The 72,089-nt window shown below is 37.5% G+C and overlaps 5 protein-coding genes across 5 annotated transcripts; 2 read left to right on the plus strand and 3 right to left on the minus strand.

Moving 5' to 3' along the window:
• Positions 1-4,395: 4,395 nt before the first annotated feature.
• LOC591971 (vacuolar protein-sorting-associated protein 36) lies at positions 4,396-16,796 on the minus strand. The gene is made up of 14 exons (XM_030980879.1): positions 16,642-16,796; positions 15,950-16,018; positions 13,223-13,290; positions 12,665-12,776; positions 11,869-11,952; positions 11,309-11,392; positions 10,808-10,840; positions 9,822-9,899; positions 8,786-8,920; positions 7,924-7,989; positions 7,002-7,066; positions 6,141-6,225; positions 5,429-5,505; positions 4,396-4,569 (listed from the first exon to the last, which is right to left on the minus strand). Exons 1-14 carry the CDS (start codon positions 16,735-16,737, stop codon positions 4,470-4,472), a joined length of 1,152 nt encoding a protein of 383 aa, XP_030836739.1. The 5' UTR covers positions 16,738-16,796; the 3' UTR covers positions 4,396-4,469.
• Positions 16,797-17,050: 254 nt separating this feature from the next.
• LOC588195 (acidic repeat-containing protein) lies at positions 17,051-29,636 on the plus strand. Its single transcript, XM_787891.5, has 10 exons — positions 17,051-17,269; positions 18,249-19,402; positions 19,958-20,001; positions 20,681-20,898; positions 21,665-21,788; positions 22,819-23,081; positions 23,485-23,614; positions 24,650-24,746; positions 25,400-25,507; positions 27,184-29,636. The coding sequence occupies exons 1-10, from the start codon at positions 17,159-17,161 to the stop codon at positions 27,434-27,436; spliced, it is 2,502 nt and encodes an 833-aa protein (XP_792984.3). The 5' UTR covers positions 17,051-17,158; the 3' UTR covers positions 27,437-29,636.
• Positions 29,637-33,668: 4,032 nt separating this feature from the next.
• On the plus strand, positions 33,669-44,789 carry LOC594019 (multiple epidermal growth factor-like domains protein 6). Its single transcript, XM_793472.5, has 14 exons — positions 33,669-34,078; positions 34,909-35,031; positions 36,434-36,553; positions 37,244-37,365; positions 38,073-38,170; positions 38,861-38,992; positions 39,596-39,712; positions 40,580-40,963; positions 41,702-41,830; positions 42,223-42,327; positions 42,648-42,743; positions 43,186-43,311; positions 43,708-43,800; positions 44,536-44,789. The coding sequence occupies exons 1-14, from the start codon at positions 33,854-33,856 to the stop codon at positions 44,649-44,651; spliced, it is 1,986 nt and encodes a 661-aa protein (XP_798565.3). The 5' UTR covers positions 33,669-33,853; the 3' UTR covers positions 44,652-44,789.
• A 7,749-nt stretch (positions 44,790-52,538) lies between these two features.
• LOC115922388 lies at positions 52,539-56,998 on the minus strand. Its single transcript, XM_030981335.1, has 2 exons — positions 56,721-56,998; positions 52,539-53,000 (listed from the first exon to the last, which is right to left on the minus strand). The coding sequence occupies exons 1-2, from the start codon at positions 56,968-56,970 to the stop codon at positions 52,564-52,566; spliced, it is 687 nt and encodes a 228-aa protein (XP_030837195.1). The 5' UTR covers positions 56,971-56,998; the 3' UTR covers positions 52,539-52,563.
• Positions 56,999-69,510: 12,512 nt separating this feature from the next.
• LOC115922109 (tripartite motif-containing protein 26-like) lies at positions 69,511-71,931 on the minus strand. The gene is made up of 2 exons (XM_030980186.1): positions 71,778-71,931; positions 69,511-69,926 (listed from the first exon to the last, which is right to left on the minus strand). Exons 1-2 carry the CDS (start codon positions 71,929-71,931, stop codon positions 69,511-69,513), a joined length of 570 nt encoding a protein of 189 aa, XP_030836046.1.
• Positions 71,932-72,089: the final 158 nt, after the last annotated feature.

Genomic DNA, 72,089 nt, shown 5'->3' on the forward strand with positions numbered 1-72,089 from the left:
AAACCAATAACCAAGGTGTACTCCTTCCTTTCCTTCCCTCTCTCTAATCTTTTATATTCAACACATGAAATGAATAACAACATATGAATGCACTTTCTATTGATCTATCAATTATGTCCCCATCCATCCTTTTCGTCTCCTTGTCTCACTTTGTTCCTGTAGTTTTCTGCACTTTTAACTAGGCATGAACTCTTTATTCCTATTATTCATGTAACAAACTTTCTTCCAACCCCTCTCAGAAAATAAGTGTTGTCTTCTCTAAGCATTATGTTTATCATCTCTCTCTTTCTCCGTCTCTCCCTATAAAATTCTTTACCAATTTTCCCTATTCTATTATTGAATACTCCCCCCTCCCTCTCTACCATTTTTCTCTCTTTCTTTTTTGTTTACGTTTGTTGTTCTTCTTGTTGAAATATTTCTCTCTGGTCTGCATCTCCCTTCTCTTCTGTCCTGATTTAACATGCAAAATTTTGGACACTGAAAACTCTCTCTATTTTATTTTTCCTCTTCTTCTTCTTCTTCTTCTTCTCTCACCACACACCCCTCTTTCAATGTTCTCTTCTTTCTGTGTCTAGTTTTATTCATCCATTTACAATGTTTGCTAACCATGGACTTACATCCAATATTCCTGCTCTGATCATATTATCATCCCCTCTTTCAAGTAACCGGAGTCCTGTTTCATAAACGTGTTATCAATAACAAGTTACAATAATTGTTATAAGCCGATGAAATCCTGATGTTTGATTGGTCAAGAGCAAATTAGTTGTAGAAATGTAGCATTTGTTATTGATAACAAGTTTTATTCAACAGGGCCCAGGTCCACTACCATACACATAGTACTTGTATTTCCTAATTCAGCCTATTCTCCCACGTAGGCAAATCATGAACTTAAAGAGAAGGTTGAGTTCTGGGAAGAGGTGAAAAATAAATTGTGAGCATTACTCATTCTTATTATGCAAGTGTGGAAGAACATCAGTTAAGACATGTTCCCTGAAAAGCATGGCTCTTCAAATGCCTTCATATTTTAAATATGCATGTAACATCGTAAAAATCGGGGGGGGGGGGGGGGGGCGGCTTTTTACGCCACGTGTTCGTGTAGTCCCATATACATCTTTCTGTGCAAGTGTTTGTAACTTTACCAAGACTTGGCCACATTTCTTATCATTTTGATGATTCCAGAACCTTGCAATACAAACACATTCTTATATGCTAGATGATCAACCTTTTCTGGTCGGTTCCACACCGTTTCTTTCACAATGCAATCACATTACCAGAACTCAACTTCATCTTTAATTACTCCTCTTCATCTTCCGTTGTTTCGGTGCAATAAGTCTCTTTACCCTCTCTTCTCTTCTCATTACGATACCTCGAAAATTTATATTAATTCAACTGTCTGTATTTTGCATCATATCTGTTTCCATATTGTCTGTACAATATTTCAAGTAAGGACAAGAAAACTTATAACAAATGCATAAATAAATAAATGAACACAATGAAGAAGAAAAAAACAAAGACAGTATAAAAGATACAAACTCAAACTATATCTTGAATTGAAAAATGAGATGAACAACACGTATTTAATTTATAATTTTCAAGCAGTTATAACGTTCCATAGCAGAAAGAAATTCCACTTATTTTCTCATGGTTGAATAAGTAGTCAAAAGTAATAACCAATAAATATTTTACCAAGTAATGCAATGATGACATTATATGCTCTTTTTAATTGCCTAACTTGGTTTAGTTTCTATAAGTATAAAACTGGTCGGTTCCAAACAAAACATGTTTTGGTTTTTCCCCAACTGCCAAGGCAAAATTCATTCAAGGCTATGTAGAGTCTTAAATGTTCAGTTTTAATGTGTTTGTTAAAGATAAAGTCAAGTTCTGGTCATGCAATTGTATTGTGAATAAAACGGTGTGGAATCGATCAGAAAAGGTTGATCATCTAGCTAATAAGTATTGGTGTGCACTGCAAGGTTCTGGAATCATTAAAATGATAAGAAATTTGACCCAGTCTTGATAAAAGTAACAAGCACTGTACAAAGAAGAATGTATATGGGACTACAAAACATTTGGTCCACATTTTTAAGCTGTTACATGTCATATTTAAAATATGAAGGCATTTGAAGAGCCATGCTTTCCACGGAACGTTTTTTCTCTGATGTTCTTCCACACTTGCATAATAACAATGAAAAACACTCACAAATTATGTTTTACCTCTCCCCAGAACTTAACCTTCTCTTTAAGGCTTTAAATATAGCAAACTCAAAATCTTTCTTATATATCATATAAGATATGCTACAAGGTGCAAGGTAATGCTCACATCTGTTTATGTAAAGACAAAATGTGCAGGAAATACAAAGTCACAGTACTTGTCTCGAGTATTAAGCTCTTATGCAATGCATTAATAATTTATCGTCATGTTCCTTGAATAGCACTGAAAGCCATAGGTCCTTTGGTTGTTTATCTTCAATCATAAACTGATATTCTAAGCCTCCCTGGTAACTAAAACACATCCTGACAATATATCTTGTGACTTTTCTGATGCGACATACATCGCCACTAGAGGGGGCTATTGCAATCCTTTCTCAGTACACCCCCTCCCCCATTCTACATGTATTATGATTATACATGTATCAGCTAAACTTGTAACTTGGTAGTTATAATGCAATCTTATCATCATCTTGGAGGTTTTCTAACTGTCATAAATTGTGAAGTTGGAAATGATATTACTTATCTTGTTTTACCTACACTCCAAATTAATATCATTGTTTTTCTTGTAACCATACAAAAATTACAATATTCTTTTACTTGAAGACCATGAACAACTAAAACAAACCCACAATTTTTGACAAATTTTCCATGATTGAACAGGAGGTCCTATTTTGTTTGTTACTATTATTGCGATGTTTCAAATAGCATTGTGCTACCACAGATAACCACTGGCAATGGGAGTCTCTTGCATATAATAATAATAATAATAATATGTACCACTTATATAGCACAATTCCAGTCCTTACTAAGTCATATCGTGCGCTGGTACTCCTTGTTCTTTTCTCCTTCCTCGTACCATGCAGCTTGTGACCTAATCTTTAGTCCTTCTATCAAATATTCATACAATTTCTTAAATCGTTTTTTTATTTCCCTCTGATTTTTCCAACTTCAATGGAAACCTAACTTATTCACCTTTTAACTATTTTACGTCATTTTCTGATCTTTGAATATTCTGTTTCATTTCTTTTGCCTTTTCCTTCGAAAATATAATTGCATATGCCTTCATTTTCATTTTCAAATAATCCTGAAATAACAAAACTTGTCAAATATATTTTCCCGATTAACCCTACCTTCCAAAAACTTTTTATCTGAACAAAGACTACGGTATTATTAAATTTTCAATATGACCTTCCATGCATATCGGACACAAATAAGTTGGATTCTTGCCAAGCGAATGATGCTGGCCAACTGTCCCGGGATCAAAATGTCATAACATGGTTACAACAATGCTGCTCTTGTTCTGTCCTACCTGACGCCCCGCCCCCCCCCCCACTCAGTGTTATTTAGGGTACGCGTATGCATGTTCCCCTCTTTGAAAGAACTCCCCCCTAAGTCCGTTGTGTAAAGTCAATACAGGCCAACTTTTTGTGTATTACGAGCCAGACTTTGTTGCATGAAAAGTACCCCTTTACCGGAGATTTTGGAAACATGAATGCGGTCCCTCCGTTCCTAGAGTGGGGGGGGGGGGGGGGGGGGCACCGGGCCCTACGCACCCACTTTGGGCTTCCTTGACTTCTCTCTGATCAAGAGAGCACAGGTAGCTGTGAAGATAGGATGCAGCCCTTATCAGCGCACAGGGCATTTCAAGGAATAATCCTACCATGTACCCATTCACCTCACCTGGGTCGAGTGTGGCAAATGCAGATTAATGTCTTGCCAAAGGACATTATAGTGCCGCGGCGGGACTTGAGCCGAGGACCTTGTGATCCACAGCCCAGAGACATATCCACTCGATCACGACACCTCTATACAGCTACATCATTGCCTGTGGACAGTGACTAGAAGAGTATTGACTCTTACACTTTTACATTCATGTACAGCTAATGCCCTTCTGGCTCTCAACAGATGATACATATGATTTTGAGGGGTCAGTGACAAAAAGACGTAACTCCATTTTGGCCATTTTGAGAAAAAGTGGTTTAAAGATAGAGTTCCACTTGGGCCTTAAGGAGTTAAGTCTATGTTTCACTAGCCGTTGACTTCAACGGGGAGTTGGGTGGAGTTAAGTCTTTGTGTTTCCTGAAAAGCCCACATTTTTCTGAACATTTTGATATCAAATACTCAATTTGGCAAAATATGGAGTTGCGTCTTTGTGTAACTGAACCCTCAATTTTTTTAGAAAATGGGTCCATTAACATTTTTTTCTATACAAAATAATATCTCTATATTACATAAATACAAAAGAAAGGAACCTTCCATTATCTCGAAGGGGGATTGAGGAATAGATTAGGAAAGAAGCGAAGTCCCTCCACGGATTCGTCGCGACACGCCTTCCCTACCTCCTCGGCTGCCAGTAACCTGTGAAAAGAAAATGAGAAACATGTAACCATGACAACTTCTTCAATTAAAATACAGACGAAGTAAATTCTAAATAAACACCTAGAGGTTGGTATAGCCTCTATGTATGTATTGTAAATTACATGTGATACACAGGTCTCTATTTCCAATCTTGTTTGATACATCTCAAAGGGTTGAACACATGTTAATTAAAATTTGTGTTGGAATGCATAGAGAAAGGGGAAATCATGCATGCTGCATGGCAATGATTTATAAGTGGTACTGAATTAGTTCTGTCTCTAGTCTGATTTACATGATAATGAAGGTTTTCCAAATAAAAGAATACTTGATTATAATGGAAAAATATGTTTCTTCAGCCTGATCGATATATCATAACTCTTTTGTCCTCTAGAAATCTTTAAGCCTCTAATAAGAAAAGTCTTGATTTTATGACATTAAAGCCCCTCTAAAGTGTTGGGAGCCCCAAAATGACATCACTTAAATTGTATCATACAGTGAAAGAGGATGTCATTTAAAAATCCTTGCATAAAGTTGTCCTTAATGACATTCTCTTTCACATTATGGTACAGTGAAATTTTGCCATTACATTTTTGGGGCTCCCAACATTTCAAGAGCGTTAAGCATCACTGTCTCTCTCTGTGTTAGTACATGTATTTGTCTCTCAAATAGAGTCTTAAAAGTCAGTCATCAGTACCACAAAAAAAAATGTCAACAATTTATGTCTAACACATACATGTTCAGTCACTTCAGTAAATTTCCTTTTGACACCCCTAGTGCATTTCCTACCTACCTACTGCCTAATCAATCTAAATTTCCTTTTATTCTGAGAATCATCAAGATAATTGGTTCGTATTCTTACCTGCCCTTAGCAAGCATAACAGAGACTCCTGCTATCTGGGCTAGCTCATCAGCACTGAGAGATGCCTTCTCAACAATCTATAGGAGGGAAGAAAAAGAAAGAAAAAAGAAAAATATCAAGAAAGTTAAAGGGATGGGTATCTGTGTCTCAGATTCTGAAACAAAATCCTGGATTTAGCTCATGCTGCAATCATAATTATAAACTTTTAGATCAGTCAAGAACACGATGAATTTTACAAGCCGATCACCTGTCTTATTATCAAGATATTTATGATTGGAAATCGAAATTGAATTCTTCGTTTTCCTAACGATCTTTATAACACGACAATCTATTGGGGAAAATGAGTATGGTAAAACCGGCCACTCAAAGATTTTACTTTTTTGAAGCACTTCATGATCATTTTGAAGCGCAATTTTTTTAGGGATTCAATATTACACCATATCACAGACACTGATAACACGTAGGGACATCCATACAGCACCCACACTAGACACCTTTAAAAAGCACTACAAGACTTATTTATTTAACTGCTTTTCCCACCTTTATACGGTGTAAAGCACTGTGAAACCAATTGTGTGAGAGCACTATATAAATGAACATATTATTATTATTATTGTTATCATAGGCGTACATAAATTATTAATAAATCATTTAAAATAAATTACTACTATGAAGATAGAAAAACAAACATATAATATCGACAGATTCTTACCAGTTCAGCTGTCTGTTCGATTGCTGCCTCTTCACCCTTAGATAAGGATTCAAGGACTAGAACTCCACTTGTAAATCTACGTAACCTATAAAATAAAGTAAGGAAAGGAGAATGTCCTTCAGCATTTCAATGTTCTCGTTCAGAGAAGTTAAAAATTGAAAACTGATCATTAGCAGATCTAAGGTAATATTTTTAGCATCATGGGAGGATGGGGATGCTGCCCTGGTTTATAGCCGTTTGGTCCACAACCAGTCTACTATCCACACGGTCTAATAATCATTTAATAATAAATAATGATAACCATCAAATTATTATTAGACCTTATGGATGCTAGACAAAATGGGTATTTGAGGAACTGGGAAATAGACTAAATGAACAATACACCAAAAGGGGAGTAGACTAGTTGGAGATTATACCATATGGAAATTAGCCTAAGTGGTTATTAGACCAAATGATAAGTAGACAAAATGATTATGAGATCTGGTAATAGACTAATTGGGTAGTAGACTAACTGGTTGTAGACCAAATGGCAATTCACCGCTGCTGTGAACCTCCCAGAAACAAATTACGTGAAAATATCAGTTGGTCTGTGACAACTTTCTGCCCCCAGTTATTAATTTAAAATGTATTGATTTTCCAATGTGATAAAGCATCTCTCTCCTGGGATAAATTGTACAAACTCTTATCTGAACTATTCCAAAAGAAAGAAGGACTAAAACATCACCTAAAATACTTATCAAGGGCAATGAGGGTATGATGGAAGATCTACTCAGAAACACTGGTTCATATTCTACATTGTAAGAATGCAACAAGCACTTGTCAATGGCTTCGTCACATCAAATTAGGGTAGTGTGTGTGTACCTGAGGGGAAGTCTTAGCCTCTCAAACTGTTGGCATGCATCTATCAAGTCATCAGGGGAAAGCAGCTAGGGAACAAAGAAAAACATTATTAGCAACAATTCTGATAGAAGAAAATCTCTCCCCTTTTGTTTTGAACAGTATTGGGGGCGTGGTGCATGTTTAGAGGATTTACATAGTTATAGATATTTTGCTAGGCAGCAAGAGAGTGTGTATATCTGCCAATAGCAACACACATAATATAAGCAATATAATTCTTACCATCAGAAAAAAAATCTGCTTGAATAATCAACAGAAATGTACCGTAGTTGTTTCAACTGTGTAATGCTGAAACCATTCATAAATTTGTCTTACTAGAATGACCATTCAAAAAGTTAACTTCCAAGTGGAAATATTGACATTACATCTTATCTCCTATAAATCAAATATTGGACTAATCAAAAGATGATCTTTCGCTCTCTACAGATTAATTGTTTTGTTTTCTACATGTGCCTTCATTTAATACTTTCTAGTGAATTTGCAACATAGCTTTTTTAAACAAAATAGTGTTGAACTTAATTTGATAGAAGTGGGTAATTGGTCCCTTTTCTTCACGCTGGCAGAATCTAAAGGCTATTTTCGGAATGCAACCAGATTGAATGAACAAATTTTTGATAAGTGCCTCGTTACAAATTATTTCATTCATCTCTGTCGAATAATTAAAGAATGCGAATTGTAATTGTTGCTAGGTAGGACGAACATTAGGGCTTGCCCTACCTAACTACAAGTAATAATGGCTTACTATTGTTTACTTCTGTATCTATTTCACTGTTTCTCATGGACATCTACATGAACCTCTAAATTACATGCAAAATCCTGCTACTGCCTGCCAATCAAAAGTTACAAACCATGAAGGAATAAGAGACATGTAGATGACCAAGCTTACCTCCATACCTCTTGCTCTGTTTATTCTACAATATACATCGGTAATGGCCATCATTCCTCCACTTTCCTGCCAGAAAAAAGGGGATGACAAAACAATTTCTTTAAAATCATGAACATGAGTTTGATATTGATTATTATCGTTTAGTTTAAAATGCACATGTTCTAGCACTGATTTGTAAGAAATCCTGATTGACGGGAAAAGTTATTCACACATGTAATTCATAAACTGAATTTTGAAATACCAATATGGTGCTTTCAAATTCAAATTCAAATTTATTCATGTTTCCAACAAAACATTACAAATCAATTATAAGCATTTAAAACAAATTTAAGAAATACATGTTGGAAACGGAGGGTCCACTTAAAAGCAATGCTTGTACAAGTTTGAACACCTCAAATGATACTTAGGAATGATGAGTAATTAAATTAACTAATCTGTAACTACAAAAGGAACTACAAAATAGGGGAAAGAAAAAGGGGAATGCCAACAGAGACGAGAAAGGGACAAGACAATACTTTACACAACAAAGATAGAAGAACACGGTCATAATACAAAGAGTAGACAATCACAAAAAGAAGTGAGAGATCGAGGGTACAGAAAATAATACTAAATGATGAGCTTTCAAAGGCCTTTATGCATTGAAATCTTGGTAAATTTAGGAAGCAAGTACAAAGATACAAAATCAATATTCTCCTTATTACACGATGTAATGTATTTACTTCATTATGTTTGTAATTTAGACACATCACATCTTGTTTGGTGAATGTATCAGTAAAAAAAAGAAGAACAAAAAGAAGCCTTGCCAATTTGACATGAAACGTCAATTCTGATACACAGATTTGTTAATGTGATGCTAACGTACCTCTACAGGTGCTATTAGAGCCTCCGAGAGTTGTTTAGCGAGTTCTTCATGGTACTTGAGGCCTGAACCATGGGTTTCTCTCGTTACAGGGTTGGCTATACCAAGGCTGAGCAGATAAGACTTGAACTTCACCGTCTTTCAGAAGAAATAAAGAAAAATTGTTAAAAACTGAATGCTCCAGAGTTCAATATGTTATACAAAATATATGATATGAAACAAGAAATTCTGAATTTTTCCTGAGCTATGAACCTTCTGAACCTTCTGAAATTGGAGTCAGCAGGGGGGTATTCCGCATGTCGCTAACTTGTATGGCAGGTGATGCATGCCAAAGTGTGTTTCTGAAATTCTCAACAGATGGGGCTATTACAGACTGCTGGTCAAGATCATAACATTATGTTATCTTTCTCTGAGGCTGCAGGCCAAGGTCAAAGTACAATTACACAGGTAAAATTCATATTTTGGAGGTGAATGATTGCCGGTATGCATTCAATATTAAAAAAAGAAATTAAGGGTACCATTTTACAATTTTATGCCTTGTTTTAATATTCTTTTTACTTGAGGCATTCTCTTAATAACTTTTAATAACATATTGTGCAAAAAACGTTATTTTTCACGCACGTGCACATTAACAAAATGTTGAGAGTCAGATGACACTGTTTCAGCCAATACGATGCTCTCTAAACAAATACCCTATTTTATTCATCCCTTTATTTTTGCATGGTCCAGATGACACACATTTAAAGCAGAAAATTGTATACTGAAATGAAATTTTCTGAATTGTGTCAAATTTGGACAGTACAGGGTATAATGTGAAAGGACATCAAATACAATGCATACCGGGTAATCAAAAAGATGATAAGAATAGAACGCAATCATTTAAAAAAGCAAACTTTGCTCACAGTGTATTAAACAGTGGGGATTCTATAAGAACAACAATCAACATAGTTCAGAGTGTACAAGTTTGATTTGTGCATTGTTATCCAACTTTCAAGCCATAGTCTTTGAAATTTCTTTTAAATGGAAAAACTCAAATTACCTCATCTTCTGTGATTTCTCCTTGTTTCTCCTTGATCTTGTTAGCAATCGTCTTGGTCAAATCTACCATATCTTTGGCCTGAGAAAAAATGTTTATCATGCCTGAGTAATATCACATTCACTCACATTATTTTACATAATTTTATATACAATGCTTGAAAAAACTGAAACTGAAAAAGAAAAAGATTATGAATTTCTTCCTTCTGATCATGTATCAGGGCCCCATGGAAGACCACTACATATTGGTGAATGGGCTACCCTGACAAAAGATTAGAAATAGTATACAAATAATACACAGCAGTGAGGGCACTAGTAAGAATTACCCACACAAGGTACTTTTAGAAAAGTCTTACAAGCCCGAGGCGATAGTCGGGGGTGTCTGGACTGTTTTGAAGGTACCAAGTGTGGGTAATTTTACTAATGCCCGAACAAAATGATGTGTATTATTTGTTTTATAAGTGATGTTTTAGAACATGATTTACTAATGACCAGTCATTAGGATTGGATAACGACCGGTCATTATCCAAATTACGCGTTAGGCAGAATAAATGCCTGGTCACGTGTACGCTCTCAATATATTGAATATAGCAAAACAAAATATCCTAAGAATATTATACAAAAAATACACAGCAGTGAGGGCATTAGTAAGAATTACCCACACAAGGTACCTTTGGAACAGTCTTATACGCCCGAGGCGATAGCCAAGGGTGTTTGAACTGTTTTCAAGGAACGGAGTGTGGGTAATTTTACTAATGCCCGAACAAAATGATGTGTTTTATAACATGATTTTACTAATGACCGGTCAATATCAAAATTACGTGCTAGGCAAAATAAATGCCTGGTCATGTGTACGCTCTCAACCAATCATTTGGTCAGGATCCACGTCATCAGTTTATTAATACACTTTACCGGTGGTCACAGTAACCAATATTGATTCAAGGAAAACTAAATATAAAACAAAGTGGACGAACAATGAACAACACTCACCTTCTTCATAAGCTCGCCCAAATCTTCAAATGCCTGTAAATATTTATCAAAATTATAACAATAATATGAATGATGCAACAATTTAAGTGAAATTGTGATATATGTCTAATTATCTCTATGAAGCCTCATACAATGTACTTTAATCTGACTATTTACAGCTAATAATTGTTTTACTAATATAGGCACTTCAACCCACAACCTATTTTCATACTCACAAAGTTAAAACGAACTCAGAAACATATATACTAAGTACTTCAATTACGAATATTAAGGCTGAAGGCAGCACCTAATTTGGCAAGCGAGCAAAATTAAATACCAATTTCAAACAGAATTATTGCGCTAAAGACATGTTAAATCGTTAATCAATGAAAAGGTCATAATTGATGACTAATTAAATAACTAGATAATTAAATGAGTAGATAGTAAAAGGAAAAGAACAGAAATAAGTTCCCATAATTTCATATATACATGTATAATCTTTTCAAAATTTGTAGTACATACCTTGTCAATATTTGTATCTGTCTCTTTTCTTTTCTCTTCCAATTTCCTCTCAATTCCAACAATCCCCTTGTGAATAGAGCGAGGCTGCCAAGAAAAAAATTGAGAGCATTTTTAGAGGTTGGTTCAGAGGAATTCTGTGTAAAGACTTTCTTTTCTTTCTTCATCTAATCTCCTTTTCCTGTTTCTATTTGTACTGATTCAGATAACATTCATTTATTTATAATGCCCCCAATGAAAAAGGAAAACAAATCCACAGAAATCTCAATATACTCCTACTGTACACGATTTTTCCATGTCCATAATCATGTATATTTCCTTCCCCCTCCCCCCTCCTTCTCCTTCTTCTTCATTCTCCTCCAACATTATATTATTATCATTTCGCATATCAACTATACCTATGTAAAACTGACAATTGTTTAAACATGACACCAGTTGTGGGTTGTCAATATCAGTGAGGGGACATGGGGGTCCTGCTACTAGAACACACTTATTCAGAACATGCATTGTGATCATCACCATCATCATTATTGGCATTTGCTTGCTTATGGCCAATACATTACCTGTGCCGTTGGTTTGGCTTGCTGTGATGCGGGCACGAACTGCCACAGCTTCCTTGATAGCTGCTCAGTCAAGCAGGCAAAAAACTAGTACAGAACAAAAATATACATATATTTTTTTAATTGAATTTTATTTATGGCAAATAAAAAGGATTATTTCTACTATTATAATCTATAATTTTTTCAATTTTTAATAACAATACAAGGCATAGCTCTGTCCACAATTACTCAAATACTATATTAAACGATACCAGTATATATGCATTATGTACAGTCTAACCACTAATGTTAAGCAAATAATATAATAAAATTGGAGAATACATTATGACAAGATACACTTTCCTTTTTTTTGTGGATGGCGTAAGAGCTTTCTACTCTACTAACATATACCACCAACAACTAAAGATATCAATACTAAGAAATTGGGAGAATATCACACAATGGAGTATTCGTAAGGGCATATACATGTAGGAGGAATGGGAGAGGGGATGGGAAAGGGGATGGGAGAGGGGAGGGAGAGGGGAGAGGGGAGGGAGAGGGGATAGTAGAGGGGAGGGAGAGTGGTAGTAGAGGGGATGGGAGGGGGGTTGGAGGGGGGATGGGTTAGGATAAAAAAATTACCTGTTCCTCTCCTCCCTCTTTGCATCCAAGTTTGATATATGTGTTTGGACTGCTCATAACAGGACCGGGGTTTTTATTGGGCGGGGCTGGCTGGAGGTGGATGGGCGAGGGGATGGTAGAAGGGATGGGAGAGGGGTGGGAGGGGTTGGAGGGGAGATGGGTAAGGATCACACATTACCTGTTCCTCTCCTCCCTCTTTGCATCCAAGTTTGATGTATGTGTTTGAACTGCTCATAACGGGACCAGGGTTTTTATTGGGCGGGGCTGCATTGAGGTGAACCACTACCATCCTGGATGACAAAAGAAGAGGCAAAAAACAATCTAAATGAGTTTGAAAATTATCAACAACAAACTCTTCATTTGTTATATCTATTTTCATTATTTTCTAAGATTCATCTGAACACTGATTGAATAAGGTTGCTTGAATATTGTAAAATTGTATTGACTATTAAAAAATAATTAAGTAGTTTTAGGTTGGAATAACATGCTAAGTTCAATAATATACTTGATTGAGGGCCACTTACACAAAAGTGTAAAAAAAGTCCAAAAATGCATTCCTTGACATCAGGGTTTTGAGAAACCTCAACTTGCATGGCTCAATTTGATGTGAAATGGAATATAATAATTAAAGCTACATGCAAATGAGTTTAATACGATACAACACTCAGTCCTGTTAGCATGGTATGACCAATCAGCCCAGCCTTGAGCACTTTATCGTTAACATAAAAATACTTACCCTTTTCCCTTAGGATCTGGAAACTTCTCAACATATATGACCAGTGACAGATGAAAAGCTAGCACTCCCTGTTTTCACAAACACAAATGATAACAGTTTTATTTAAAATGTAATGATTGCCCATTTTCTCTACATTTAGTCTGCTATTCATGGTTCCGATAGATCTGTAGTTGCAAGCCCAAGGGGGGGGGGGGGGGGGGGGTGGGGGTGATTGAATGATTGACTAGCATTAAAAAAACTAAATATGAAAATTGGCAACCCATGAAGATAAATATGCAATACAAAAAACTCTACATGCAAGATATAATCTGCCCTTACATTCCAACGTGTGCTCTCGAACCATGAAAGCGCAATCTTTTCCTGGTTCCTTAATCCAATACATGATACTATCATGGAATTTGGGCTATATAAAAAAAAACTATTTATTTGATGATGATGATGAGGATGATGAAGATGGTGAGGATGATGAAGATGGTGAGGATGATGAAGATGGTGAGGATGATGATTTTGTTACTATTATTATTATGATTACATATTATCATTGCCATTAATATTACAAATATCATCATTATCAAAATAATTATTATTATATTCCACATACTAAGAATCTTGCTCTACGATTGGTCATAAGTAAATCACATGATCAAAGATAGTTCGCCCATCATTGATGGGAGAAGCAAAAAGTTCGTTGCCCTTTGTAGATAGTACTTCTATCTACAAAGGGCAACGCACTTTTAATGAAGATAGAGGTACTATCTACAAAGGGCAACGCACTTTCACTGAATATTATCCAAAAGCCCACTAAAATAGGCGTAATTAAGCGCGCACTACCAATGAGCGCAATTAAAGCAAACACATGCGCGCACCGTACCCTCAAGGGGTTGGGTTAAACTTTTAACCTTTTTGGTGTGAATTTTATTTGGGCCTGGTGTCTTTCATGTAGATGCATACACGTCCTTTTCTTGTTGTAGTTATATTGTTTTTAGATGTGGAATATAAAGCAAATAATCACCTTTTGGTTTGAGGCGATGGCAAACTATCACTTCCTCGTCGATCAGAATGTATACGCTATCTTTCCTCAGCTTCGCTTCGGAAAGATAGCTACATCCAGATCGCCTCGGAAGTGATAGTTTGTCCCATCACCTTCACCAACGGTAATTATTTGCTTACTATTATCATTATATTATTATCATCATCATTATCGTATCATCATTATCATTAATATCATTTAATCATTATTATGTATGAAAATTGCTAAATCATCAACCTAATCATGTGAATTTGTGGTTTACCGGTATACATAAGAGACCTCTGTTCACATTCAAGGAAAATTTAAATTTACTAGACCTATAATCAAAATGAAAATGGCCCTGAGTCGGGTTTGAAGATAGGAATCAAGAATTCTTCAAAATGTCATGAGTCAAATTGTCCTATCAATGGAATACCTGGGGCCCGTTCTACAAACCGTCATAAGTCTAACTTCTTGACTAAATCAGCATTAGTGAGCAACTTGTCCGCTACGTGTTTCACCAAGCCCTCTTTGCCAAGATCAGCGACAATATCTTGACTAAGAAGTTATGACGCCTCTGACACCGTCGTATCTCTGTCATAACTATTTAGTCGATGGGCAGCGCCATCACATGTCATTTATTGGGTAGACTATGGCTGGCAAAAAGGACAATAAATCCTCTAACTATGATTTTTCAACACATTCACTTAAACAGTGAGTTATCGTTTTTTGTATTTGATAATCTTATGAAAATATGCCATGTTTGTATTTAAGGATTTTCCCACTTAAATAAACTGATTATACACCTTTATTTCCTCATTGTAAAATCGTCGAAGGGATAGCTATTTTGCCACGGCAGGCAAGCCATAGTTTGAAGTGTATTCTTTAGTTTTCAGACCCCAGGGCTTAAATTAATCCAAGGCCACCAAGGCCATGGCCTTGGATGCCCCTTTGATTGGCCTCAATGCCCCTCTCATTGGCCTTGGAGATTTTTTGTGCCCTTTCCAATTCTTCCTATTTGTGCTGTAATATAGGAATGTGCCCTTCAGAAAAGTGGCCTTTCCCTAAAAATGTTGAAATTTAAGGCCTGAGACCCATATTGCTTTCGAGATAAATTCTATCTTCAAATGTGTAAAATGAACAGTTTAAAACATGTGTTTTAAACTTTGGAATGTTGAAGTTTTGTCATTTGAAAATTTTACCGACGCCTAAAACATTGGACAAACTTTCAAAGCATTGTATTTTTACTAAGAATAATTTAAGGGTGTATTTTTATAAACTATCAAATGAAAATATCCGGGGGTACCCATCTCAAGAACAAAACTGATTCACCTGTCATGTAATGAAATACTCACAATTATATATTTAAAGTACTTCTATTATATAATCTACACAAATTTGGAAGTATATTGCATTTCTTATTTCTTGGTATCATTTTCAATCTTTTTTATTACTAATTCATTTAAACAATTGCATTTTCCCTAATATTAATTTTGTAATAATCCGGTGGTATTGCGACAAAGGCTAAGTCTTGGCTCCTATTCTCGCCGATAGTATCGATCTCACAAGATATTAGCTAGTAAGCTCTTCATGAAACGGTTTATGAAGATCACAGACATCTCCGTAGTTGGCGGATAAAGTTATGACTGTCTTGTCGTTGGTTTCTAGGAACGAGCCCTTGAACTTTACATCATCCTGATGGATAAACTGATACTCACCCTTCCCTGCATGTCTTTCCACATCAACCTGTGAGTTGTCAACACAGCTATCCCATGGTCAAACTGGGTCTGAAAATAAATGGTTTGCAGTGAGCATGGTTAGATGCAAAAAGGGTATCAAGACGATCATCTCCCGATGAGTTAGAAATTAAACAAAACCAACAAAACATAAACTAGTAAAAGCCTCCTCCTCCCGTCCTCCTCCTCCTCCTCTTCTTCTTCTTCTCGCAGGCACATTAAACACTGCGTTTAAACCCTATTCTTCGCGAGAAGTGTAGCGTATTATTGTGCATAGGGTGTGAATCTTGGAATCGGCTGGAAATTACCAGAATTGATTCGGTCTAGATCTAGACTACCTTTCTTTTGGAAATGACTTTTTGTCTTTGAGTTTGATTTGACTTCCTTAAATTATTTTGACGAGTTTTTTTGGGCAACCTTACTCTCTAGGATAAGGAATAATATATGATCAAACATTCGAGAAATATGATAGGAAATTATTGGTAATTTTAAGTGAAATATTAGCTGTGGCCTGTGCTTTCCTCACTCCTCAGTCTCAGTCTCAGACATCAGCTTAGTTCCAAAGACAAGCAGGACCCTTCTCCCTTTTCAAAGAGTGGGACTAAGGCAGGTTACATTTTAAGTAGATCTAATATCTATTAGGGCCTATAACGTATTTAGAGTAAAATGAATACCTTTTGATTCCCATCGTACAAACGAACACCGTGTTGTTGTTTTACAAGAGCCTCTCGAGGCATTAAAGCATCATTTGTCCACTCGAATCGGTCCATTTGTACAATTTTGCAGAGTTTCAGCAAAAGTCTACAGACTGAAGATGGAGAACAATAATAGTGCTATAGGCCTACTTGCAATGCGCAAACCTTTGGAGTAATTAAGCATTGCCAATTTAAATAATTTGTGGTGTTGCCAACGAAAATGACGTTGGCAACAAAAGTGAGCGTCTTAATCCACGGAAAAAATGTAGTAATTTAATATTTGAAACATTTATAATTCTTTCATTACAGTGGTTTGACTTATTTCAAAAATGTTATCATTCTGTTTGTAGTAATAGTATGTATATCTAGCTAGCGATTAGCCTACTCACATTCGGCAACAGGCGGGTTGATTTAAAAATAAAAGTGCCTGCTAGCAGCTCCACTTGCGTTCATTTTAGGCTTTTTCTACTCGAAGTTGTTATCGAATGCAGACAAAATGGGAGACAATCCTGCTGGAAGTGACGACGATCTGAATACACTCTTTGACCGGGTTTCCAATAAACTCGGTTGGAAGTGTGACGCAAATTTTGACGAGTTGTTTGAGCAGGTAGGTACCGCCTCCCCGGGATACTCGGGAGGCCGGGAGCGCAGGGCAGGGTAACGTGCCAGGAGGCCGCGGGCTGGGGAGCTGGGAGCTCAGCTCCGTTTACCCAGTGAGCTGTGCTGTGCACTGTGCTAGGACACTCGGTCTGATCTAAAATGGTGGTGGAGATGGTGGTGGAGATGATGATGATGATGATGATGATGATGATGATGATGATGATGATGATGATGATGATCTACACAAACCTTTAAACTAGGTCTATGCCTCCAAAAGAACCATGCATCAATTTAAAAATAACATTGCACGGAAGCGACACCACCTCTAGACGTTGATGCTTCTAAGCTAAGCGTTGTCTGGATACCATGCTGAGATGATGATGATGGAAGATGAAGAAGAAGAAGAAGAGCGCCCCTACTGATGATGATGATGATGATGGTGTTGATAATTAATGATATTGAAAATATTATTGATAAATCATAAAAATCTAGATCTGAAAATAGAAGTAGGGCGACCTAGGGCCTAAATAATAGGGGCCATTATTTCTCAATCAAGGCATGTATGTAGTCTTGATCTAAGAAATAACAACTCCAGATATGTTCAAAACTGCACTCATTAGAGTGGTAAATACTTGTGAAATTCTTATAAATATTGACAGATGTTGTTCATTGCATAAAATGTTGAATATATCGATTTATATATTTGACTTGGAGTAGCAGTTGAGAAGTTGCTGTTCATAGATTAAAATCTGTTCACTGTAGAAGCTTTTTGAATTTATGGACAATGTAAACCAGCAGGAAAAGTCATCTTCTCACTTCATTTTAAAAGGAGAGGGCATCATACTAGCCTGTATTGTTAGGCTGTACTTGAGAAGTGAAGATAACAAGTGAAAATGATTTTGAGACTACTAAACAAACATCCTGGACCCCGATATCCAAACACATTATAATACATGTAATCAATTTCTTTTCCATTTGAATTACAGCTTTCCCAAAGCACAAAGAAAAAGAAGAGCAAAAGAGTGGCTGCTTCAGCTAAGAAAAAGAAGAAGAGCCAAACGAACACCAAAAAGAAAACCAGAGACCCTTCAAATAAACAGAGCAAGCCTTCTGGGGCACCACCATTCTCAAGCGGGTTAAGTGATCCAAGTCAGGATTCTTCATCCTGTATAGCTGGTATCTCCAGAAATTTGAAGTTGGAGTTCCAGGCAGAAAAAGCTTGCAGTGCCGACATTTCAGTTGCCCACGAAGAGGAAGGCAAAACTGTTGAAGTCTTGAGAGAAACAGCTCCTGTTGTTTCTGCAGAAATTGATTCAGCTGCTTCACCTAGCTTGCATGATGATGCTTGGAGGACTGGGTTCGAATGGGAGGAACATCCTTTACATGGTAAGCCTGAACATGCAGATGAGCCCTCTAGAGGGTCGGAAGGGGATAGGCAAGAGAAAACGAGACATTCCAGCGAGGACAAGGCATTTGAAAATAAGGAAAATGAAGCTCCATCCAGAAATGAAAGGACATCCAGCAGTGATGAAGATGTGGTATCCAGTAACAGAAAACTTAGCGAAAGCTCTTACAAGGGTTTCTGTACTTCTACAGGGGCAGCAAAGAAAGATTCTGAAGATGATGTTTCAAACATTTTCACTGAAGACTTTACAGAGTCACCTCAACCCATGAAGTGGCTCATGTCCCCTCCTCCAAAGCCCAGCTCATCAGCGCCATCTCCATCGCGAACTTTGAACTCTGACAGCAATGATGATGAATCCAACATTGACTCTAATGATAACGATGACGATTTTGGGGATATCTTTGGTGCTAACATTCCAAGTTTAACTGAAAGGTTGGCACAAAATCATCTCGAGAACAAGAGGAAGGAAACAGCAAGCAGGAAGAACAGAAGGAGAAGTTGTGCTAACCCAAGAGCCGCTCCACTTGTATTGGACAATGAATGGATGGATGAAGAAAAAGAAGAAGTAAGTGGGCAGGAGGATAAGGTTGATGGAATCCTTAAAGGGGAGGCAAGGTTGGAGGCTGAAGACGACGGAGAAGAGGAAAGAAAAGCAAGTGACAGGGATGATCAAGTGTTACAGAAGAAAGACAGAGAGACCCTCAACACCAATGCAGAATCTTTTCGGAAAGCAAGGTATGATGTTGTCTCAATTTCCCTTTCCATAGCAAATTCTTAGGAAATGAATCCTTTTAAAGTGCTCACAATATTTAGTAGTAGATTAGGTCTTCTTTCATAAAAGATGTGATTTCATGCCTTCCAGTACAGCGGTACCTTTAATAAAGAAATTAATGTACATGTAATACAACTTGTCTTTCAGCAAATTAGTTTGTGATTCTTAATTTTTTTGTTGATTTTTTTGGAGTTGCATTCAGAGACCCCTAATCAGTTACAGGGGGTTACAATGATTCAGTTCACTTTTCGCCTTCCAGGCATGGGTGATGCCAAAAACTTAATAATAATAATGATAATAATTTTTTTAAATAATATGTATATTTTTTGTCAAATTCGAGATGGCTTAGGTATCCCGTCTACCAATTCCTATCAATCATATACCCTCTTCTTCATAAAGATTTTTTTAAATAAATTGTCTCAAATAATTTGTTGTGGGCGTCATTGTTCATACTCAGTTGACTTGTAAAATATATATGTTGTATAATATATATATTTTTCATTAATTTCATTTGCCAGGACCAGACGTCAAGACTCTAGTAGTGATGATGACTTTGAATCATGTGAGTAAAAAAAAAGGAGAATCTTAATCCTGTAAATATGTGATATTTTTTCTTCAAAAGCAGCATGATTATGAAACCCCCACCAATTCACAATCATATTGCAGGAGAGGAGGGGGTGTGGAAAAGATTATTTACCATTTACCAATATACTTATATTTAATTGCTCATTTTCCTTGTCACATGCATGTAGGTACACTGAAGTTGAATTTCTTGCAGTAATTTCTTTGCCTGGAACATTTTGTGCTAGTCAGTCAAGAGTTGAGTTACAAAATATGTACCAGTATGTTATTTATGGTATTATTTTCATTACTTTCCCTTTGATTTCTAAGTTTAGGATATATGACAGAAATTCCAGCATAAATATGGGCAAGTTTTTAATAATAATAATAATAATATCATTCTTGTATAGCACATAACACATTACATAAGAATGTCTTATGCGCTTATACTTCTACGACAATACTCAGCAGGATCCATAAGTCAATATACCATAAGAAGATGAAACTAATGAATTGAATCATAGTTACCAGGATATTGGGATCTTTCATGCAAATACTCATGCATATCTTGTAACATCAGTAGACAGTGAATTGCCTTTGGTGCTATCTTATCTGACATCCTTTCTGTACAAGTCTAAACTTTAAAATCTGCTCCACCTTTGATCTTCAACCATGGCTAGTCCTGAAAGCTGTCAAGACACCCCAACATCTAAAGCAGCAGGGCGGACAATCGGACTCGGAGGAGGGCGTCTATGTGGTTGATGATGATGACGATGACTTCATCAATGACACGCCCCTCGATAGCAAGAGTGATGACGACAACGACAACGATGTCTTCTATCATAAGGTCATCAATCTGGATAATCCACTTACGAGTGGAAAGAAAACAACTAAGAAGGTACACAGATGTTATGGTGGTATTAAACAAAATAATATATTTCACATATAAAGAAGAAATGTCTGAAAGTATTGAAGAGACACAGACGGATGAACTTCCAGCTGGGTCAGTATTTTTGAATAATTAAAGTCTTATGGTCATGTTAATATCCAGCACTTGTAGATATTACTTGTATATGAATTTATACAAAATAACTACAACAAAGTTCATACAACGGTCCCTTCTTTTTTGTAAGGAATTCCTTAATCCTTTCTCGACAAATTCAAGATGTAGTCTGTTATACATTACTAGTTACATTAAAGATAATAGTTAACCTGATACAGATTATTGTAGTTAACTGTTTAGCTTCATGAGCTATAAAGTATAATTAATATCACATAAAGTATCCAATATCAAAGTGAATTGTACTTTTAAGTTTAAAATTATTTAATTAATGTCAGACAGAAACTTACAGTAGATTTAAATTGCAGAGATGTCATAGATTTAAATCTCTTCTTTAAAGCCCCACTGCACTATTGATAGCTACTTGCGCCCTCTATACAGCCAACAATCCCTAAGCGGTACCCGTTGATCCCCATGATTCCCTTTTTTTTATGTTAATTGAGAGCTGATTTGATGAGATAACCACCTGCCAGTGACCTTGCAGGGAGGTCTAATCCCTCCATGCCAAACTTGTGCAGAGGGCTTTAAAAAGTATTTAACTATACAAGCGCTTTGAAATACACGCAATAAAGGTACTCCCATATTTATCATTCCTAATGGTTAGCATCCAACTGTGGGCAGTCGTTCTGGAAGCATCCTCAGCCAGCTTCTATCCTCCTCAGATGATGATGAAGACGTCTTTGTGATACCAAGTCACACGCCCTCTCTCAGAAAACCAAGTTCAAAAGGTGTGAAATATCATGGTATTCGGAACAAAGATTTCTTTGTGGTGTTTTTAAAGGTATAGACCAGTTCTGGTCATCCGATTGCATTGTGAAAGAAATGTTGTGGAATTAATCAGAAAAAGTTGATCATCTAGCTTATAAGTATTGGTGTGTACTGCAAGATTCTGGAATCATCAAAATTGATAAGAAATTTGGCCCAGTCTTGGTAAAGTTACAAGCACTGTACACAGAAAGATGTATATGAGACTACACAATATCTATCCAGTCCGGATAGATATAATGATTAACCAAATATATCAATTAGTAGGCAGTTTCCTGGCAAAATTTGTATCATCACGTATTAGTCAAAACATATTCTTTCACATGATTGGTTGAATCTAACCCAACCCAGGCGGATGACTGAAGCTTGCATTGTGCGTTAGCGTGACCCTTCCCTGTTACATAGATGCATGCTAGTTACAATGGAAAACACCCTCGGATAGGACATTAAATTTAAGGCCCCATGTAGAGGACAGTCGCCACCTTAAAGTTATGAACCCATTGTATTATTTGTATGAGAGTAGGGGGAAACTCTGGTGTATCTGCACAACCTTTGTTATACTGGGAGGAGAGACCCGAGACACACAGTGATTCAGTTCTCTTCCCAGGCACAGGTAATGCCAAATACTTAATAAAAATGGTAATAATAGGTCTAAGGCCTGTAAGGGTTAATTCACATATAATTTTTAAATATATAATATACTTCACAGTTGTGTATCTTAAAACACAAAGAGAGTGTGTATCTGTAGAATCTATCTTGTGTGCAGCTACTTTTGTTGTTTGTCTCCTCTTGCCATTTATTTACCTTTTAATTAAAAAAAATAACAAAGAAAGAGTTGCGGTTTACCGTGCCCCCACATTTGAACAAGCCTTTACCTGCTAGATTTGACTACATGTAATTTGTCTTTTACATGTTTTATTTACACCTGTATATGATGAAAGTACCTGTACGGATCTTGATATTCTCTCTCTCTTTCTGCACGGTGTTCATCAGCATCAACTTCAACCACCTCATCAAAGAAAACCCCAGCCAAGCAGCGACGCCCGCTCCACCCTACCACTCTGCCCACCAACCGATGCTTCAGCACCCCCTCCCGCACCGAGCGACCCGCCCCGGTGTCGTTCCTTGCCTCTCTCTCCACCCCGGGGAAGGGAATGTCCACCAGGTCGAGGTACGTGAGCGACTTCAAGAGGAACAAGGACGAGCTCACTCAGAAACTCTTCAAGCTGTACAATGAAAGTGTCTTCGAGAACAAGGTAACATATTATGATGAAACAACTGCATATATTTACAATGTATAGTTTTGTCCCCAGATGTTTATTTCTAGAAATAAAGTTCTTAAAATGTGACCTTTCTTTCACTTCATCTACATAACACATGTCTTTCTGTACATTGTTTAGATTGTTGAGAAAGGTTATAACTTCTTTCTATTATTTATTTATCCTTACTTTACAAAACTAAAATAGTTGAAGAATTTGACCAGTACAAGTAATTTGTATCCTTGTTTAAATTTTACTGCATATTGAATAGCTTATTGGAACAGCATAAATATACCTGCATCATTTAAAGACCTATGTAGCTTCAGGACCCCCAGCCATAAATATTCCTCTTTATATACAAATGATTACACATGTATTTTACCGCTCCATTTTTTCACAGCTACCATCTGATTTCAGCGTCACATGGAACAACAGGATGAGGAAGACCGCTGGATTCTGCTTCTACAAGAAGAGGCTTAGTGAGAGGACAGCTAGGATTGAGCTCTCGGTCAAAGTGTGTGACACGGCTGGTATGTAAACCTGTTATATCCCAGTCATACGGCCACACCCCAACTCCAAAATGACATAAAATTTACAACAAAATAATGGCTGCCGGTATTTGGGATGATATAATTTTCTGTTTGGTCTATTAACAGTGTGGTGTTGGTCTTGTAGGCCTGACTTAGGTATTACATTTTTTTAATCTTGGTGTGGTACAGTGAAATTGCAAGTTGCAATTTACTCATATCTATAGTATACAAATATACACTGTCTTGAGAGGTTCTGGTTAATCTATGGGCAAAAGGTGACTATTGGAGTCACATAGGCCCATAGTTATAACCAGTACCTCGAAAAGAAGACAGGGTATATTTGTTTTATATCCTGAATCAACAATTTTTTTAAATTAAAAAAACAAAATTATTAAAACAAGAGATCACCTCCGACAATAGTTTTAACTGTGTCTCTCAGAGCAGTCAATATTTGTATTTACATCTTTCATGTTTTGGAGGGGGTGGGTAGAAATCCATCACACCAGAAAGGACTGATTTTTTTTAGGCATTATTTTATTTTGGGTTGAGAACAAGTGAAAGACATGCCAATTTTTGTGCTATGCCAAAGTGGTATACTGGCAATTGCAGTCAAACCTGCTTTAGCAACCACATGTCAAAAAAGCCACATTTTTAATTTCCCTTGAAGAAGGTTTCTCATTGAAGCCTGTAATAAAGGAACCTGTACATAAAGACCACCTGCCTATAAAGACAGCTTTTCATGTTTCCCTTGAGCCTTCTTTATACACAAGTTTCACTGTACTTTGATTTTCACCTTTTTTTGTCAAGTATTCTCAGTGAGAAGTTGTTTTTTTTATCTAGGAATTTCTGCTGTACTTTTCATGTATCATTATATTTTGCGGTTAGAACGTTTCTGAAACACCCATGTTCCATATACTTCAAATTTCTTTGATGAACTTTCAATGTTTTTCTTGTTATTTTTGTAATTGGTGGAAACAATGGTAACCTTGTATGTATATTTATTTTGATGTATCATTTTGTTTTGGATCTATATAGAACGTCTGAGAGACACATTGGTTCATGAGCTTTGCCATGCTGCTGCCTGGCTGATTCATGGTGTTAGTGATGGTCATGGAAAGTACTGGAAATACTGGTAAGCTCTCCATTAATATCGTTTTTGTTATAACGTTTCTGATGTACCCTCAAAATTGAAATTAAGTTAGCATTTAATCATTTCATCTTTGGCATCCCAGATGGAATTTATTCCTCTTTTAATTTCATTATTTTGTATGCAAAATGTTATGTATTTTCAACTAGGTGTTTGAAGGGAAATTCAAATATCATTATGAAATTGAACAAATGATCTATACGCAACAAGATTCATTATATTAATTTTCTCTTCCCTACAATGTTTCTCTATCAGATGCATTCTCTTGATACTATTCTCTTTTGACCTAATCTACATTTCTCAGCTCCACTCTCCCTTTTCTTCCTTTCATCTCCTCTCCAACTTTCCCTCTTTATTTCTATCCCTATTTGCCATTGTATTTCTCTCTCCCCTTTCCCTTATCTCTCTTTTCTCTCTTTCTCTCTCCACATTCACTCTTTTACCTCTGACCTCCATCAATTATTTTGCAAAAAACAACCAATTTGTTTTCAGAGCATAACAAATGCTCACTCTGTATATCTATATCTATATATGTTTCCATTTATAGTATCTTGTGCTATATCTCATTGTAGCATTTATGAGGTCATGTTCATATATTCCTCTATTTTAAAACTTGTTTTCATCTTCTTACTTTGCAGGGCTGCCAAGTCCAATCTTGCCCACCCCGAGATCCCAGTCATCAAGCGATGTCACACCTATGAGATCACCACTAAGTTCAAGTACAAGTGTGTCCAGTGTGGGAACATGTAAGTGTCACACCAATATGTTGACCAATCAGTAGTGCTACATGTTTCAAGTTACAAGTTTATTTATTTTACTTTATCAAAGATAGCATAATTGAACATAATGAACAATGGTAATTATTATAACTAAACATACAATATAGAAAACATAATGTACATGATAACAGAGAATACAATCATATAAATCAATCAATAAAGTGGGGGATCTACTAAAAAGCAAGCTTGTATTATGTAGGTCCCGGTTCATAGGTTTATATATAAATTAAGGTATCTGAATTAACATATTTACAAAAGCATATGATTACACGAGGGTTATCTTTAAGTGACACATTTTACTAAACATATCATAAACAATTGAAAAAAAGGGAAGAGTTCTGTGTTTGGTTTAGTGATCAAATGGATACAACTATACATGATTTGGGGACTTTCCCCATTCATTAAAGGAAGATCACTGAATCACAGATTTGTGAGGCAGATCGAGGCTGCAGGTCAACGAGACCAAACAATTTTGATATCATCAAACCTTTCACAATGTGTAAAAATGTTCATGATGTTGGAGGTCCACACGGCTAACAAATTTGGAATATTATGAGGTCATGGGCACATCACCTTAGCCATGCACTCCAAAGGGCCACAAAAGCCAACACATATTGCCCAAAAGCATGCTGCAGTGACATATAAAGGTTTGGTCACTTTTAGAAAGACCATTTTGCAGGGAGATATTACTCTTGCCAGCCCAACACGTCCAACACCATGGCGCGTTTCATAAAACTTGATCACAGCATTTGATTGGCTGAGAGCAAATTTGTCATAGATATTTAGCATTTATAATTGAACACAAGATTTATGAAATAGGGCCCAGACCAACAACAAACCAAACGGAAGAAGATATGTTCCAATTTGCCAAAATATAGTCAGTTTGGAGTTGGTTTGGTGTTGGACCGAGGTAGTAACAAGTAAAAACTGCTGTGTGACCACTGGGAAATCAAGGCCTGAGACTCCTTGCAAGATCCATGGTTCAATAAATATAATAATAATCTGGATTTATATAGCGATTAATACAAAATAGTGTCACTAAGTGTTTTCACAGATATTGATACCTGGTCATCGGAACCATTTCAGCCACAATGTGCACCATCTCCACTCCCTGATGAGTATTCCTATCGTATCATATGGCAATTACCAACACAAAGGCTTTTGTCATCCTACCAGCGGAGTGTTTCACAAAGAAAAAGACTCTGCCTGAGAGGGGAAAAGTGAACTGAATCCCTGTGACTTAACTATGGCAGGCCATTCATGCCGCTGGTTGCTGTCACCATTGGTCTCTCAATTATGATGTTTAGATAATATTTTTTCCTTCAATAATGAACTATCAAAAAATGTAAATTCTGTAGATTTGTGACCATGATTTGTACGTCACTTGCGTAACCAATGCCAGGAATGGTTAGAGGAGTTTGTGGCATGAACGGCCTGCCATAGTTAAATTTGAACTTAATGTCGATCTTAGTCTTTGTGAACCACTCCCCAGGTCCTTATTTCTCTCGGGGATTGAACCCACAACCTTTGTATTTCAAGTCAAATGCTTAAAACCACTCGACTTCGACACCTCTTGTACCAACTTATGCGACTATAGGGAGATAACCCAGTATCCTCACACTCATCTCTCAACTCTCTTTCAGTATTGGTCGGCACTCCAAGTCCGTGGACACCAAGAGGTTCTGCTGTGCCTACTGCAACGGGCGCCTGGAACTCCAGCCCACCCTGAGGAAGGACGGCACACCAGCCAGGGCGCGGGGACCCAACCCCTTCGCCGCCTTCGTCAAGGAGAACTACGCCTCGGTGAAGAAGACCCATGGGGCCGCCAAACACGCTGAAGTGATGAGACTCCTCAGCCAGGAGTTTGGTTCTAAAACCAAGATCACAGATGCATGAAGATATTGCTACAAGTCTTGTTGAAAGACATAAATAAGAAGCATAGAGGTCATACAGGGGACTTTCTCCATTGGCTCTATGTATTTCACTTGTTCTGTAGCATTGGAATATCAGTATGGAAGCATAAAGTGCATCACTTTTTCAGTTGGCCAAGAAGAAAAGATTATGATGTTTTGAAAGAAAAGGTAAAAGAAGTGGAGTTATATTCCAATCCAATTGCACAAAGCTCTTGAAAAAAAAAGCATAATTTTTCATACTTTTAACAGATATATTCATTATTTTCAAGTAAAAGTATGTTTTGATATTCATAAATCATTGTTTGAAAGAAATTATTCACCAAACTACTCTCTGAGCAAAACTGGCTGTTGCGAAGAAGGCTGAAAAAAAGGTATTCTTATTTTAACAGAAGAGATATATTATTTGGAAGAAAAAAAAGTGAATAGAGAGATAAAGATATTCTTCAAAGAGAAAATTCCATTTTGAAACTAATTTACATATATCACAATATGTGAGCCAAGTTCATGTGTCATTAAACAATGGAAATGGGTAAACTAGTTGTTCAAAGTTTTGGTGAGAGAGAATTAAGTTTTTACTCTTAAATTATGTAATTCATTTTTAGCATGTTAGCATATTAAGATGATTTCTGACTTGATTTTATCAAAATGCTTTACTTCAAATTCATGCAAAGAATAATTTCCATTATCAACATTTTACCATTGTGTCAATTATGTGTAGTACAGTGCATTCATTTTGCCATTATTGTGCCAATTATGTCTAGAACCTTGCAATTTGTTGTATATATTTTTGTTGTTGTTGCTAATCCAAATCTTTGCAGTATTATGTGAACAGGGAAATAAAAATGTGGGTTTGGTAGCATGCATTAACAAGTCCATGCATAATTATATGGTGAAGAAGATTTGGTACATTTTTCCATTGACCTTTGTATGTACATGCATTTGTACTATAAAATTTAGGAATGTATGCTACAATGAACATTTCCCTTTCAATATCAGAGCTTTTAAGAAAAATTAGGATGTGTCCTGTACACTTTTTAACAAGATGTAATTATCATCCTAAAACCCAATTGCAATCCTTAACCCAAAAAAAGGATCATACTTATGACTCGTGTAAGTCAGTGCTTGTCGTAGAGTAATAAATAAAAAATGATTGTTATGGTAATCATCATGTTTGTGATTTGCATTGTTTAGAATTATGATAAATGATCTAGTAATTACCCGACAAGGATAGGCGTCATAAAGAATAGTATCTAAGACTTTGTCAATGATTTGCAAAAAGCAGAAAGCTGTATTTTAGCTGTAATCAGTGAAACCTTATGCAACATGGCTGATTATCTTAAAAAGGTATTTTTGTCAGGTTTTTATTTGCACATGTATATCATGAAAAGAAATTTTGTTTTTGACAGTATTTGTAATCTACAATAATGATTGTCATCATATGTGATGGCTACAATACCTGCTCAGGTATCAGGTGCTCAACTTTAACTCTGGTCCAAACACTGAACCTAATGCTAACCCTAAATATAAACCTAACCTAAAACCCAATTGCAACCCTTACCCTAACCTAATATCCAATTGCAACCCTTACCCTAAACATAAGCTACACTAAAACCCAATTGCAACCCTAACCTTAAATGTAACCTAACCTAAAGCCTAATTGTAACCCTAACCTTAAACCTAACCCTATACCCAATTGCAGCCCTGATCGTGACCCTAGCCGTAATTCTCTAATGAATAAAGCTCGAAGCAATTGTTGCTGGAGCCTTACTTGGTATTCTGGTTTGAATTAATAATTGGGGCAAACAAAACAGACTTGATACATAACGTCAGGTAGTTGTAAAATACCACATTACTTTGTATTCAAAGATTAAATGCAATATACTGGGCTCTGTCTTGTAAAGAGTCAATATTAATCGGAACTTATTTGTTATTGATGTCAATCATAACTATGTACTTAAGAGGAGGGAGACTGTAAATTTGCAATTGATTGGAAGACTTCTTTTGTATAACTCTTTATAAGCAGGGCCCAGATTTACTTATGTCTTGGCTCAGGAAAGAATAACAAATCCATCTGCCCAGCGATTTTTAAGCACAAACTTGTATATACATGTATGTCTGTGTGAGTAGGAATGGTGTTGTGCAATGTTTTTGATAATAAAGTGCACAGCACATTCGAAAATATGTTTCATTTAGAATTGTTTATATTTCGGTCTTGTACAAAGGATTAGTGAAGGTTTGTTTTGTTTAAATTTGTATACAGTCAAACCTGTTTTAGTGGCCACCTCTCTATAACAGCCATCTTTGTATAGTTGCCATGAACTTTGTCTCCCTCGAGAAATAACTGTGTGTTGAGAACCTGTTTCGTTTTCCCTTGGGTGACCTTAATAGGCAGGTTTCGCTTTTTTCTTCAACACGTGCAATGAGTGACACAATTGTGACAGAATTTTTTATTTAAAATGCTATTTCATAATTCTACAGTATTATTGTTTCAAGATGAAGATTACAAAATAAAAATAAACACCTTATAAATAAATCCTCTAAAAAGTAAATACATTGCAAAAAAGATTGAGGAAGTAACTTAAGAGGCAAGTCACTTTTTTTCTTCAACCACACTGAATGATAATTCTTATTGTTAGCAACTTTCCAATATGTTTCCAGCTCAGTCTGAAATAGACTTATGCGCCGGTGTCATTTCATTTATATATATCTACTCAGGCGCGCCGGAAGCAGTTTGGGATGGGGGGGGGGGGGACGTTACAGGGGGCTCACCTTTCAGAGATTACAAAATAAAAATAAACACCTTATAAATAAATCCTCTAAAAAGTAAATACATTGCAAAAAAGATTGAGGAAGTAACTTAAGAGGCAAGTCACTTTTTTTCTTCAACCACACTGAATGATAATTCTTATTGTTAGCAACTTTCCAATATGTTTCCAGCTCAGTCTGAAATAGACTTATGCGCCGGTGTCATTTCATTTATATATATCTACTCAGGCGCGCCGGAAGCAGTTTGGGATGGGGGGGGGGACGTTACAGGGGGCTCACCTTTCAGGGGCAGTGGCGTAATGAGCAAAAACGTTTGGAAGCCCCGGCGGGGGGTCAAGGGGCTGAGCCCCTGGAAGCTCAGGGTTTTTAGGCATTAAATTACGGTATTAAAGATAAGCATATTTAGATACCTTATTTGTGACACTGTTAGGTCACTAATTGGCGGAGAGTCCTGGGGGCAGAGCCCCCGGAAGCTCAGGTGTTTTAGGTATTAATTACAGTTAGGTTATCATCCAGGGGCCCTATTTAAGGCCATTTACGTGGTCCGGAAGCTAATGGGTTTTAGGTATTTAATTACGGTCAGATGAGCATCCAGGGGCCCGCTTTAGGGCCCTTAGTGTTGGTCCAGGGGGCAGAGCCCCCGGAACCTAAGAGTTTTAGGTATTCAATTATGGTCAGCTGAGCATCCAGGAGACCGTCTTAGGGCTCTTGGTGGGGTCCGAGCATATGAGCATATTTTGATACCTTATTTGTGACTTTTTTTTTAAAGTGAGGGGGCTCGAGCCCCCGAGCCCAGCCGTTTCTGCAGGCCCTGACATGAAGGCTTCTAAATAATCATATTCTTCGCCCGACTGTAAATTTGGGAATTTCTAAATTTCCAACAAACGCATAAAAAGGTATATGACTTACACAAAAATTGAGAAAAATACCGGAAAATCTAGTCATTTCAGTAACATTTGTAAATCACTGGTATCGAATAAGAAATACCCCCCCCCCCCATCAGTACGCTAGCGTTCAGGGGTTCAGGTCTTCTCAAGCTTTCCCATCTGCTCACAACATTTCCATGATATGCGCGTATCGCTCTCATAAAAACCTCCATTGATTAATATAGGTGGCTTGCGTAATGTTTAGGAAATTGAATTCCTGTTAACTTTCCTTTGTGATGTGATTTAATTCCGTGTTTTTTTTATTGTTATGTACTTTTGGGTTGAAAATACAAACCAAAAAATCCATGTAACAGATATTCCCGGCCAATCCTCCCCCCCCCCCCCGGCCAGAGAATCATGGATTCGTCATTGAGTGAAAGTTTTACGAACAGTTCTAATTCAGGTTTTTCATGTATTGTTATTTTTACTGTAATGATGTAGTATACATACATCATGGAAAATTAATAAAAATCAGAGATGTGAATGTCTTATGAAGACGTCAAAATGGGCATAAACGAATAGTAGAACATGGCGAAAATAGGAAAGGGATTGGGAAGGCGCACAATGTCCCCACTTGTTCAAGTACCCCTCAAGTGCCCCTCTTTATGTAGGGAAGGTGCCCCCTTTTACTTCAGATAAGTGCCCCTTTTTAGTTCTTATATGTGCCCGTTCCCATTTCCTATAAGTGCCTCTTACCACCTTTGATGACTGTCTCTAATCAAATCTGACAGGTTCCCCTTTTGTTTTTAACAGGGGCTCTCTTTATTTAGTAATAAGTGCACCTTCCCCTTCTGATAAGTGCCCCTTTCATCTTTGATGAGTGCTACTTCTCACCTCTGATAAGCGCCACCTTCTATTTATACACGCGCTCCCTTTATTTTTCAAATAAGTTCCCTCTTTCCTTTTGATAAATGCCCCTTTTATTAGTGTTTAATAAGAGCCACTTCCCCCTTCTCATAAATGCCTATTCTGACAACTCTGATAGATTCAAATTTGAGAGGTATCCCCTTTAACTCAGTAATAAGTGACACTTTTCATCTCTGATGAGTGCCCCTTTTATATAGACACCTGCTCGTTTCCTTTCTAATTAATTCCTTTCTTATCTCTGGTGAGTATTCCTTATCAATTGCCTCATTTTCACCTCCGATCGATAAATCCCCTTTTTACTTTGACAGAAACTCTTCTTTATTTGTTATTTTTTTTTATAATAAGTGTCCTTTTCCTTTTGGATACGTACCCCCATTCCGTTTACCATAATAATTATGTGCTCCAAATTTAAAGCAACAAAGAACAACTTTTTCTTAAATTGAACACAAAGCTCGCTCGCTACGCTCTCTCGCATTTAACATTGATATAATTATATATCTTATTAAAGATCTGTTCAGTCTTTCATGATTAGATTGTGCTTAAACTTTAGAATTGTTCTCTCCTCTTTAGAAGATGTAATTTTTCGCACTGCGACCTCACAAATCTATAAAATTGTGCATGCTCGCTCGCGCAAATAAATATTCAGACCATCACACCCAAATATATATTTTTTGATTTTATTTCTGCATTTTTTGCAAAGTATGATGCTGAAGCAGTGTCTTGGAGCATGTACAAAGAGAAACAAACATTGAAATCATCCCTGATAATGTAATCACAATTTAGGGGTATATACCAATGTCTAACAAATTTGAGATTTCCCTTAGTAGGTGCCTTTTTTCCGGAAAGTGCCCTTTTTTGTTGGTGCACCCCCTCACTTTGAAAGACGCTCCGCCGCCCCTGTGCCCGAATGTGTAATTTTTATAACATGGAGCCTCGAAAGCTGACAATCTCTCCTCATATCATGTGAAAGTGGGCACAATATTCTGCTCCACTATACGCCGCAGTCACGCGGGCGATTCATTTCAGCAAAACACAATGATCTGATAGTTTCGTCACATGATGATGTATAGTTTGTTCTTTTTGCGCCAAAAAGTGAACACGAGTGGCCGCGATCTGGTAATCTTGGAGAAAAATCCCCCGGATGATGTAACGAATTGTTCAAACTATTATATGGACATGCACCTTCATATCACATTCCAGAGTTGAGGTCATTAAACTTTTGTAAGTGGTCAAGATTCCTATGTTTAATGACCGATGTTTCCAACACATGGACAAAACCGCTTTGCAACTTTGTTTTCTCTTTAGACATTATTGCTCGATCGACTCATCTGCACTTAACTTTGACATTTCAATTGTGAGAGCATTTAAAGCCAGTTTGTTGCTATTTCGGAAGATCGAATAGCATGCTCTCCAGCAACCTTATATTATAAAAGAGGCAGCTCATTTATAAATAAACTTGTTCTATTCACAAGTTGGTTGTAATGACCCTAGATATTCCCTAGCGCTTCGCCTGACAAAGCTACAAGTCTATTTTAAAGACTTGTCGTTGAACGAGATGTGAGCATTGTTCTACCCACGATAAAGAAATAAAGAATGTAAGGTATCTGCTAGCATGTTAATCGTAGCTCATTATTAAATTGATCAGTTTAGCTCCGACTTCGGAAGGCTCAACATCCAGATGTAGACGCGGGAGTTAACATTAGTGATTTGTTTCTTATTTCTTAGTTTGTTCCATTATTTCTCTTTTCTTTGATTTTTGGCTACTCTCCCTGTGGTGTAGTAGGCCTATATAATTTTCCACACAAGTCGGAAACGTGAAAGTCTTAAACGAAAGACCGATCATGGCGATATATATATTAGCGGGAAAACCCCAAGTATTTTGTTGTCTGCTGCTTCTGGTAGCGGCGCCACCGCGCACGACGGCCTTGCATAGCAACGAGCACGGGTACAGGGACACCGCAGCTGGCGAGCCGGAGCTTGCCCAGGGAGAAATCGACGAGCTGCTGGCGAGACACAACGAAGGTCGTGCAGAAGTTGAGCCGACTGCCGCCAATATGAACAAAGTGGTGAGTAGAGACGATCATCTTTATATGAGAGCATTTACGAGCAATCCGAAATACAAAATATATTACATTTTGTGTATTTGTAGACATGACTGTGGGTATTTTCAAATTAAAATCATGGTGCATCTCTTCAAAGTCTCCGAATCAATCTACCAAAAAACAAAATTGATGAACCTTCTTCTTCTTCAGGTTACATCTGTCTCCTTTAGAACATAATTTAACATTGTTTCCTATGAACGATATATATATATATATATATATATATATATATGCGATGACTGATAATGGAAATGATAATAATTGCATTAATTGGAAAGGGAAATGAAGGGTGAACAAAAAATAAAGAAAGTTCTGTATTTGATTCCCATGTCTTTCATTTGCTTTTTTATTTGGAATTTCGGATATAAGGGAGGGTGGGAAGTTATGGGGTGTTGCACCTCGCATTCAAGACCTCCCTCCCCGCATGTTCAAGAATTTTAGGCTGACTTTTCAGCAATTTTGATCCATCCATCACCGTTTTAAATAGTTTTTCTGACACCCCTGAAGAGTTTTAAAATCGCAGTTCCTTGGAAGAATCCTGGATCGATGAACAGGCTTAGACCTACAACATCGTGTATTAAAGTAAGTAAGTAAGTAAAGTAATAAAAATATGGAATAGGCCTATCTTCGTTTGAAATATTTATCTATGTTTGACTCTGATTAACGATAAATATGCATAATATCTCATTGCTTATCTATATGCTTTGACTGCAATATTAAACATTCAATGTTGACATTACTGAATTGTCGATCCCATTTTTTAATTACCCCTGAACTCTCATTTTATCCGCCAGCGTTGGAACCATGAACTGTACGTGGCGGCCAAAGAAAAGGTAGAGACCTGTTCATACGTCATCGATATACCGGCAGAGACGGGACACTACGGGAGAGTGGTCCAGTTTACTGGAATCTCACGGGTATGTATGAAACGAAATCATCAAAGATATTAAAAGGGGAAATCCAGCCTGTCAGGAAAATGATAGAAACATGTCGGGGAAAGTTTTTTAATCGAATTCTGATAAAAAATAAAAACGTTATGAATTGTTGAAATTGTGTCAGTGTTGCATTTTGTGTTTCACCGATTCCAACTTCAAATATTAAAAACTGTCCTACTTTTATTCGGATATTGATCAAACCTTCACTAATTTTCTTAATATCAGACTTCCCCTTTAAAGCCCCTCTGAACAAGTTTGGCCAGGAGGGATTAGGCCTCCCTACATGGTCACTGACAGCTGGTTATCTCATCAAATCAGCTCTCAATTAACATACGAAAAAGGGACCATGGGGACCAATGGTCACCGACTAGGCATTGTTTGCTATATAGAGGGCGCAAGTACCTTTAAGTAGTACAGTGAGGATTTAAGTTGATTTTGATAGAATCAGGAAAATGAGAGGAACATGTCAGGAAAAGTTTTTAGATCAAAATCTGATAAAAAAATAAGAACGTTATAAATTATTGAAGTTGTGTCAGTGTTGCCAATTTATGTTTCACTGGTTCCAACTTCAATTGTTCAAACATTCCTTTTTTTAAATCAGATATTGCTTAAAGTTTCATTATTTTTCTTAATATCAGACTTCCCCATTACATAAACTAAGGTATGGGCATTATTTCGCCAAACCCACATCGATTTCCCACTGAATCGCAGTAACAAAATTAACTTGCTTCCGTGAGAGGTGGGCGAGCTTTATGTACCTTTTCCATAATTTCGTGACAGGATGTCAAAGTCAAGTAAGAGCGATTTTATCATTAGCTGCAGTTAGCAATTTGTTAGGATGCTTTCTTTCCACCGTACTACCCGACACTTACAAATTATAAAAATATAGACTTATGAAAATAGAATTGAAATGATTCGAATATTCCTTTTTTCAGTTGCAAGTTTTGCAAGTCAAATGTTAATATCCTGTACACACAGAAGCAACAGACGCGGTTCTACAAGAATATTTTCTGACAGAAAATCAATTTTCCAGTTTCAAAATGTTGCTACGCAGTGAGCAAACAGCAGTGAAATAATTATCACTGAAAAAAATGAGGATATGGATATCCGATTTTAAATTTCCCTTATTTTTCTTTTTTGAATGAGTAATGCAAGTATTTTTTTTAATTTTTGTATAGTGAAAGCGTAATTTTGTCATAAAATGTAAGAATCACAAATAGACTACTTTGCTCCCCGAGTTTTATCTGTTTTTAGAAATTGCCAAAATATAAGTATCTGGCGGGGGGAGGGGGTGGTGCTGCCCCCACCCTCGCGAATCTTACGAATAAGTGCTAATTAATGTTTCTGAACTACTCTTAAAATTACTGATTTTGTTATTTTACAGCGACCTACTTTTGATTTGGCGGATGCAGTAGATACGTGGATGTACTTGGGTAAAGACAGCTACAATTACGAACAGGACACATGTAGCAGAGACGACATCTTTTGTCAAATGTATAAACTGGTAAGATTATTGACAAATTTCTTTATTTATTTATTTGTTGATCTGTTTTTTTCTCCTTCTTATGTATTATACTATGTGAATGAAATAACCAAAGTTATTTCATGGGTCTAATTTTGCGAACTAAAGTATTTGGAAAGTTTTAAGAAATTTGCAATATTGAAGGGATCTTAAAATTGGAATAAGTGGTGATTCAATCATTAGAAGGGCGGTTCTATATGGCGGGGCGGTCCCGTATTAATTCTTAGGGCCGCAGTGAAGTGGCGATTCCTTATTTCTTCGACCAGGGGATGAGGATCTAAACATTGTGACGAGCAGCAACAGCAAAAACCACAACAAAAAAACATCACCGCTCCCGCTACCACTACCACGATCAACAAAACGGCAAAAGCTCCACCACCACCAACGCCAGCAGCAACACATTTCACATTTCCCGGAACTTTAACCCCTAACAAAATATATGACGATTATGAGGAGGAATGGAAGACGTGTTGATCATAAGCCGTAAGTCTGCCACCAACTGCCCCCCCCCCCCAAAAAAAAGGAGCTACATTGACCCCATACCCCCTCTAACGCCACTCCGACCTCTATGCATTTATATCATATGGTAAACATGAAACAATATGAAAATCAATTTGCCAATAAACAATCTTTAATTTCCTCCTTTTAATCTGGATTTTCTCTTTTTTATAGTTTACCTGGGCACCGATGGAGATCATAGGTTGTGCACACACTCTATGTACCACACTCGAGGATACATACACAGGTCGTACCCTTCTAAACACCTACTATTGGAAGTGCAACTACTATCCTGTGTAAGTTTCTAGTCTTATCGGTACTCACATTTTAGGAAATGGTATAAAAGATCTGAGTGCATCTGAAAAGTTTCAGATTCTATACATTTGTAGCCATATCAGACGAAGTGGGGGCTGCAGCCCAATCATTTTTAAAGTTACCAATACTCTGGGCCCCCTGCATCTAATGTTCGGGTAGTGAGGTGGTCTATTTGTAGTATATTAAATCTAGTCCAGCAAAATTATTTGTATGGCAAATTTACATCATTAGAGTGCCATTTGTATTGTTTGCTTGGCTCGCTTGCAAATTTCGAAAATGAAAAGTTCATATTCTGGCAAGCGACATCAGTCTAGCCCCCTCCCCTGCTTCCGCTTGCCCCCTTGACTTATGCTTATGCATACATCCATAGCGGAAATATGTGGATGGACAGCCAACCACATGGTAGGGGTGAAAGTTTGGAAGATATTCAAGTAGTTTATCGAAACCATTGTATTCGTGTGAATGAAATTACAATCACAACTGAAGAAAAAAAAGAAAATTATATGTATAAATTCTGAGGAAGGAAATTTCCGCACTTTAAGGACTGAAAAATAATATAGCAACGGTTTATCGCAAACCTTATATACATGTTGATTCAGTAACAGATCAAATGGAGATGAACATACTTTTTTCTGTCTCTATTTGATTTCAAACGGTTCCATTCCTCTTTTCTTTCTGGTGGTTTAAGTGGCGACTTGGATGATGCCAACCCCTACACGGTCGGTACTCCGTGCCTCGATTGCCCTGACAATACTGGCTGGTGTAACAGTGAATACGACATGTGCGGTAAGATAGCCCTCTTTACTAGTTTTCAGCATCGCAAATTGGGAAAAGTTTATCGTCACCTCACCGTTATAAGGACGTTGTAGCCATTGACAGTACATTTTGGTGGTATCCTTTATTTCAGAAAGCCGACGATTTACAGGAACGAAATTATAATTTCTCTGATGATGATGAGTCATAAAAAAGGGGGAAATAAGAGACAAAGCATAGTAAATAACCAGCGGTATATTCTTTGGTGATATTCATATTTTTCAGGTTTCTTAGTGTAGCAGTCATAAGGATTGATTTATATATTCATTTTTCAAATACACTGATATTATCATGGGGAGGATCTAGGATTGTCCGATGGATGATGGGAGATGTGGAGCCTCTCGACTTTACGTTTTCAAAGGGAACACGATTTTGCTCAGCCATTTTCAGTCGGACACGTCGCGGACAGAAAAAATTCTGGCATCTCCATCCCTAAACCTAAATATTATGACGGCCCTTCTGACGACTCGGAAAGAGAGAAGGAGAAGGGCATCTGTTCTTACCAATACAATTTCAAAGTTCTCATTTCTATGCTATTTATTCTCAATAAAGGGGGTCGTTGCCCTTTCAGCCCCCGGACCCGCCTTTGTATTTTATTAACATTATATACTGTTTTATTGTTATGAATGCCGGGTAATCATTTCACATTGTGTTTTGTCGCAGATCCCGAATGTAGCTCAAGCGATGATTCTTGTGACTGCCTTTACAGTGATACATGTAGTGGTGTATATGACTACGACTCGGAGGCTTGTTCGTGTACCTGTAACCATGCCCAGTGCCAGGATGACCAGTTTGGTAAGTCACCCGGGGGCCGTTTTCACGAAACCGTCATAAGTCTAACTTCTAGGACATCCCATTGAAACGTGTGTTAATTAATTAATGAATTAACACGCGTATGTACAGGATGTCCATGAACTTAGACTTATGACAGTTTCGAGAAACTGTCCCCAGGGCACCGTTTTCACGAATCTATCATAAGTATAAAGTTCGCCGACATCCCTTTGAAAGTGTGCATTAATATCGACACACCTTTCAAATGGGATGATAATATATTTTAAAAAAATCTTCTGTACCGCATTTTAGGACCGTCGAGGGGGGGGGGGGAAGGCAGGGGACACCTCTATCTCCTTGTCTATTTGTCCTCCTTTCTTTTCCCCTCTCATTTTGTTAGGCACCTTACAGCCTACCATATAATGACTTAGACGTAGCTGTTCAGAAAAACATTTGTCCGTGTTTTTGTTGTTGCTCATGCTTAGAAAAAAATGCAGGCATTATACCTAACAGAAACATATCACGAACAACAATTTTGTTTGTATTTTAAGTAACTAGTTGATGATCTTTGTTCTCCACGAAAATGCTCACGACACAGTTTGATTATTGTTGTTCTCTTTTCATCAGTGTGCATCTTGAAGTGCGGCAACCCTGCTTGGGCTGTAGTTAATAACGACGCAGGAATATGTTTCTGTAATTGCCCGGCGGGCTACGAGAAAAATGAAGCTGAAGATGAATGCAATGGTGAGAGTTGTTGACTTTTTGTCTTGTTCTGTTCCCTCTTTCTTCTGTTCTCTTTTCGTATGTCTAGTCGTTCTCTTCATTTTCTCCTTCCTTATTTCCTCCACCATACCTTAGTGGTCATCTTCATTTCTTTCTTAGTTTATTCTAACTTTAGATTCTTTTTCTTTTTCTTCTCCTGTATTTTTCTGTCTGCCTGTCTGTCTATCTCTGTCTCTCCCTCTGTCTCTCTGTTTCTGTCTCTGTCTCTCTTTTTCTCTCTCTCTCTCCATACCTTTCTCTCTCTCTCCATCTCTTTCTCTCTCCTTCTCTCCTTCTCTCTTCCCCTTATCCTTTGTCTCCTTTTCTTTTATTCCTTCGCCTTCTCATATCATGTTCTCCCGTTGAATCATCTTTTCCTACATAATATTATCATCATTCATTTCTCCCTCCTTCTCATCTCTCTTCCTGTTTCTTTCTAATCTTTTGTATTTATATGAGGTAGTTTCGCTTAAATTTGTTTCGATCATTCATTGTAAATCGTAATTTTACTGGAAAATTTTCACGGTTGAATGTGTTGAATATTATATGGAGTGAGTTTACAAAAATGCTCTTCAGCGCAAACAATGTATGCCGCTTAGTGTTTATGGATTTTTATTTCTATCAACTTACTTTTGCATAAATACATTCTTGTTTTTAACTGTTAATTGTAACTTGTTCATTGTTCTCTCTTGAAAAGGCATCGGGTATATATAATTATGATATTTATAAAATTGATCAAAGGCGAGATTTTCTATGATTTTCTATATGAAGTAAGCATTATTGATACAAAGTTCTATTAACTCTCAGCTTACTAAGAGATTTCATATTCCTCATTATTTTCGTCCATAGATATCGACGAATGCCTCGGCGATCCGACACTATGCGAGCACAACTGCGATAACACCGAAGGCTCTTACGAGTGCAGCTGTTTGCACGGCTTCGAACTGGACGTCGATGGCCACAGCTGCACGCCCTCCTTCATGATCGGCCGTCACGATCCCAGCCTCATCCGACAGGCCTCGTCCACGATAGCTCCTTCGACTGCCGAGGAAACAACTGAGGAAATGACAGTGACGTCGGAGGAGATGTCGACGACGGATGAGACGACTACGCAGGTCGAAACGACGACGGAATGCATGGTGTATGACTGTAGCGCTCAAGGGACCTACGATCCTGTTGACTGTACCTGTATATGCGATGCCGGATATTTCTTCAACAAAGTAACATGCGAAGGTAAGTATGACCAATGAGCTTAGACCTCCTTGGTATGACAAATAGTACATGGAATACATCATTAATGTATGTTTTACCCCCTTATCATGCATGCCTATCGTACTATATTTGGTTGGTCCTTTTTAATTAGGTCGTTCTTTAGGGACCAATATCATCGGAGCGTCGTTTGTATTGGCCTACATTTTGATTAAGGTGAGGGGGGTGGACCAAAGTTGCCGACAATTTAGCTGAAAATCTTCAAACAAGGTAGTTTGTTGGTAGCTTGGCTCAAGCCGGGGAAATAAAAGCCTGGACTACAAGCCCTCAGGGAGAACATTATATAAGACTGACGAGGCTGCCCCGGTAAAGAAATTATTGTTATTATTATAATTATTAATTAACAAGCCCAGTCGTACCAATGCGACCGACATCCATGACATCAGACCGACAACACATCGAAAAAATAATATTCCCAACGGCCAAGAATCGATTGGTTTGGAGACAATTTTGTGGTTTTGACGAATGGTTTGTTAGAATCATAAAATTTCGCCATTTGCCGACTGGCTGCGGAAATTCAAAGATTGCAGTAAGAACATATTAATGGGCGTTGTTAGGTGGGGGGGGGGTCAATCTACCTAACCGCTTCCCAAGATTGTCACGTAATTTTGAAACCAGATTTAATCACATTTTAAGATGCAGTATGGATATATTTTATTATGAATTCTATCCTTTGCTTCTTTCTTTATCCATGGTATCCAGATATCAACGAGTGTGAGACGATTGAAACGGGATGTGACAGGTGCCTGAACCTCCCCGGTGACTTTAGATGTACTTCATGTTTTGCAGGCTCGTTTTTACATGAAGCGACTGGACGATGCGAAGACGATGGTGGGGCACTTCTTTGTACTATTCCTTTTTTTAAATGGAACACGATTTACTCTGTGTTTTTTTTTATACGCCTCTGTTTCATTTTTTCTTCTCATTGTCTCTCGTCCGCTCTCTCCCCTCTATCTCTTTATACCCATATCCCCTTCTCGATATTTGTATCCGTCCCTCTCTTGTTCTTCCTCTCTTGCACCCTCCCTCTCTCACACCATCCCTCTCTCACACACCATCCCTCTCTCACAATCTCTTCCTCTCTTACAAGTTCTTCCTAGAGTGTATTTTTTTTTACATGATTAACATAATCGTTTGTTCGTTGTCGCTTATGTTTTCCGACAATAAACCGTGTATTTCGAACTTTATAATGTTAATAAAAATATGTTTTGTTTTCATACTAGTTTGCAACATGCAAGAAGGGATGCATTGCAGCGATAATGGATTCCTAGACGAAGATATATGCGAGTGTGTCTGCTTCTCTGGCTACAAAGGAACACTATGCGAAAGTAAGAAAAACAAATTATTTGTTAGGGGGTATATCAGGGGCATAGATAGAGAATGGCAAAACATGTGTAGTGGGGAAAAAAGGGAAAATAGAAAAAGACAGAGCGAAAGAAAAATAGGAAGAAGAGAAATAAAAGGATATTGGTTGAAGTCGTAATATTATTTAGTACTTGATTGATTAAAAAAAAAAAAATCTATTTCTTTATTTAGTATTTATTGATTGATTAATTCATTTACTTAATCATTGACTTATTTGTTATTTATTTGATTATTTATTGATCGATTTATTTATTTATTTCTGATGCATTCTGCTTGCTGTCAGGTACATGTGCAGTGACCGAGTCGAGTTGTTGGTTTTCATATGATCCCGTACCACCTACCGACCCGAGTCAGTGTGTGGTGTACTGCCCGGAGTGTGGTAAGTATACACACTATTAAATCAAGGTTAAAATGTGCACCATTTACCTTTACAACATCTTTAAGGTACAAATTATATGATACATCCTTGTCAGAGAACCTGGGCCGGTATTCAATCGGATAATTGATAAGATAATCTAAAAATGATGGACGTTTATGAACAATTTGAGAGACTCAGGGGGGGGGGGGGGGGGGAGCGTTGTCTAACTTTGTTCATAATGCAAATTGCACCCGTATTGGCGCACCATGAAATAATTTAAACTTTGAGGAAGTGATTCTGCTCTACCGTTTTAGGGTTACGAATTTGAACTTTTTAATTTTTAGTGTAAATATTCGTAGCATAATATTATAGGCTACCATAATTATGGTAAACTAGAGAAGAAGTGCGAATGTATAATTGGATGATAAGTCAGAATGAAATTTCTTAATCCTCCCCTTTTCAGAATGCGAAGGTTACCAACCATGCCACCACAGTGGTATTCTTGCCAGAGCTTCAGGGTTCGAATTCGTCAAGAATGGTATCTGTCGCTGCTACTGTCCTTTGCCTTGGAGCGGAGATCTGTGTGACGGTAAGCACTCTTGCCAACAACTGCACCCATGTAACAGTCATTTTTCCATTCTCTGTACCCCTTTCATTTTCTTTTGATACCACTTCTAAATGAGCCAAACACTTTGGCAGGCGAGATTCCTGAAATCATCCCCCTGGGAAATTTTAAGTCACAAGACCCCCTCCCTCACCCCTTTGGATAATCCTGAGCCCACCAAGGCATGCATTTACTGCAATTTAAGACATGCTGAAGACCCCTTGTTCCAAAGTCTTAAAGGTTCTTTAATTATATTTAAAAAGATTGCCTTGAAAGTGACCAGGAGAGGAGAGTGCATGGCGGATAGCCCCCCCCCCCCCAACCCCTGGATACGCCTTTGCGATTAGTAAATATCTTTCATTTATTCTTATTTACACACAGAGTGCAACCTGACATGTGAGAATGGTGGTACCCTCAACCCTGTAGATTGCTCCTGTTCTTGTGGCAGTAACTGGTATGGCATCGATTGCTCAAGTAGGTTTTACGTTTTAGCACAATATCAGTCATAACATTTTCTTAAAGTAAACATAACCTTGTCGTTTGGAAAACAAACACATTTCGCGACAATTTGGTGAAGGACAGCATATAATGCTAGTTTTAGGTGCATCTGTTGTGTTTAATTAAAACGCACAAGATCAGGGGTGTAATAAAACACGTTGTCTTCCTTAAAGTGTCCCTCACTTCCGTTCCATTATTACAGGTTAGCGAACTGTTTTACATATCGATTGCAAAACAGATATAAATACAGATGAGAGACAGACAGCTAGAGACAAAGATAGAGGCAGAATGAGAGAGAGAAAGATAGAGATAGAGAGAGAGAGAGATTGAGAGGGGGAATGGAGAAACCATATAAGGAAAAGGAATGATTACTTGAGGCTTTCAAATGAGTAAGTGAATATTAAAGTTGATCTGGTACAGTAGAAAATCGGCCATCGCAGCTCCTTTATTGAACATTGAGTATCATAGACAATGCTTCCTAGCAATAATTGGTCAAACGTCCCACCCCAGGCTTCAGAAAGTCATGGGTCCAGGGAGTAAAAAAAAGTTTGTATGTGTGCATATCAGCTGGGAGGCGGGAAAACAACAATTGTTTAGATGTTGATGATGGCACCCACATAGAAAATGTTAGGATAACACCTCTTATTATTTTGTTGCGTTATGTTTTGTGTTATTATATATTTTTGTTTTATTTGTTTGTATTTATCTTAGAACCATGTAACCAAACTTCACGACTGTGCACAACCCGAACCCTGAGTCTATGCGGGGACGTACCAATCATCGATGAACACTGTCCAGTCATGTGCGGCATCTGTCTCGGAAAATAGTCGTGAGATGGTCGCGTGAGCGCCAACGATTCGTGAATGTGAACTACTACTCGGGATCCCCAGCCTTTTCTTCGCTATCTCCTCTGACATGTTTTAATTGAAATTAAAAATCTGAAATGTGATTGATCACAAGGACTGTCAAGAAATTTACTCAAGGAAATGAACTCCAGGAAATGCCATATGTATTGTCTATAAAAAATAATCGTCGAGTCACGTAATATGTCAGTGTAATAATTGCACATTTCAATAGGATATTTAAGAGCCTTTTGAAATTGACTACGGTTGATTCTCGAAAGTCTCTTCGATCTTTTGGACTATTTTCCTTTACTGTTGATTCCTAGCCCTTCTCTGTATAGTCTCAATCAAGGGAACCTCAAAGGTTTGGGCAGATATGGCGCTATGGACTGCAGCAAAAAAAGATACATAATTGTGAAGCGTATATTACAATTTACGTCATCCTAAAGAGAAAAAAATACCGCCGGGGATTTCCAACGTCATATCTAAACGAGCCTTGTATGCTGAACTCACTTTGACATTTCTAACAATTTGCCTTTACTTAGAATCAATTTCATATGATTAGATACATGATATATTTTCTATAAGAATTCTGGTCAAACCAGTAAAACCTATTTTGGTAATTGTTACTAAGCTCATCTCATGTATGTGTATTGTATAAGTTATCATGATTAAATGATGTTTAAATGCAATCTATTTAACAATATGTGAACATATCTATGTACAATACAGTTTTTAAATTTAGAAGAGCAAACGAATGTACTTCAAGCACAAACTTAGAAAAAATATATATTTCTTTCTAAATCATCTTGCGTGTATGTATGCATCTGTGAAGTTCACCAACTCCCTTCCTTTCTCTCATCCGAATTTTTTACTCTATCCTTTTCCTTTCTCTTTCTTTCTCATTCATTATATTCCCCTCTTCTCTTTCAGTTTCTCTCTATTTACTTTTCAGGCTGCAATAATTTTTTCCTTCATTGTATTCTACCAAAGGATGACAAATTTAGATGATTTAACAGAAAAGCCAGTTTATTTTTCTACACAGCGACAAACAAGTCACAACTAGACAGTACAATTTATTTTGGTGAACACTTTTTACTCTAAAAAAACAAATGTTTGCAAAATGGTCTTAAGCTCGGCCACTTTGCACACTTATATTCTTGTAGGATCTCATAAATTGCCGCCGTCATATAGGATATAGATACCTTTTTAAAGGGTTAACAAAATTTAACCACAGTTGTTATGTAATTCCTTCAGTACCTATAACATGCCTCTTGATAAACATTGCATTCCAGTACTGAAATGTTAGAAGGTTCTGATACGGTTCAACTTTCGGGAAACAGTCTTAATTTTTGGTTAACTTGTGCGGCTGTATTTATTTAGGGTTCTCACTAATTTTGAATCCCACTGACAAGACTTGTGGAAGAAATTCAATTACTGATATTAAACATTGAAAACTGTGCAGATCGAGCTCCCTGCTACCTTGCGATTTTCGCTGCGTTTATAATCTGGTTAGAAATTGCGTAAAAATGCAATAAATGTCTATCGTTAGATGGCCTTGGTCCCTTGCCTTTACAGTTACGTAGATAAGTAAGGAAAACGGGGGCACAGATCCAACGTTTGCCCCGGACGGCTATAATGCCTAGATGCGCCACTGTTGACAAGTAGTGTGTTAAAAATTGTTAATACTTGGGTGATAATAAGTCGAAATTTATTTTTCACATTTAATAAACGAAGTTTGCATAATGCTGACAGATAAATATTTTCTCGGAATTAAGTCTCATGACAGATTAATATTACAATTCCCCAACGCCGTAATCTACATACAAAAACAAATGAACGTACAAGTGACATAAAATGACTCGTTTGAGCAAACGGAGTATATTGATAAAATATTGGCACAGGGGGCACATATCTTAAGCATAAAATAAAGAAGTGCGCTCTTAAATGTGCACCCGTACCAATTTGAGACATCAAAGGCTCCTTGACATGTAATAGTACCTCTTTGAATTTTTGAAGATCCTTGACTTGTGCCACTCACTCCATCCCAGCCAGATGATTGTGGATCATACACACATCGTGACAAAAATGCAGAAGAAAAGCGCAAAAATATCTTTTAGTTTTTCACTTTGGTAACACCAACACTTAAATCATGTGGAAAATTGAAGATTTCGGTGATTTTGTTACCGAAATTTGAGCCCGCTTGTTTCAGAAGGGAACATTTAAATTCAGCCATAGAAAAAAGATATACCTATATAATATGTAATTACTAAAATATATATCACACTAAAAAACCCATTAATACTCTACTAACATCAATTAAGACCAAGCTTTGAACTTCTACGCTTTGGATAGGCACATTTATTTAACCATTAGAAGGTCTGATTAAGAACATCGCAAACATAATGCAAGTGGCCCTTCAAATGTTAATGAACATGTGCATTAATTTTTTGTAAGACAATCTTGTTCAACAAAGAAAACAAAGAAGGCACAAAATGAGGATGATTGAGCTCTTGGTGCCAACTGTAGTCTCAGAACAGTATGATTTTGATAAGCACGGTCAAGATGCCTCTCCTTTCCACCCAAGATCGTGGATGAGCCAAAGGATAACTCCAATGCTTGTCAACATTTGAATGGCTGGATGCTCTATTTGTTCAATCTTCTTTCAGAGACTCATATGTTGATATGTCTTGTTAAAGATAAGTTATATTAAATAGTTATTTGAAAATCTCAACCAAAAATATTGTCCACTCTTTTTTCTGAGTGCATTGATGCTCGCTGTATTTATACATAACGTTTAATTCCCCATTTTGGACGTAGTATAGAACATAAGATGACGACTATAATGAGTTTTTACAAAATAGGAATGTTATAATGGGACAAAACAAAAGAACTAGACATTTATAATAATTCTCTTTTTGTGTAACCTCCCTGTCGATGAAACGAGTTGCGTTTCGAAAATTTGGACGATAAAGATTACAAGGATCATTAGGCAATAATTCACTTCACGAAATGCTAGGAACTCATCTATAAGACAATACAATTTATTGGGTCATGTTCCCTCATTTGAGAGGAATTGTGAGCTCGATGGTAGAGTCTCTCCGCATGCCATACTCCTCCAGAGCCTTCGAGCCTTCCAGCAGCTTTCCATTATAAATCAGAACCTGTACATTGGGTGGGATGCAGATCTTCTTCTCGACCTGTCGCTTGAGGGCGTCTGCCGTGTCTGACATACGAACGTGGAAGGAGTGTGACTTGCTTCTGAGGTCACGAACCCAGATCTGTAGTGTTTCCGTTGCCTCAGTGATTCCCGGTTCCTGTCTCGGTGTGGCAGAGGCCTGGTCGGTGGACAAAGCTCCCATTCTCATCATGATAGCTGCCTGCTCATCGAGGATGCAGTTGAGCTTGTGGTTCTGCTTTAGACTGTACATGCCCGTGGAGGGAATACTAGTCTTCTCCTGGCAGAGACAGCATTTGATGTTAGACGTCCAACCTTTATAAGCGTAACGAAAATGATGAAATCAACAACAAAGACATCTGTATAAGCCATTATATAATTAAATGGAGGCGCACTAACATACTTACATTGTAAAATACATAACTTACACAGATCACAATCTTCAACGATTGGAAGGATCCAAATTATGCCCCTTGCATTTCAATGAGGCCCATCTATCGTGCTTTGATCTAGAGCGGCAGTGATTAGGATAACAGTCATAAATGTGACAACAGAAGATACAAATATGAAATCATAATAATCCTACAGTAATAAACTTACAGTATTAAAAAAGGATGATGTAATTTTGAATGGGGGTAGGGGTGTCACAGACTCCTATCTTCCTCATTATTATGGTTATTATGATTATAACTACGAATGTCACTATCATTATCACCATTAGCATTATCATTATTATTATAATTATCATTATCTCCATCATCATCATCATAAGTATGATATCAATGGCTCACGTACGTACCTTTAATGGCTACCAGCTCTTGAAGACATTCCAGACAGTAGGTATGGCCACAATCTAGATCCCTAGGCTCTTTCAGTGTATCGTGACACATCGAACAATTCAGGTTCTCCACGAGCTCAGCATACATCGATTTTAGATCCTCGTGACTCTCCATTGTCGTTGTGGTGATCGATGATATAACAAAGATTGTTGCTATATTTCTGGAGTCTTCAGTCTTCCAGAATTCGACCTTCTCTGACTGATCGACACACCAAATAGGACTGCTAGAAGTTAGAGCTCGATCGTACGTAGTGGATTTTTACAACGAATTTTTCCACAGTGCTCTCTTTTAGGGAATTCCCAATTTCTGTCCAGTATGTATCTATTTTTTGAATAAATTAAAGTAATTACTTGTTTTGCAGTATCGAAATACCCTAAGAACAAACACTAGTGTTCTCTGGTTTGTTACCTACTTCAACTAATTAAAAAAAGAAAAACCTATTTTAACATCTTCATAAAAATCTATATTGCCATTGCAATAAAGTCACATTGAATATGAACACTTCAATATCATTGTCAAATAAATTTACTATCACAAATCAAAGTTCAAATACCTCTAAGAACGCATAATGCAAACATATACATATAATTAGATATCAAAAATGATATGGTAGTCATAGAAACAATCATAAACATACATATTGCTCCGATTGTCTCATTTTCGCTCGCTCGATCACTGCAGCACAAACATAGCTCGTTCGACGTCACTACCAAACTAGCCAATCAGCTGTCAATGACGTCATATTGAATGCGGCGGCGGCATATAGATTTTGTGAAATTATCGAGAAATTGACTATTTCTAATTGCAAACTAGTTTTATTTTTGGATGGAAAAGCAGCCATTGTTATCTTGACATTCATTGAAGTCATCAGAATAGGGTAAGTTACTTCTCAGATGATTCAAAAGGTCCATTTTGTAGATAATTTTTTAATTTCTTAGAATGTTCCACTGTGTTGCAGGATACCGGGTGTATGCCATTAGGTGTGATGTGTTCGCGCGCTAGAAGTACAGGCCACCGCGCCGTCGGGTGTATTCTCGTACTGATGTAGGTGCAAAGCTAGAATGGCTACCACGCCCACTTCCCTCTCTATGCCTTTCTGAACATTCCTTTCCTTCTCAATACACTAACTTTCACCTGCCTAAGTTATTCAAACCATACCGCCTCGCCACTTCCATTACGTAATCATTAAAATGATCCGCATATACAACATTTTCCTGCTATACGTTGTACTGCAGGAAAATACAAATCTCCCTGGTATACCTTACAGTCCAAACGATAAATATGTGCCTTTAACGAAGCAGGCGACAATCGGCGTAGTAGACGACACTTGATAGTAATTTTGTATGTGAGATTGCTTTGCTAAATATAAATTACTTTGTTAATAAATATCAACTAAAATTTCTTTTACATTTCTTTAAACCATCATTGATATTTAATAATTCATGAGTGAGTAAAAGAAACATACCAAACTATATAATTATATGAAATACTTGGTGGCAATTAGGGGAGTTTGACGTGATGACGGTTTGCACCCCTCTGTTAATAACCGAATAGTCCATGGGGTGTCATGAATATTCATGTTTTTGTTTACCTCGGCTAAATGTTTGCTTTTACTAAATTGAAAAATTACGGTGGGGGGTTGGATGAAATGGACATAATGAAATAGGCAGAAGTGATCTATGATAATTCATGCTTTTTATGTTTCGTGTGCTCGACCTATAATCTTCGAATCGCTTGGCAAACTGAGTCCAAAGTTAGACTTGTTTCACATGTGTAGTATAGGCAATGACGAGCTTGCAACCTATTTTGAAAAATTACGGTGGGTGAACTTTCAAAATTCAATGAGACATGAGGGCTCCAATGAAAGAGCTAGTGATAACGTACGTCGGGGTGGATGTGCTTTTCGTTTGAACAAAAAATGAATTTTTAACGATTAAAAAAAAAACGTCCGTAGGCTAACATGTTAGGCTGCTGACTCTGACCATGCTCTGACGATAGGGGGCGTTGTGAAATGAGACTAAACGGAGCAATGTGCATGAATCTTTCTCTCAGATATAGGTAATTAAACCAAATATGAAAAGGGTTCATTATTGCAGAAAAAGAAAGATTTCTTGCATGTAAAAAAGGTTCTATAAATGAGTTCACTCAAATTGAATAACCATAAAACTTGTATTAACAGGTTTTTATTCATTTTGTTGAAATAAACATGTACAGCTAAACATGTGTCTTAGTGCCCCCTTTCTTTAAATGCCATCTGTCTATAGTGGCCATGCATTTTTTCCTCCTTCCAGAAATAAACGTGTCTTGTTCTCATTTCTTTCTCGAGGGAGGTACAATGCTTGGCCACTATAGACAGGTGGCCTTTATAGAGAAATGGCCACTAGGACAAGTTTAACTGTACATGTATGATGCTCAACTGTGACCTACTGAACGAATCAACAGAATATAGACAGTATAATATGAAAAACAAATAGTTATAGTTCAACTTAAACACACACAAAATAAAAATGTATTTGTTGCCGTAAAACATATTTAATCACAAAGTAGAATATCCTACGAGAATAAACCAACTATCCAATTGGCAATCAAAATGCTATATCCTAGATCCAAAAAATAAATTATAGAATACTTTAAATTATATAAAGGAATGACAAGAGACTCATAAAAACATATTCAAAATATATCTCTTCTGTAAAAAAAAAAAGAATTAAAAAAAGGAAAATCGACGAAGCCAAGTGAAGACGTTAAAAACGGGACATTTCATGCTGTACCCTATCATTTAAAGTCAAACTCTTTGATTTTTTAGATACTCTAATTCTGTTTCAAACATTGAGATCGGACAGAAAATTGTATTAAAACGTTACATGAATTATTCACCGATACCTTGAACAAATGCATTATATTCTATTACCATTCAGTGTTTTTTTTCTAAGTAAGACCTATTATATTTGGAATACAAAGGCATATTCCCCTAAAGTTTTATATCGTCGTTTGTTATATTATTACGAGGTCCTTCATATAGATGTAGCATATTGTTATTATTATCATAATCATTATTATGCCTTCTTTCTAAGCTGCATCTGCCTGTGTTGCGCAATGGCACATGTTTTTTTTTCCTGTAAAGTTCGCCAACTCCCTTCCTTTATCTCCTCCAAATTATTTTACTTTGTCATCTTTCTTTCCCTTTTTTCTCATTTATTATGTTTCCCTCTTCTCTGTCAATTTCTCTCTATTTAGTTTTCAGGCTGCAATAACATTTGTCCTTCCTTGTATTCTACTAAAGGATGACAAATTTAGATGATTTAACAGAAAAGCCAGTGTATTTTTCTACAAAGCGACAAACAAGTCACAACTAGACAGTTCAATTTGTTTGTGTGAATACTTTTTACTCTAAACAAAAACAAATATTTGAAAAATGGTCTTAAGCTCGGCCAGTTTTGATCTAGTTACGAGGCCATTGCTTTGCCACTGAACCATGACTGTACGCAGCGGGGGCTAGGGTAGGGGGCAGTTCCCACAAATAATAAAAAAAGAAAAGAAAATGCAATCAATTTTCAATAATTCATTGAATTTTACCCCGGTCCCCAACATAAAAAAATCCTCTGTACGACCATGCATTATGGTTCAAGGCATGGGCACACAGTCATGGTTCAGAGGCAAAGCAATTGCCTCGCAACTGTGAGGCCCCGGGATAAAAAAAAACGTGTCGATGTGCTATATTAGTGCCCTTTTGTGGGGCATTAATCCTCATTACTGTCATTTATGACTTAAGGGCGTAGGTCCCCTAGTTGATAAGCATAGTAGCATACACATGCTTTAGCAGTCACGCAAAACAAACACTGGCAAATTATTATTCAATAAAGTCTGAGAATGTATACTATTATCTAGATCTATTAGGAATTGTTAGCTCGATGGTAGATTGTTTCCTTATGCCGTACTCCTTCAGAGTCCATGAGTCTTGCAGCTGCTTGCACCCAAAAACCAGACGCTGTATATTGGGTGGGATGCCTATCTTCTTGTAGACTTGTCGCTTGAGGTTGTTTGTCGTGTCTGACAAATGAACGTGGAAGGATTGTGACTTGCCTTGGAGGTCACGCACCCAGATCTGCACTGTTTCCGTTGCCTCAATGGTTTCCTGTTGCTCTCTCGGTGTGGCAGAGGCTTGTTCAGCCAACAAAACTTCCATTTTCTTCATGATAGCTGCTTGCTCATCGAGGATGCAGTTGAGCTTGTAGTTCTGCTCAAGACCGTTTAAGCCCGTGGAGGGGATACTGGTCATTTTCTGGCAGAGACAGCATTTGATGTTAGACGTCCAACCTAGCATACGCAAAATGATAAATACAACAATAACCACAAGTGTACAAGTCATTTTTATTTTTGAATGGAGGAGTATTTACATTGTAAGAAGACATAACTGAGAAAGGCTTTAAAGGGATAGTTGAGTTTTAGTATAGAGGGCGCTACACACATTTTTCTGGTGAGATAATGAAAAACTGAGTGTCTAATTTGAAAGAATATACAATCCGATTGACAAAATCATCTTTGTTTGATCAAAATCGGTTCATAGAAGGCTGAAATATCCATAAATATCACAATTTCTAATATTTGTGGGGCCCCATAAATATTCAATAATTTTGGACCAGCCGTTGAAAAGATGAGATGGCGCCTTTCACGTTTTATTCCAGCCAATGCCAATGTTGGCTTTTTGTTGGCTTTTTCGTGTTGGTTATAATTCGCACAACCAGCTCGCCCGTGTATTGTTATTACTATAAAATTATTAAACTAACGTTCACTGTATTTTTTTAAAAATGGAGCTGAATTGGTATGATCGGATTTAATCTAAATTCACACATTTTGGGGTGTAGAATTACCTTCATAGCAATTTTAGGTCCTAAAAGGGCACTAGAAATGTCATAAATAAGAATAAGAGCAATAAACATGCACTTTGAAGTAATTTGCAGTCTTAAACAAGAATATAACTGCCCCCCCTGCATTTCAATAGGATATATCTATCCTACGTTGATCTAGAGCGGCAGTCATTAGGACAACAGTCATAAATGTGACAACAGAAGATACAAATATGAAATCATAATAAACCTATAGTAATAAACATACAGTAATATAAAAGGATGATGTAATTTTGAGTGGGGTAGGGTAGACCGAAATTTCTGTCTCTTTCGTTCGTTAGCTTCTGATTTGGGTAGGGTCGGCTCCTCTCTAAAAATCAGAGGCTAACGAACGAAAGAGACAGACTTTTCGGTCTAGGGGTAGGGGCAGGGGCGTCGCTAGACCTTTTTCAGTGGGGGGGGGGATGTAGAGGCCAACGATTACCGACAAAACTAGCGACCAATTACCGACAAAATTAAATGTCCAATATCTACAAATTTAACCCTATAAACCCGGGGCCGAAGGCTAAAGTGTTTTTTCCTATGGACTATCTATAGTACTTGCATATGCGCAAATGGTCATTTTCCTCGACGACATAAATATACGAATTATTTCGTCAATTTAGTCAGCATCATAGCTGATATGTTTTAATGCAGGCGCGGAGCTAGGATATTATTTTAGGGCGGTAGTGAGCAAGCGAATCACTTAAAGAGCGCTCATTAGGGGGTGTGGGTGATAGGCCTCTAAATTATTAGGAAAAAAAGACGACTTATTGTACCGTTTTCTACTGTTAATCCTTGTCTGAATTCAGTTTCTCCCCCTCCCGTGCGAAGCGCGGAAGTTTTGGCGTTTCATTAAAATTTTAGAGAAAGTAGACGATTCGTTGAATCTTGCTCGACTCTTAATCCTTGTCTGAATGAAGCTTTCCCCTCCGCGCGAAAGCGCGGAAATTTTGACGTTTCATTAAATTATTGGAGAAAGAAGACGATTCGTTGTACCGTTCTCGACTCGTCTAAATGAATATTTCTCCCTTCGCGCGAAGCGCGGAATTTTTGGCGTTTCATCACAATAAAGAGAAAGGAAGACGATTCGTCGTACCGTTTTCGACTCTTATTACTCCCTATTCATCTGAATTCAGTTTCCCCCTCTCGCGCGAAGCGCGGAAGCTTTGACGTTTCATTAAATTATTAGAGAAAGTAGACGATTCGTTGAACCGTGCTCGACTCTTAATCCTTGTCTAAATAAAGCGGAAGTTTTGACGTTTCATTAAATTATTAGAGAAAGAAGACGATTCGTTGTACCGTTTTCGACTCTTAATAATCCCTAATTGTCTGAATTCAGTTTCCCCCTTTAGCGCGAAGCGCTGAAGCTTTGACGTTTCCTTAAAATATTAGAGAAAGAAGACGATTCGTTGTACCGTGCTCGACTCGTCTAAATGAGGTTTTCCCTCCCTCCCGCGCGAAGCGCGAAAGCTTTGACGTTTCATTAAATTATTATGAAAAGAAGATGATTTGCTGTACCGTTTTCGACTGTTAATCCTTGTCTGAATTCAGTTTCTCCTCCTCTCGCGCAAAGCGCGGAAGTTTTTACGTTTCATTAAATTATTAGAGAAAGAAGACGATTTGTTGTACCGTTTTCGACTCTTAATAAGCCCTAATTGTCTGAATTCAGTTCCCCCCCCCTCTCACGCGAAGCGCGGAAGCTTTGACGTTTCATTAAATTATTAGAGAAAGAAGACGATTCGTTTGTACCGTTTTCGACTCTTAATAAGCCCTATTTGGTGTACTGTTTTCGACTCTTAATCCTTATCTGAATTCAGTTGTCAGGGTTTGGCGTTTCATTAAATTATTAGAGAAAGTAGACGATTCGTTGAACCGTGCTCGACTCTTAATCCTTGTCTGAATAAAGCTTCCCCCTCCCGCGCGAAGCGCGGAAATTTTGACGTTTCATAAAATTATTAGAGAAAGAAGATGATTCGTTGTACCGTTTTCGACTCTTAATAAGCCCTAATTGTCTGAATTCAGTTTTCCTCTTCCGCGCGAAGCGCGGATTTTGTTGTTGGGCATTTCATCACAATATAGAGAAAGGAAGACGATTCGTCGTACCGTTGTTGACTCTTAAACCTTTTTTGAATTTAGTTTCCCCGAAAATTTTAAACCTCTGATTTCTTTAGCTGATATTATAGGAAAGTGAAACTTCGAGAAAATACAAGTATTGTAGTTGTATAGTCACTCTTGAAGTCGTCACAGCGGATAAAAAGTCACAGTTCGTAGTGAAATAAACTTGTCGGCCGACCGACAATATTCATCTCACCGACTTCAAACTTCTGCATTGATATAGTACACGAGGATCGAGCAAGAATACCGACACAGCTGACCCGACATAGCAACATATTTACCCGTGTCTTTTTTGCTCCCTCGACGAGACGACTCCACCCAACAACCCCCTTCTCTCTTTTACTCCAACTCCTCCTCTCCCATGCAGGCTCTCCTCTCTCTTCTCTCTTTCAACCCCGTTTCTTTTGTTTCCCTTTTACTTTTTTTCTCTTTTTTTTCTTCTCCCTTTTCTTTCTTTTCCTTTCTTTCCTCTCGTCCCTCTTTTTCTTTTTTCTCTTTTTTTCTTCTCTTTTCTTTCCTTTCTTTTCCTTTCTTTTCCTTTCTTTCCTTTCCTTTCTTTCATTTCTTTTCCTTTTCTTTTCCTTTTCTTTTTTCTTTTCTTTCCCTTTCCCTCTCTTTTTTCCCTCCCCCTTTTCTCTTTTTTCCCGACGGCAGCGCAATTTTACCGACAAAATCTGACAGGTGGAGGGGTGTCGCACCCCCACACCCCCCCCTTTGGCGACGCCCCTGGGTAGGGGTGCCACAGACCCCAACCCCTATAGCAATGCCCCTCACAATGTAAATAATAACATCATTAGTATTGTTGTTGTTTATGTATTCTTCTCCTAATCACTTTCATTATAACTATTGTTATTTTTTATATTTTTAGTAGTAGTAGTAGTAGTAGTAGTAGTAGTAATAGTAGTAGTAGTACTATGAGTATTGTTATTATCATGATCATTACCTCCATCCTTATCATTACCTCCATCATTATCTTTATCATTATTTACATTATAATCATCATAACTATCATTTTAATGGCTCACGTACGTACCCTTTATGGCTACCAGCTCTTGAAGACATTCCAGGCAGTAGGTATGGCCACATGCTAGATCCCTAGCCTCTTTCAGTTTACTGTTACAGATCGGACAATTCAGGTTCTTGACGAGAACAGCATACATGGATTTTAGATCCCCATACCTCTCCATTGTCGTTGTGGCGATGATATTAAAATGTATTGCTACATTGCTGGAGTCTTTAGTCTTCCAGAATTCGACCTTCTCTGCCTGATCGACACACCACATAGGACGGCTTCTTAAAGTCAGAGTTCGATCGTAATGGGTTTTCCCCACGAATTTTGTGACATTGTTCTCTTTGTAACAGAGAATGTGATTGGTCGATTCTGTGGTCCATTTTCAAACAGTGCTCCTTATTGGTCAATTGTGGCATCATTGTCTGCGTAAAATGGCTTCTGCTAACAGCTTCTGCTTGCATGTCAAAATCTACAGTTGACATACAGAGCTCATAGTTTTGCATTCTTCAACTATGTAGGTCTATAATAAAAACAAATTCAGCAACGTCCAAAGTGGACAATGGGGTTGGTCTTCTTCAAAATGTGTTCACATTTTAATCCAACATTTGATACAAGGACAGAAGAGTGATCAAGAGGTATATTGGATGGGAAACGTGAGGTAGGCCCCTCGACTTCCAATGCAGGCGATGAGTCATAATCATTGTTTGGTATTTCACTTCTTTTGTTAGGCCTACTGTTCAAAGTCCAATTCGCGCAAAACTGATAAACATAATGTACAGAACAGGTCTCCTCATGTCACTATGTTGTATGATGTTTTAAAATTTGTTTACGTTTATAAAGGTCTACGTTTGAATTCAGTTAGACAGGAAATAATACGTGTGTTCCTGGGGGGGGGGGGGGGGAGGGAGAGTTTTTCATTGTTTTAGTTCTTATATGAAGAGCTATGGTATTCAGCTTCTATGTGCGTTACTTGGGTTTATTGTGCATTGTAATTTTGTTTATCTTAGTTAATGCTAGCCCAGTCATACCCACACCAATAAAACCGACATCCATGTTTGATATTTTGTGTGATAAAGTGCTGAGATATTGTGACCGCACTGTTTTTCACCTCGACATTTTTTGTTGCACCTCTAACATGTTTTCCTCTGACATTTTTTCCTCAGACATTTTTTACACCGAGCCGTACGCGCCTTATTTTTTTCGTACCACGGCGAGGCCAGATTGAGCTCGCGAGGTAAACCTGCGCATGCGCACTCGCAAAGGAAACCAACGCATGCGCACGTGGAATCCGGTAGGGTTGTTAATAGGGTGATAGTAATTATACAAATCAATCTGTCATAAACTCATCGTCAGCTCAATCGGTAAGGACAGCGTGTTACTAATATAACTTTGAAGTTGACGTGAGAGTTCAAATTTCAGTTTATTTAGTTTTTTTGCCTTTATAAAAAGTGAGGCAAAGCAATAAATAATCAAAGTCGAATTGTTGATGACCTCTTTGCAAGATTTCGTAGCTTGTTATGTATGAAAATGGGTTCATACTGAAATCTGGCCTCGCCGTGGTACGAAAAAATAAGACGCGAGCCGTACCTGCACGCGCACGTATAACGGTACGTGTGACTACAACTCTCTTGCACGTACCCCTTTAAATGGGACTACACTGACGCTTCCGCGAACGTTTCGCCATGATTTGGTTGATGACATTGCCTTCGATTTTTTTTCCAGAGACAGGAACCGTGGGATAAAAAATTAGGCTATGAACAAATATTTCGAGGAAAGCTTTGATATATTTTGATTTATCATTTACGAAAGTATTGATCTGGCGTAATGACGGAAAATGTCAGAAATACTGCAATATTTTCAGACAAAAAAAGGTTGTCGCTTCCTTTTGTTCAGTTATCGCATATTAAAACAGGGTTTAACCACTAACTGCAGTAATTATGAGTTAGAACAACTCTACTTCGTCCACACACAATACATTCCGTGATTTTGTATCAAGTTCTAGCTCGGAACGATGCTCCAACCCTAGATTCGTTATACGACGTTTCTTTATACGACATAGTTAGAGAACACACACACAATTTCATCGTAAGGCTATCCAAAAATGGTATAGCTATACTGTTTCGGGATAGCTATACCAAGGAATTTAAAGAGCTGGCTTCTCAACTGGCAACGAATTATTCCAAGTAGCTGCCGTTTTCGAAGGTTGAACAGCAGGCGCGCCGGAAGCAGTTTGGGATTGGGGGGGGGGGGGGGGGGGCAAACATTCCAGGGGGCTCACCTTCCAGGGGCAGTGACGCCATGAGAAAAAACGTTCTGAAGGGGGGGGGGGGCAGACGAAAAATCTGCATCACCACCATGCAGTATGACACGTTACATGCAGGTCCCGCGGAACGTTTTTCAAAGTGGAGTATTAACGATCAGGTAGAGCGGGATCCAGGGCATGAGCCTCGGCAGGGGGTCAAGGGGCTGAGCCCCCGGAAGCTCAGGGGTTTTAGGTATTTAATTACGGTTAGATGAGCATCCAGGGGCCCTCTTTAAGGCTATTGACGTGTTCCGGGGGGGGGGAGAGCCCCCGGAAGCTCAGGGGTTTAAGGTATTTAATAACGGTCAAATGAGCATCCAGGGGCCCGCCTTAGAGCCCTTGGTGGGGTCCAGGGGGCAGAGCACCCGGAAGCTCAGGGGTTTTAGGTATTTAATTACGGTCAGATGAGCATCAAGGGGCCCGCCTTAGGGCCCTTGGTGGGGTCCAGGGGGCAGAGCACCCGGAAGCTCAGGGGTTTTAGGTATTTAATTATGGTCAGATGAGCATCCAGGGAACCGCCTTAGGGCCCTTGGTGGGTTTCGGGGGCAGAGCCCCCGTAAGCTCTGGGGTTTTAGGCATTTTTTATACCTTATTTGTGACATTGGGAGGTCACTTATTTTTCTCTCCGTCTTTCTTTCTTTTTATCTTTAACATACTTTTTTCAAAAGGTGAGGGGGGGGGGGGGGGCTCAGGCTCGAGCCCAGCCACTTTGCAGACCATGACATAAAGGCTTATTAACAAGCGTATTTTTCGCCCGACTGTAATTTGGGAATTTCTTATTTTCCAACAAGCGCATAAAAAGGTATGACTTTTAAAAAAATGGAGAAAAAATACCGGAAAATGTCATAACAGCAACACTTGTAAATCACTGGTATCGAATAAGAAATACATCCCCCCCATCAGTACGCCAGCGTTCAGGGGCTCATGTCTTCTCACCCCTATAACAAAAAAAACAGACACGCTTTTCCATTCTCGCACAATATGTCCACGATATGCGCGTATCGCTATTATAAAGACCTCCATTGATAAATACCGTATAGGTGGCATATGTGCAATGTTTATGAAATTTAATTCTTGTGAACTTTCCTTTTCTTTGAATGGAATTGTATATGTGATTTTTTTCAGGTTTTTATTTTTGTTATGTTCTTTTGGGTTAAAAATACAAACCATGTTTACCCCTTTACTGCTTTTTTTTTTTTGGAGGGGGGGGGGGCGTTTTGGGGGGGCAAAAATGCGTTTTGCCCCCCCCCCCACTTTTTTGACTGGGGGGGCAACTGCCCCCCTGCCCCCCCACTTCCGGCGCCTATGTTGAACAGAATCTACAGGTGTGCTGCTACCTTTAATATTTGAGGTTCGAAGCCGCCAATATAATTGGAAAGCTTGAATAGTGTTTTTTTCCCCAAAGAAATATCGTTAATATTTCACTTTTTATTTGAACTAAAACGTTAGTATAACACCCTTATTGTTTTCTTGCGATATGTTTTGTTCTATTGTATTTTTTTGGTTAAAGTTTGTTTTTATCTTAAAACCTTTTTCTTCACTATCTCCTATAACATGTTTTAATTTAAATCAATAATCTAAAATGTGATTGATCACAAGGACTGTCAAGAAATTTACTCAATGAAATGAACTCCAGGAAATGCCATATTTATTGTCCATAAAAGTAATTGTCGAGTCACGTAATATGTCAGTGTAATAATTGCACATTTCAATAGGATATTTAAGAGCCTTTTGAAATTGACTACGGTTGACTCTCTAAAGTATTTTCGATCTTTTGGACTGTTTTCCTTTACTGTTGATTCCTAGCCCTTCTCTGTATAGTCTCAATCAAGGGAACCTCAAAGGCTTGTTCAGATATGGCGTGGTAGTAAAACACAGCAAAAGAGATTTATAAATGTTAACCGTATATTACAACTTGCGTAATTCTAAAGAAAAAGTACCGCCGGGGATTTTTAGCGTCATATCTGAACGAGCCTTGTATGCTGAAATCACTTTGACGTTTCTAATAATTTGCCTTTCCTTATTTCATTTTCATATGATTAGATACATGATATTGGAATTTTGGTTAAACCAGTAGAACATTATTTTGTTGGTAATTGTAACTAAGCTCTTTTTATTTATCTATATTGTTTTAGTAGTCATGATTTTAATGCAATCTATTCAATAATACGTGAACATATCTATGTACAATAAAGTTTTTTAAATTCTGAAGAGCAAACGAATGTACTTCAAGCACAAGAGTGGAATAGAATGAATGGGAAAGAAAGATGACAGAGTAAAAGAATTCGGAGGAAAGAAAGAAAGAGAGTAGTCGAACTTCACAGATATATACGTAAACGCAAAATGAACTAAATGATTTTCGCCCTGTAGCTTTGACATCTAATATTATGAAGTGTTTTGAGAGATTGATGTTGAAATATTTGTTGAAACAAACTAAAGAATTTATGGATCCTTTTGAATTTGCGTACAGACCGAACAGGAGTGTGGAGGATGCCGTTCTTGTGTATTTGCATAAAATAGCATTTGGATAAACCAAAGTCCTATATGCTCGGTCGCTTTTCTTGGACTTTAGTAGTGCTTTTAATACTATTGCACCTGACTGTCTGGCTCGTAAGCTGATAAGAATGAATGTAGACCTTAGATTGATTAGATGCATTCACAACTTCTTGATAGGTCGAACACAGTGCGTAAAGTCGGGGTGGTCATCAGTCATCTACGGTGACTACATACATAGGTGCCCCTCAGGGGTGTGTCTTATCCCCGGTTTTGTTTTCACTATATACAAGTGATTGTGTAAGCTCAACTTCTTGCTGTAGCATACTCAAATATGCTGATGACACCGTAATTGTTGCTCTTTTGTCTGATCAGGCGAATGATTATTTCTCACAGGTAGACGAATTCATTCGCTGGTGTGATGATCATTACTTAACATTAAACACAACCAAAACCAAAGAAATGGTAATCGACTTCCGTCGAAAGGGTACAGACCACGAGAGTGTGATAATTCATACTGAGGCGATTGAACAGGTTGGAAACTATAAGTATCTTGGAACTGTCTGAAATGACAAATTATCATTGAAGATAACAATCCGTGTATAAGAAAGCTAACAAGAGGTTGTTTTTTCTGCGTAAGTTGAAAAGTTTCCATATAGGTGCAACAATCCTGACCCTGTTCTACAATTCAACAATAAAGAGTGTCCTGCTTTTCAATATTATATGTTCATTTGGCAATCTCTCAAAACAGGACAAGAAGAAATGGGAAAGGCCACGTAAAATAGCACAACGCATAATTGGGGTAGAATTAGCTTCTGTCGGGTCTCATTGTACTGAGCAAATTGTTGATAAGGTCTGTGCAATCATGAAAGACAATACCCATCCACTTCATTTATTTATTCATTTAATCGTTCTGGTATCCGACTTCGCCCCACCCCAATCCGCATTTCACGATTCAGATATTCATTTGTACCCGACTCTGTTCATAAATTCAACTCACAGGTTAAACGTTAAACTTCTGCGTCGGAAATTAATTGTATGATTTGAAATACCAATGACCAAGGCTTAATTCTGAAACTCATGATTTGAAGTACATGTACCACATCTGAGAATAAGTGCGAGCTCGATGTAAGAGCCTTTCTCTATGTCATACTTCTCCAGAGTAGTTGAGCCTTCTAGCTGCTTGCCTTGATAAATCAGACGCTGATCATTGACTGGGATGCCGATCTTATCCTCGACCTGTCGCTTGAGGGCGTCTGCCGTGTCTGACAAGCGAACGTGGATGGATTGTGACTTGCCTTCGAGGTCACGCACGAAGATCTGCACTATTTTCGTTGTCTTAGTGGTTCCCTTTTGCTGTCTCGGTGTGGCATAGGCCTGTTCGGTAAACAAAGCTTCAATTTTCTTCATGATAGCTGCCTGCTCCTCGAGGAGGCATTTAAGCTTGTAGTTCTGCTCTGGACCATTTAAGCCCGAGGAAGGGATACTGGTCTTCGTCTGGCAGGGACAGCGCTTAATGTTAGCCGTCAAACCTTTATAAGCAAAATTATGAAATAATAATAACAACACCTATACGAGTCATTTTTATTCAAAATAGAGGAGCATTTTCACTGTAAAGGACGCAATTGACACAGGCTTCAAATATGTTCACATCTTTAACGACGGATCCAAATTGTGCCCTTTGCATTTCAATATGGCCCATCTTTCGGACTTTGATATATATATAGACCGGCATTGGTAAGGAAACAAAATCTTTAAGGTGATCGGAGACATTGAAGTTTGATATCTTATTATTTATATCTCATATATTCTCAAATCAAAAGTTCATGCTATTTTTATTCAAGCAAAACTGAATAGCTTTGTTTGTTTGAATTAATAAGTGTAAGGAATATTTACATTGATACATTTGGTACTGTGTTCAATTTATTGATCATTCAGGTTTTTCTTCACTTATAATTACATACATCTTTATTTTGTAAAATGTGATACCAGTTCAATTGTTGGATTATAAATTGAATTCACTGAACTGTAATTATTTGTTTTCAAGTTCTTATTTATTCTGAGAGATCACATAGTTGAAAAGTTTGGGATGTTGAGTCGTCGTGATTGGTTGATTGGTGTGTTGAATTCCTTATTATCTTAAAAAACATATCAATACACCACACTCTCATAATTTAGAAAAAGTTAGTTTCGTCCCAACAGAGGTGCCACTTACCCCAACCCCTTTCAGCGATGACCTAACCGTGTGAATAATAACATCGTAATTATTGTTGTTGCTGTCGTTATTGTTGTTGTTCTCATTTTTGTTAGGTCTTCCTCTCCATTATTACTACTTATCACTATGAGTATTGTTATTTTTATCATCATTGTATTACTTCGCGTCTTATTATTATCATTATCATTGTTAATATTATTATTATCATTATTTATTTTATCATTATCATTATCATTATTGATATTATCATCATCATTTTTATAATCATTTACCACTATGATTATCAACATTATCATTATCATTATCAACATCATTCCCATTATCTTCATCATCATTATCATTATCATTTTAATGTCAAACGTACATGTACGTACCTTTTATGGTCATCAACTTTCGAAAACATTCCAGGCAGTAGATATGGCCACACGTTAGATCCCTATTCTCTTTCAGTGTATCGTGACAGATCGGACAACTCAGGTTCTCATCGAGATGAGCATACGTTTTTTGATCCCAATGACTCTCCATTGTTGTTGTGGCGATGATATAAAAACAATTATTGCTATATTGCTGGAGTCTTCAGTCTTCCAAAATTGTACCTTCTCTGACTGTTCGGCATACAATATAACACTGCTTCTTTACTAAGTCAGAGCTCGATGGTACGTAGTGTGTTTTCCCAACCAATGTTGTGACATTGCTCTCTTTTGGAGAGTTTCCAAGCTGCATATGCCTGAATTGCGCAATAGTTCATTTTTTACTACCTGGGAAAACGAAAATTGCAAGCCCTTTCGAAAAAATCAAGGTAACGCGTGTTCTAGATAATTTTGTCCATCCGCTTTTTAATGTGCGAATAGGAAATTGAAGTATTACGTATCACGAACATGATTTCTTACTGGTATACAATGGAATTGCCTCTCAGTCGATAATTTTTCAGACAGGTTAAATAAACCTTGGACAAAATACGTAAAGTGGATAAAAAGTCCATTTAAAAGTACAAAGGGCTCAATTGAGAGAGAGAGAGAAAGAGAGAGGAAAAGAGAGAGAGAGAGAGAGAGGGAGAGGGAAAGAAAAGGAGAAAGAAAGACAGAAAGAAAGACAGAGATCGAGGGATATATGGAGAAAGCACATCAGAAAAAGGAATTATTAAATTGAGGCTTTCAAATGAATATGTGAATAAATTGGATCTAGTACCGAGAAAATCGGCCACCACAACACCTTTTCCATAAACAGTAAGTGTATAGACAATGCTTCCTAGCGATCAGGCCTAAACAAAAAAAGATGTTGTATTGCCCTTTGCCCTTTGCGACCGACCCCAAAATTTTGAAATCTCCGCTCGGCTTTTTTTTTTTTTTTAAACGTTAAAAAAATAAAAAGAGTTTTAATGAATTACAAAATATGTATTACAGCATTCAGAAATATCAGCCCAAAGAGGGACCAAACAAAAATTTCCGACCGACCAACCCAAGTTTGGCACCTAAAGGGCAATACAATATTTTTTGTTTGTAGGCCTCATTGGTCAAGCGTCCCACCGCAAGCTTCTGACAGTCATTGGTCCGGGGAGTAGGGAGGACGGGCGGGAGGAGGGGGAGATGGGAGAGCGAGGAAAAAAAATCTGTCTGGGCGCACATCAGCTAGGAGGCTGTAGGAGGCAGGAAAAAAAACTTCGAATTGTTTAGATGTTGATGATGGTATCTAACAAAGAACATGTTAGGACAACATTCCATATTATTTTAGTTGTGCTTTGTTTTATTCTATCATATTGTGACGGACACGATTCGCCACCTTGGCTTGACACGGAGTATTTGTCAGGATGCCCGTGTCTGGCCTGGCGCTCCCCGTCGTTCGTTTGGACAAAATATATGCCCGTAGCTTGATGGCTGGAGTTCTTTCACTGCTCACGTCACAGGGCGTATTAACAATCATGCATCCTTCGACTGCAATTGGTCACCCCAATCGTTGTGCACAGCAACAGTCAATTGAACATCCTTCGAGCAATCAATCAATCAATCACCAATCAGTTACCATGCTTCGTCAACTTCTGTCACTGATTCTCGATCTCATTGCATTGTCTAACTACGGTTTCACTGTTAGAAATCAGACCAATCATGAGTTGCATGTCGAATTCCTTTAATGCGAACCAACCAACATTCAGGGTGAACTCGATCAACACAAGTACAAGTGTAGACTAGATGTAAGACTCAACTAAAGACTAAGGCCAACCTCGGTGAGGCTGGCCTGTATATCGGATACAGTGCAGTGGAAAACCCTAATTACACAATCCTGGCCAACCTAAAACTTTCCCTATACATAAACGTATAAAAGAACAATTATGTCCTCGTTAGTAAAACAACACTTCAACCCAACATTTCTGCTAATCCCATTAAATCTTCACATATAATCTTCAGTATAACCCCTTATTCCTGATTAGATAACTACTACACAAATAATATCCCCAAAAGTAACATGATAATTGCACCAACATGATTGTGAGTTGTAATTTATGCTCATTTTCCTTCAGTTTGGTAATTGCTAAAACACTGATTTGTTACAATACAAAAGCCTACAATATATATATATATATATATATATATATATATATATATATATATATATATATATTTTTTTTTTTTTTTTTTTGGGGGGGGGGGGGTTGTTATATCTTAGAACCCAAACGCTGAGTCTATGTGGGGACATACCAATCATCGATGAACACTGCCCAGTCATGTGCGGCATCTGTCCCGGAAGATAGACGTGAGATGGTCGTAAGAGCACCAACGATTCGTGAATGTGAACTACTACTCGGGATCCTCAGCTTCTTCTCCGCTATATCCTACAACATATTTTAAATGAAATTAATAATCTAAAATGTGATTGATCGCAAGGACTTTCATGAAAATAACTCAAGGATATTAACTCAATGAGATACCATATTTATTGTCCATAAAAGTGATTGTCGAGTCACGTAATATGTCAGTGTAGTAAACGCACATTTCAATAGAATATTTACGAGGCTTTCAAAATTGAATAGGTTTGTTCTTGGAAGCCAGCCAACCAGGGATAACTAAGGATACAAGCAGGAAGGATACACAGAAAAATACAGCTCTGTTCCGTTTACTGGAAAGGATTCTGGTTCGTAGTTGGTCCATGATTACACTATGGTCTTTACCACATGATTAGATTATGATATTGGAGCCAAAGTGGGCCATGGCTGGGTAAGGCATGTCCATGGGTTAGGTAACTCGGGGGGTGTTCAAAGGCTTTTGTGAAGCCAGCCCCAAGTAGAAAATAAAACTGCCTGTTTGGAGACAGAAGGACTTTGAAGTATATACTTTACAAATAGTTACTGTATTAACAGCCCACTGACTTCGAACATTCGAAACATTGATCAGAATCATCAACTTGACACACAGTTTGTTTTACTATTAAGAGTAATATCAAGGCAATATGGAGTTTAGAGACAATGTATTGTAACTCACTTGATCCAGGATTATTCAGTCTTTAGACTGTTGTTCCTATCCATGGTTTCCTTTGTTTGGGGTTTTCATCATATTTATCTGGGGAATCTTTCCACCATTTCTCAAGTATTGATTAAGATATAGGATTTTGGTCAATAATCGCCCACAAATTAGATTTCATGAGAGAATTATTTTCATTCTTTGTTTTCTGTTTTCATTTACTGTTGATTTCTATCCCCAAAGGCTTGTCGAGATATGGCGCGGTAAACCGCAGCAAAAAAAATGTATAAATGTTAATAGTCTATTATAATTTACGTCATCCTAAAGCAATAAAATACCGCCGGGGATTTGCAACGTCATATCTGAACGAGCCTTGTATGCTGAAATCACTTCTTCGTTTCTAATATTTTGCTTTCCTTGTGTTATTTTCATATGATTAGATACATGAGATAATTCTGGTCAAACCAGTAGAACCTTTTTTTAGTAATTGCAACTAAGATCATCTTATTTATCTTATTTGTATAAGTAGTAATGATTAAATAATGTTTAAATGCAATCTAATTAATAATATGTGAACACATATATGTACAATACAGTTTGTAAATTCTGAAGAGTAAACGAATGTACTTCAACCACAAATCTAAAATATATATGTGTATATATTTCTTTCTAATTCATCTTGCGTGTATGTATGCATCTGTAAAGTTCGCCAACACCCTATCTTTCTCTCCTCCGAATTGTTTTACTCTGCCATCTTTCTCAAGTTTTCCCTTTCTTTCTCATTCACTCTATTCCCCTCTTCTCTGTTGGTTTCTCTCTATTTAGTTTTCAGGTTGCAATAATTTTGTCCTTCATTGTATTCTACTAAAGGATGACAAATTTAGATTATTTAACAGAAAAGCCAGTTTATTTTGCTACAAAGTGACAAACCAGTCACAACTAGACAGTACAATTTGTTTGGTGAATAAGTTTTACTCTAAAAAACAAACGTTTGAAAAATGTTCGAAAGCTCGGCCGCTATGCACTCTCGTATTATTGTAGGATCTCATAAATTGCCGCCGTCATATAGGATATAGAAACTTTTTTTAAAGGGTTAACAAAATTTGACCATAGATGTTATGTAATTGCTTCGCAACCAATATTAATATAAGCCTCTTGATAAATATTGCGTTCCAATACTGATATTTTAAAAGGTATTTGATACGGTTCAACTTTCGGGGAAAGTCTTAATTTTTGGTTAACTTGTGCGGCTGTATTTATTTAGGGTTGTCATTAATTTCGAACCCCACTTGCAAGACTTGTGGAAGAAATTCAATTACTGATGTTAAACATTTAAAACTGTACAGATCGTGTTCATTGCTCCCTTGCGATTTTCGCTAAATGTAAATGCTTAGAAATTGCGTAAAATGTAATAGATGTCTATTGTTAGATAATTACAGTGCTTATATAGGACTGTAATTATTGTTAGATTGCCTTGCTCCCTTGCTTGTACAGTTACGTAGATACGTTTTGGAAGCGGGGGCACATATCTAATGTTAGCCCCGGACAGCCAAGATGCCAGTAGTGTTAAAATTTGATAATACTTGGAGGAAAATAAGTCGAAATTTCTTTTCGCATTTAAACGAAGTTTGCATAATGCTCAATGGTTAATATTGATTTTGAACAATTAAAAAATAATTATAAAAATTTGAACGTACATGTGACATAAAATGACACGTTTGAGCAAACGGAGTATATTGATTAAACTATCCTCTAATAATCAAGTGCCGGGCAAATGGGGGGGGGGGGGGGAGTGTTGGTCAGTGGCACAGGGGCAGATACCTTTAGTATAAAATGAAGAATGTGCACCCTTAAATGTGCACCCCGGGCCCCATTGAGATATCAAAGGATCATCGACATGTGATTATACTTTTTTTTGTGAGAAGATCATTCGGATCATAAACACATCTGCAGAAAATGCAGATGAGAAAGCGCCGAAATATCTTTTAGTTTTTCCCTTTGGTAACACCAACACATGAATCATGTGGACAATTTTAAATTCGGATGAATTTGTTACAAAGATTTGAGCCAGCTTGTTCCAGAAAGAACGACTGTAATTATGATGCATTATTGCCAAGTATTGCCAATAATCATAGTTTTTAAAACATAGGAATGTTATGAATGGACAGGCTATAACAAAACTACCCGATATTTATGACATTTTAAAAATTGTATATAACCTCCCTTACGAAGAAACGAGTTACTTTCGAAAATGCGGATAATAAAGATTACATCATTTGGCATTACATCATTATGTTATATATTCTCTTCACAGTCGAAATACTGAGAACTTATCTCTAAGATTGCGACTTAATGGGTCACGTTCCCTCCTTTGAGAGGAAGTGCGAGCTCGATGGTAGAGTGTTGTTTTATTTCATACTCCTCCAGAGTCGTTGAGCCGTTCACCTGCTTGCCCTTATAAATCAGACGCTGTACATTGGATGGGATGCCGGTCTTCTTCGCGACCTGTCGCTTGAGGGCGTCTGCCGTGTCTGACAAGCGAACGTGGATGGATTGTGACTTGCCCTCGAGGTCACGCACCCAGATCTGCACTGTTTTCCTTGCCTCAGTGGCAGAGGCCTTTTCGGCGACCATTCTTTTCATGATACCTGCCTGCTCATCGAGGATGCAGTTGAGCTTGTAGTTCTGCTTCAGACTGGTCAAGCCCAAAGAGGGGATACTGGTCTCCTTTTGGCAGAGACAGCATTTGATTTTAGACGTCCAACCTTTAAAAGCATAAGAAAATTATGAAAACAACAATAACAACAACTGTATAACTCACTTTTACTTGAGGAGCGCTTACATTGTAAAAGACATAACTGACACAGGCTTTAATTAAGTTTACTTCTTCAACGACGAATCCAAATTATGCCCTTGCATTTCAATGATGCCAATATATCGTACTTTGATCTAGAGCGGCAGTGATTAGCATAACATTCATAAAGACAACAATAGAAGATTCAAAGTAGAAATCATAATGAACTTACATATAAAAGGATGATATCATTTTGAGTGGTTTAGGGGTGCCGCATACTCCCAGTCCCTTTAGCTATGCCCCTGATAGTATGAATAATAACATCATTATTATTGTTGTAGCTGTCGCTGTTGTTGTTGTTTTCATTAAAATTAGGCCATTTTCTCCTTATTGCTTTTTATTATCATTATTGATATTACTACAAGATGTAGTGTTGTTATTAATGTTATAACAATGCTATTAATGACCATTTTATTATCAGGCATATTATTATTATCATTATTATTATTAGTAGTAGTATTTTCAGTTATATCACCATTATCATTATCATTTTCTTTATCATAATTTTTTTATTTCTTCACTGAATTGTTTTCTCTAACTTTTTTGCTTCTACTTTAACCAACTTAATTCCAGGGTAGACTAAAGTCTGGTGGTTCTTAATGATTTTATCATTGTGCTCATGACTTTGTCAGGTCATAAAACTAGCTTTGTATTCAGTGAAATGTGTGAAGAGTTTAGATGTCTGGTAACAGAAGTACAATATTTAAGTTTCTTCTAGTAAAACTAGAACCATGCATGACAAGTGTTGAAGGGTGCTATACTGTTTGGTATAAGAAGAAGTAATTTATAATAATTTGGTCATTGTGATGTAATAAACTGGTCTGACTCTGAGCTCTGGAGTCAAAACTAGGATTGTAGGTGTTTAGATGGGAACAGCAGTAAATGCTATTGAAAGAACAAATGTTAGACACAGTTTGTTCAAACGAGGTATAACATTTTATGTCAGGAAACATGTATACAAACATGAATGGTGGAGTATTTGGCAAGACTGGCAATACATAGTGAGCACTAATTTTGTTTCTATGTTGACCCCGAATATTTGAAAATCAACACCCCCCCCCCCCCCTTGAGGTAAAAAATGGTACATTTCTGGTCACCATTAAAAAAAAAACTTTGGGGGGGGGGGGGGATCAGGGGGGGGGGGGGGCAAGGCCCGCTCGGCCCTTCCCCCTGGATCCGCGCCTGCATGGATCAAATTGAAGGTTTCTTATCAGTTGAATCAGTTTGCATATGAAGTGGAATGCTAATACCCCTTGTGCAGTTGAGCTAAATATACTGCATGACTCTTGCTATGTACATTTCTTGTTGTTTGCATGTCAATTTTTTAATGTTTATGATTTCTTATCTCTTTATGTGACCAGGAAAAATCACATTAAGTCCACGGATAGAGTGGGTTGTTAAATCTCGAAGAACAGAGCATAATCATTCATGGCGATACTATATGCCCACAATTCCCATTTTATCAATCTATGATGAGTTGCTTGAAAATTACGCTGAAAAAATAAAATAAAATGCACCAAACAAGGCTTATATTGCACCAGAGAGCATCTAGAATCTCAGAGTTTCCATGGTCCTTGAGCGGGCCCTGGACCCCGGGTCGCAAGGGACTTCGCGCTTTGCGCACATTCAGATTATCGGGTTAAGTGCTTCAGCCCCCCCCCCCCACTTAAAAAAAAGCATTCACGCTTATGATAACCATTATCTTCATCATCATCATCATCATCATCATCATAAATATTATATTAGTGGTTCACGTACGTACCCTTTATGGCTACCAGCTCTTGAATACATCCCAGGCAGTAGGTATGGCCACATGATAGATCCCTAGCATCTTTCAGTACATCCTGACAGATCGCACAATTCAGGTTCTTCACAAGATCAGTATACATCGATTTCAAATCCACGTGGCTCTCCATTGTCGATGTGGTGATGATACTTTTGTTGCTATATTGCTGGAGTTTTCAGTCTTAAAGAATTGAACCTTCTCTCACTGATCGACACACAATATAAGACTGCTTCTTCACTAAGTAAGAGCTCAATGGTAATGGGTTTTCCCAACGGATTTTGCGACATT

This window comes from Strongylocentrotus purpuratus, unplaced genomic scaffold, assembly GCF_000002235.5.
Source record: "Strongylocentrotus purpuratus isolate Spur 01 unplaced genomic scaffold, Spur_5.0 spur5_scaffold_11, whole genome shotgun sequence".
Lineage (NCBI taxonomy): Eukaryota > Metazoa > Echinodermata > Echinoidea > Camarodonta > Strongylocentrotidae > Strongylocentrotus > Strongylocentrotus purpuratus.

Coding starts and splice junctions, on each gene's coding strand:
- LOC591971 (XM_030980879.1), bottom strand. CDS start 16,737: ATGGACCGATTCGAGTGGACAAATGATGCTTTAATGCCTCGAGAGGCT. Junction 16,019..16,641: donor TGTACGATGGGAATCAAAAG/GTATTCATTTTA, acceptor ATTTATTTTCAG/ACCCAGTTTGACCATGGGAT. Junction 7,067..7,923: donor ACAGAGCAAGAGGTATGGAG/GTAAGCTTGGTC, acceptor TTTGTTCCCTAG/CTGCTTTCCCCTGATGACTT.
- LOC588195 (XM_787891.5), top strand. CDS start 17,159: ATGGGAGACAATCCTGCTGGAAGTGACGACGATCTGAATACACTCTTT. Junction 20,002..20,680: donor TGATGATGACTTTGAATCAT/GTGAGTAAAAAA, acceptor AACCATGGCTAG/TCCTGAAAGCTGTCAAGACA. Junction 25,508..27,183: donor TGTGTCCAGTGTGGGAACAT/GTAAGTGTCACA, acceptor ACTCTCTTTCAG/TATTGGTCGGCACTCCAAGT.
- LOC594019 (XM_793472.5), top strand. CDS start 33,854: ATGGCGATATATATATTAGCGGGAAAACCCCAAGTATTTTGTTGTCTG. Junction 36,554..37,243: donor TTTGTCAAATGTATAAACTG/GTAAGATTATTG, acceptor TCTTTTTTATAG/TTTACCTGGGCACCGATGGA. Junction 38,993..39,595: donor GTGCCAGGATGACCAGTTTG/GTAAGTCACCCG, acceptor TCTTTTCATCAG/TGTGCATCTTGAAGTGCGGC.
- LOC115922388 (XM_030981335.1), bottom strand. CDS start 56,970: ATGTGGTGTGTCGATCAGGCAGAGAAGGTCGAATTCTGGAAGACTAAA. Junction 53,001..56,720: donor AGAGCTGGTAGCCATAAAGG/GTACGTACGTGA, acceptor TGCGTATGCTAG/GTTGGACGTCTAACATCAAA.
- LOC115922109 (XM_030980186.1), bottom strand. CDS start 71,931: ATGGAGAGCCACGTGGATTTGAAATCGATGTATACTGATCTTGTGAAG. Junction 69,927..71,777: donor AGAGCTGGTAGCCATAAAGG/GTACGTACGTGA, acceptor ATGCTTTTAAAG/GTTGGACGTCTAAAATCAAA.